The following is a 59,436-nucleotide window of genomic DNA, read 5'->3' on the forward strand; positions in this document are numbered from 1 at the left end:
TCTTGCAGGAAGCTGGCTGTCCTTTGTGCTCTCTGATGATGTCAGGAGCCCGATCCAGCAGCAACAGCTCCTTCACCCCTGCCCATAGCTGGGCTGGGGTCACTGATGCACATACATTCATTCTGAGTGAGTCTGATGCAGAGAAATCCCCTCTCTCCTCTGCAGCATCTTCCCCTCCTTCATTTGCCTTTTATCGCCTGTGGGTTTCTCACAGATGCACAAATTCCCTTGAAGTCCTTCTCCCTCTGGTACACTGGAGGACTTTGTTCCCTACCTTTGCCTCAGTCGTCCTGTATCCTCCCTAAGCCACATCTTACAACTGACCTGGGATCCTGGATGCTGAAAAAAGCCTTTTTAATTCACATCCCCACAGGTCCCTGTCCTCTGCCCTTCCCTTTGCCACTCACATCCCTTCTGTGCCAGCAGAGTTCCAGGGCCATGCTCAGGCTTCCCATGTCCTCCCCACTGGCACTGAAGGACTCTACCTTTCCCACAGTGGTGTGGCTGTCAGCAGCCCTGCCTTTACACTGCTCCAGTGCTGCCAACACCACCAAAAGCTGCTGCCAAGATCCTGCCCAGGGCATTTCTGCAGTCTGGGATGGTCCAGGTTAGAGCATGGGCCATGGTTGGAGGGTGGTGGTGAGCAGGAGAGGGCTCCTGCAGAGGATCCTGCCCTAAGTGCCATGGAATAATGACCCACAGTCCCCACCAGCGCTCCCAGCCCATGCAGGCAGTGGGGCTTAGGCAGGGCAGCAGCCTCCAGTGCTGCAACTGGAAAACAGGGTCACTGGTGAGCACATCAGATGGGGGGACATGGAGCTTTTCAACTCCTCGGGACAGATGCTGCCTCAATGAGGGGGACTTGGGAGCAAGAGCAGTGGGACACGTTCACTCTCCCTTCACACACACCCAGGGTGATGCTCCAGTGAGCCGGCACCAGCTTCAGGAAGGTGCCCTCATCCCCTTCCCAGGTGGAGAGGGGCTGACACTGGATGGCACCTGAATGCACAGCCTCAATATATCAAGAGAAGCAAAGAGACCCCCAGGGTCCCCGACCTTTCAACAGCCAGATGCAAAATACCCACTCCTGTTACCCAGGTACTTACTCATTTCCAGTTGATTGAAACATAAATACATGTCCTCAGCCTGATGAATCGCTCCTGCTCTGTGCGGCATTTACCTTTGAGGGGGAGTGAGAAGGAGAGGAAATGGTTTCCTATGTGTTTTCCACCCAGCCAACTGCACAGAGAGCACAAAGCACATGGAAAACATCATTGCTCTGTGGATAAGATACCAATTCACCTCCTAGACCTGCTGGTATGGTCTTAGGAAAGTAATTCATTTAATCCCTTTCTACCCTCAGCTTTTCTTCTCACCAGTTTTCCTTTCTATTTATGTTTCAAACACTTGTGGTTGCTTTTAACCATTTGTTGCTGGTTGGAGCATCGTTAAATAGCCTTTGTGCTAAAGAGGCGATGAAGACACTACATAAAACCCCATTTGGGAAGCAAAACCAGCAGGACACTCACCAGCACTGGGATCCTTTCCCCCTCTGTGTCCCCATGCAGAAGCATGTGCTCCCACTCCAAAAGCTGTGCCCCACATCCCTGTGCTGGCTTAACAGCCAGTGACCCTGGGGATGCCTGGAGTGCATCAGGGTGATGCAAAGGACCCTGGCAGGAGAGGGCATGGCCACCACAATGCTCAGCCCTTTGTAAGGCTGCGATAGCAGGGCTGGATTCCTAGATAACCCCAGGCAGATATATGGCCAGGCTAAAGGGACATGCCCTCTTTCCTCAGTGAATTAAAGCAGCTCTGGAAGCCGAAGTCAGGGGACATAAATTAGTGATGGAGATCAGAGATAGGAGCCAGCCCTTGGCTCGGAGGGGCCAGGAGCTGCGGGTGCCCATGGAGGGGATGCTCATTGCTCCCCCAAAGCAGTGAATTCCTCCCTGCCAGGCATGAGGGATCGTTAATACCTGCTGACACTGGGGTCATGGGGCAGGCACCAAACCATCCCTTGAGCTGGGGAAGTGGCCTTTGCAGTGACACGTGGCCACCCGAGGCAGCGCCGTGCTGGGGGTGCTGCTGGGACCCCCACTCAGGGTGGTCCCTGGTGCCCAGCAGGCTCTGGTTGAAGGTATGTGACCCATGGGGACAGAGGAAAAGCAAACCCGTGTTTGCCCTTTTCCAGAGGCCAGGCAACAAGGAGGTAAATACTTCCCATGCACATACATTTGCCTTCTTTTCTGTCTCCTTTCCTTGCTCACACACGTTCCTCCTGTGCTAATGCCTTCAACCTTCTAGCCAGGAATATCCTACCACAAGAAATAGGGGAAAACAACCATAAGAACACATTTGCAGGCTCTGCCCAGGGTGCTGCTGGCTGCCCAGGGTGGTGAGCACCACTCACCCAGGGCAGCACCCAGGGTATCAAGGGCTCTCTGGTCACACCACAGGACCCTGGAAGGTCTTTGGACCACTTCTGCATCACCAAGGCAGGCTCATGACGTGCTCCTGGCAAACCATGGACAGTAACAGCCCCCCCCTGCTGATGGGATCCCCCCCGGCTGCCAGCACCATAATAACCCCTGGCGCCACATTTACATGGGTCGCTCATTAGCCCCGGTGCTCATTAGCCCCAGCTGGGGCAGTGCTCCCAGCTGCTGTCAGTGCACATGGGGTGTGTGTTCCATCAGTGCCCTGCGGGCTGAGACCCCCTGAACCCCATCCCTGCCCCACACCTCCTAATAGATGAGATGTGAAATGTAAGGGCTTATGGCTTCTCCAGCACCACCCCATTATCCACCCTGGCCTGGGGAGCCCATGTGTATCTGCCAGCATCCCCACGCGCTCCCATTGCTGCACTGGGCAATAGCAGGGACCTGAGTTATTTACCTGGCCAGAGTGATGAATGTCGCTATAATGAACCCAGAATGGAACAGGCTGAAGATTAAAACCAGCCCCCGCAGTCCCCATCCGCATCCAGCCTCCCCAGCATTAACTTCTCCTTGAGTGCATGAAGTCCAGATAAGAACAAGTTAAATTTATCTTCAAAGCACCCCCAAAAGCGACTGGCTCTTAACCCCCTGCTCACTGCCTCCCTCCTCGCTGGCATAAATCTTCCCCTTATCTGGACTTCCAAGGAGCGGGGCTGGGCGGGGGAAGGAGCAGGAACACAGAAGACTTTTTTAGGCCAAAAAACCCTCTGTTTCGTATTAAAGAGGCAGGATAAAAGCGCGCGAAGGGTCCCGCTGCGAGCATAAATAACACAGGATGGGCCCTTTGCTGAGGTTTACACTGGGCAGTGTTCTTAGAGAGAGACAAAGCCCAAAACAACAACAAGGGAGGCACAAGGGAGGTTTGTCCCCTACAAAGGGGTGTTAGTGGCTGCAGGAGGCACCATAGCCAGGGAAGGGGGTCTGCAGGTGGGACAGGGACCCTGCGGTGCTGGGCTCTGGCACAGCACCATGTGCTGACCCTGTCCCTCTGCAGGAAGGAGGACCCAGGCAGGGGAAAAGGGGAAGGGAAAAGGGGAAATGGAAAGGGGAAGGGAATGCAATGCCTGGCACTGCAGCACCCACGGCACAGTGACCTGCAGCTCACACTCACATCCGCACCCCTGCGGGTGGGACAGAGGAAGTGGGGCAGACACAGCTGAATTCCTTAGAATTAGGTTTTCATTTTCTCCTTTATTAGTTTTTTATTAGATGGAAACCCAACTGTAACCCGGCTCTGCGTGAATGCAGCCTCCACCAGACACCTCCTGCATCACAGAGCTCCCCTTGGGCTCTAAGCACTGCAGGGTCCCCCCATCTTTCCCCCCTACCCACCATCTCCAGCACCCCTGCAAACAACACAGGAGCCTCCGTTGATGCTGTGGGATGAGCAGCCCTGGGGGGGGCAGATCTGGGCTGCAGGTGCTGTTGGACATCCCCCCCACCCCTGGCACTGATCCATTGGCAGGGGGCTTTCCCACACAGATACATTGCAGATGCTCTGGCTAAGGGTGTGCAGGAGGGCAGATCCTAAGGCAGCATCTGAGCATGCTGTGAATGGGTGAATGGATCCAACTGGGATGGGAACGTCCCAGCCAAGGAATGAGCTCACCATGGGGTCAGGCACAGCAGATAATACAGAGTCCTTGATGCAATCGAGGGAAGAACCATTTAATAACCCTCAGAAAGACTGAGGCTGCACCTCCAGCCTGGAGAGCTGAGGGGAAGAGAAGAGCAGATGTCCCCTGATCCGAGGAGGATGTGCAGGATGAACAGGGCATGCACCCGCTCACCCACAGCCACTCTGGCTCTGTAGGACCGATCACTTGCACAGGGTCCTGATGCTCTCCCTGCTGCCATCATCCCACTGTGGTCCTGTCTCAGCTTCAGGTTCCACTGTGACACCCACACTGGAGGTGGGAAGGGCTGAGCCATTGCCCCCCTGCAAAAAGCTGTAGGATCTGGAATCAATTATTCTCTGGGCCCAGGAATTAGCACATTACCAAAGAAAATGACTTCAAGAACCTGGAATGGGATCAGTGTTTGCTCAAATTGTCACCTGCTGGCCCTACCCTACCCTCAGTGCAGGGAGGGGAGGATGTGGGGCAGCTACGCACAGCTTTGGGTCCCTTTGAGAGCAAGGGAAACCCTCACCCACAACCAGCAGCTCCAGACCATGGCTGCAGAGGTGTCAGTGCTCACTCCCCACGTCACATGAGGATTTCCCATTCCTGGTTGAAGCTCTCCAGAGCTCAGCCCAAGGTGTGAAGTGACCCTGGGGCTGCCACGTGTGCCCTCCTCAGCACGCTCCTTGCTGGTACCCATCCTCCTCCGGCCAAAAGCATCTCCAGTTATCAGCAGCACAACCCTGGCTGGTGGGACACATCCCTCTGCATCCATCTGCCGGTGGCATCGGCTCTGCCCACCGCTGCCAAGGAATCAGAGTATTCAGAGCAGGTATTCCCTTGCAGAGCCATGGTATTAATCAACAGGTGACTAAGCCATGGATTGCTTCTGGAAAAGCTGATTCTGCCTCAATTCTGCCAGTGATGGTGGCAAGCTGCCCATGCTCTTTCCTAAAGCTTCTCTTCAGGAGCCATTTACCATCCCATATTCTAACTAAGCCTGCATGGAAAAACATATTCTAACAGCAATAAATAAAGCAGAACCCTCTGAAGTGAGTGGGTGCCTGCTGGGTGGGATACACTCACAAACCCTTCCTCAGTGCACCCTGCAGCTCAGGCTGTGCCATCTGTTTCTTGTGGCACAGTGTGGGTATTAATCCCTCTGGACAACAACTGCCAGCAGTGTTGGGAATATCATCTCTTGAGCCCAGCCAATACACTGTGGGGAACAGCAAACCCTGGGGTAGCACACGGGTGAATCTGGCGACAGCTCTGATGCCCCAATACCTTCCCCCCTGCCCCACTGGCCCCTTCCTCCTCCTCCTCATCCCCAGCCCTAGCTCCTGGCTCCAGCTGGACACAAATCCTGCTCTTTGCCTTGCGCCCGAGTTAAGTGAGCTGGAGAACATCAACACGGGATTTGCATTAACAGCAGTCGCTACAACAATATTGCAGCCAAACACAATATTAGAAACTCAGTTTCCCCTCCGTCCTTAGTGCTTCCAGATGGAGCCCCTCACGCAGACCAAAGGGTAGGGGCAACCCCCCCTTTCTGCTCTCAGCACAGACCTTTCCCTCAGCCCCAGGCTCCAGAGGGGGTGAGCAGGGACAGATCTGCCCTTTGTCCGAGCCCAGCCTGATGCTGCAGCAGCAATGGGACCGCGGTTTCCCCCCTTCCAAAGCCACACATTTATTTCCGCTTACATCAGAGAAAGTAAAAAACCCCCAAAACAGAGAGAGAAACAAACCCAGCACACAAAGACATCAGGATATTCTGTAGGTCCATGGGGATCTGGATAGGGGAAGACATCCTTGGAATAACACAGGCAGCCCCAGCACTGCTTTCTGGGGCCAGCCAGGAACCGGGCACTAAAATCACTATAGCAGAGTGTTAAATGTATTCATTACCCAGGAGGGAGTCGTCACAATTGAACGGGCCCCAGGTATTAAGTAGGTAGCAAGACCTGGCACAGGCTCCTTGGCTTACACCTGGTCACACACATTTGTGTTTGCCATTAAAGCTTTCAGGCAATGATGTTCCCAAGGCACAAGCGGCCAGCTTGTCCCATCCCCCTGCTGCCCTCAGCCAGGAGACCCCAGTCCCATAGAGCTGTCAGCTCATTTATTTGAGCTGAAGCAGTTTGCTCTCACTTTGGGCTTGGTCAGGTCACTTCTGATAAGGAAATACATTGCCTTGTGGGATGTGGGGGGTGTAGCCCTGCCCCAGCAGCACCCACTGCACCCACTGGTGCTGCTGCCTCCCCTCTGTGGCTTGGCAACCCAAGCTCTGCTCATGTCCTCATCCAAAAGTAAAGCCCATAAACAAGCCGGATCATTTTTGTCCACACTTTGCATGAGTCCAGCGTTGTCTTAGGCAGGAGCTGCTGCTCTTCACAGACATCTCAATAGGAAATGGGTTTCTCTTCCCCCCCGTAGTCTGAGAGCAGGTCATGGGGCTCATGTGCCAATGCTCACCCAGCTGCTTGCTGTCTCTAGGGCAAAAGCTGAGGCATAGCTGGCACTGAGTCCTCCCAGAACCACAGCAGCTCCCATTAGCACTTGCACTGGATCACTTGCTCCAAGCCTCTACAAAGCACCTTCAGACAGATATGATGATCAAATTAATTCACAGGTTTCTTGTTTTTCACCAGCAGCTTTTGCAGATGCTGTTTCTTTCCAGCCTTCCTTTTCAATGACAAGAAAGCAGAGACAATCCATGTGGTGTGAACATGGAGCATCTGCACATCCCGCTTGCTGGGGGGCACTGGGAAGGTGCAGGACTGCAGGAGCTCAGTGCTGTGACCCAGCAGGGCACCAGCCCATTCCCGTGTTCCCATTGGGAAGCACCACGTCCATGCACCGGCAGCGTGATCCTGGCACAGCGCAAGGGACAGATGCGGTGGTTCACGTCCTGTTTATGGACCATCAGTGTTTACCGGCCCGCCCGGACCCTCTGCAAACAGGAGGCAGCTGCAGCTGGAGGAGGGATGCGGGATGCGGCCCTGGGATGCTCTCTGGATCCGGTGTGCAGGCAGCCTGAGGAGCACAGCCTTGTTTATCCTGCTGTGGCTTCTCTGGCCAAAACCCCACAGCTGAACTGAGCCGGGATGCAGGGAGCGCTCCAGCCTTCTTGCTGCACCAATCTGTGCATGTAGAGGTGTCAAAGCCCTTCCATGGAAGGAGATGTGAGGGCAGCTAAAGGCAGGAACATTGTTCAGACCTGTAGGCAGCAAACCCAGGTATGCTTTTGTCAGTCACTATTTCCAGTGCCACATTGTACACATTGTGGAGAGGTCCCCACGCTTGCGCTGCCAGCCAGGGCTGGTGCCTGCAGCACCCACTGTCCATGAAGTGCACTGGGCTCTGCATTTATAAGCAACAGATTTGCTCTGTGCCTTAAAGAAAAGCCCCTCATAAAACCAACCAGCCCTGCAGTGAGATAAGCAGGGTCTCACAGAGCCCTTGGTTCAGGGAGGTGCTGTGGAAGGAGCCTCTCTGATGGAGAGACAAGTGTGGAGCGGCTAAAGGAGGGGGATGCTCTTGAGCCATTGTAGGGCCTTTGGTAGCCCCAAAACCTGACTTCTGAAGCCCTTTTGGCAAGGTGTGTGGTGGGATCTAGTGCAGCACATGGAGCATGAAGCTGTGCCCCTGCAGCTCCCTGGCTGGGACTCAGCCACAGAGGGATGCCAGTGGCCCCACAGCATCAGAGTCTCACCATAGCAGATAAAGCCTGCTGCATTATCACTGGGTTCTAGAGTGGGACCTGAAGTTGGAGCTGCTGGATGAGAGGCCAAGAGCAGCTGCTGCCCTTTGCTGTCTACCACCTCATCTCTCTGTGCTTCCCTGGGACAAACAAAGCCATAGCTGCCTGCAGAGCTCTGATACAGACTGATAGGGCTGATAAGGAGTTAAAGGAAGGAGGAAGTGTCATGGGGACAAGTACTGCAGGGGAAATCATCTGTGGGATGGGGTAACTGGGAGCATCTCCCATCAAACAAAGCCTTAGGAGGCATGATAGCAAAGCAGAACGTGCCTCTGTTCCTCTGTATGGTGCTGGGCTCAGGCAGGTGAAGCCTATGGCACCTTCACATGTTTAAACAGTCATAAAAACTGGGGTGGGCTAAGTTCCCTTCGGAGCAGAAAGGGCAGAGAGTGTTTGGGGCATCTAGGGCCAAGGATGGGGCAGGTGGGTGCAGTCTGCTTGCTCTGTACTACACTGGAGCTGCTGGTGGCAGAGCCTCCTGCACCATCTCCATGTGTGGAGCTGTTTTAGGGGCACCTTTGTTTGCTCTCCAGCTGGGATGAACACAGCAGCAGGCATTTGAGGAAGGGCTGATGGAGCTGCAGGCAGCTGGTGCAGGATGGACCAGCCCAAAGCCTGCTCTAAGTTAAGGTCAGGGTGGGCTAGAGCTGGGACAAGGGTGACCCCTTTCAGGGAGCTGCTGGGGTGCTGCAGGTAATGGCAATGGGGAAAGGAGCACAACACTCAGGTTAGAAACTGCTGTCAGTAAATGCCTTTTCTTGCTCAGGGCCTATTTTAGGGATGCCCTGCATCTGACTTACTGCATAGCAATGGCAGGGAGTGTGATGCCCAGTGCCATGGAGCTGGTGCTGCACGGGAAGCGGGTGAGAGGAGAGAGATGAGAGATCAGGGCAGCACAGAGAGGAGCAGCATGCTCCCCAGAGATCAGGGAGGATATAATGACTAGTTTTACACGCATGGAGATACAAAAAGCCAAATCACGGAGCATAATTGCTCAAGAAAAACAAAGGGGCGCTTCATATTTCTTGGCTCCCTGACAGAATTAGCACAGCGAGCATTCCCTGCCTTCCCTTTCATTCTCCTCCAACAACATCCCTTTCCTTGGGGGGATGAGGGAGGGAGTGGGAAAGCAGAGAGCATCGCGGGCCTCCAGCAGTGCACCGTGGCTGGAGGGGAGCAGGGCTCTGCCCGTGCCCCTTGTGCTGCCCCATTGCCCTCTCCCAGACCCCCGTGTATAGAGGGGGGAACCAGACACACACACACTGCCCCTTGGCAGCCTGTGCCTGTGTGCCCGCTGCAGAGGTGGTATGGAGCGTGGTGGGAGGCAGTGTGCCAGCAGCGTGGTCTGCTCCATGCGGAGGCAAACAGCTGGGGAAGAGCCTCCGAGGCTTATTCCCAAGCTCTCTGATGCTGGGTGCCGCTCGCCCCCGTACCCAGGTGTCCTTTGAAAGGAAGGGAGCAGCTCCTGGCAAGCTGCGGCATGGGCAGCACCGGGGAGTGCCCGCGGCAGGGCAGGGTGAGCTGCAGGCACTGGTGTCCACAGAGGACAGGGGGATGGAAGCTCACCCACCACCACAGCCCCAGCCTTGGAGATGAGCGCTGGTGAATGTGGGCTTAGGGCTTTGGTGGGAGAAAGGACACAGAAGTAAAAGGGGAGAATCAGGGTAGACATGAGGAAGAAGTATTTCACAATGAAGGTGGTGAAACACTGGCACAGGTTGCCCAGAGAGGTGGTGGATGCACCATTAAGGCCAGGCTGGATGTGGTTCTGGAACAACCTGATCTAGCTGAAGATGTCCCTGCTCACTGCAGGGTATTGGACTTAGATGACCCTTGAAGGTCCCTTCCAAGCCAAACTATCCCACAGTTGTATGAAAAGGAGGGCAGCAGGAGAGGCAGAGAGGGGAATGGGGTGGGAAAGGGAAAAGGCAATGGGATAAAGTGAAGAGGAGAGAGTTTGTGCTGGAGACCACCCCACACTGGTTGGGTGGCAGGTCCAGTGCCACCACTCCAGCCCAGCATGGCAGGCTCAGCACCAGAGGTGACAAGACACCCTTGGGATCCAGGCACCTTTTGCCTACCTCAATAAGAACACACACATGAAACCCATTTTATTTACCAGTCCCAGCTCTCCAAGTCCAGTTTAAGGCCACCCAGTGCCACTCTTCCCATGTCCCTGCCACCTGCAAGCCCCACACTGCATCTCCAGCTCCCTCCTCCCCATGCTTGGAGCAGAGTCCCTGGCAGTGCCAAGAGCAGGACAACAGCCATGGCTCCCCAACATCACCCCTGCACCGGCTGAGTGAGGGCTGCAGCTTCCCAGGCCTCCCCATAAAGAGTGTTATTCAGAACTGGCATTAAAAAGCTCAAGTGTAAAGAACGCTAAAGGAGCAGTGGAAGAACCGGATTTTCCTTTATTTGAGTTTTTTCTTCTCTGAAGGATGCTGTATTGAGCCGAACATGACAAATATGCCAGGAATGTTTGCCCTCAGGGCCTGGGAGAGAAGGGAAAGGCCCAGAGAAAGGCACCATTGGCATCTTATCAACACACCAGCCACACTGTTTGTGCAAAACAAGTGCCAGTGGCAGCAGCCACCAGCACCCACAGGATGCCAGTGGCTGCAGGGGTGCCACTGAGTGCCCGCTGTGCCACAGGGACACATCAGCCCGGCAGTGATGGGGCAAGGACAGGGCCGAGCCCTGCCTCTTCCTCAAGGGAAGAAGCAGCAGAGCCAAGTGGTGGCAGTGGGTGATGTGATGATGGGTGGGCAGCTCCCCAGGATCCATCTCCCTCCTGCACATCACTGCAGTTTGTACCAGCGTGGCTGGAGCAGTGATGGCTTTTGTTAGGCTTAACAAGTCCATCCATCAAAGCAGCATCATTTTGGCCTGATTCAGAGCTGCTGCTGGAGACCCAATGATGGTTTCACCTTGGGCAGAAGAGTGGGCAGCAGGAGCAATGGCTGTGGCCGGGCACGGGACTGGCACCTGCATGTTTGCAGCCATCCGGGATTAAACATTCAGTGGCAAAGGGCAGAGCATGCCTGGATCCTTCCCATCCCTTCCAAACCCTTCCTTAGGAAGACATTACCACCACTTGCTTCGTGCTTTCCAGGATCCTGGTGTTCGCACCAAGGAAAGAGCCTTCTCCAGGCTGCACGGGGTACCCCAGCCCCACTACAAGGGAGCCATGCACAGCAGGCTGGGGCCGGGGCTAATTAACCATCCTCGTTAAAACCATATTGCGGTTGGTTTAAATAAGGTTCCCTCAAGCCAGGGGAAGCCGGTGAGGGACTGAGATAGCGAGAGAGGGAGTGAGGTGGCCGGGGGGGAGGCAGGGCCTGGGTGCATTTATTTCTTTATTTACTTCCATTTCGAAAGCAAAATAAAGTGCTCTGTGCAGCTGTCGGCGCCCTGACGTCTGTAAAGTACCACATAGGAAACTGTAAAGTACAGGAAAACAACCCAATCAGCCTGACCCCTTAACAAACCCCAGCCATAGCCAAAGCTGCAGAGTAAACAAAGCGAAGGCAAGCGCCTCGCCTGGGATCCCAGCCCCATGGGATGGCTCTGCTGGAAGCTCCTCGCAGCCCTTGTCTCATGCCCAACCATGGGCTGACCATAGGTGCTCATTGAGGATGCTCCCATGAGCTGCCTGCCGACATGGAGGATGCTCTGCTGCGGTGTCACCCCCAGCACTGGCATTGCCATGGGTGTTGTAGAGAGCACCACTTATGGGACACGGCCTCAACAGCAGACACCACATTCAGCAAAGCCCCATCCTCACCCAGCCCCAGGGCAGCACGCACAGCCCCTGTCCCATTCCAGGCCGTGAAGAGCGAAGGCAGCTGGGCTGCATTGCCTGACCACATGCTTCCATCTCCTTGGCCAAGGGGATGATGTTGGATGAGTCAACAGTTGGCCCAAGTGTTGGGGTCGGAAGGGTAATGCTTCCTTCAAAGGCAGATGCTTCCTCTCCTCCTCATTGGAGACAATGAAGCCCTGGGCCAGCAGTGGGTCTTGTCTGCACAGACACTGATGTGCCTCTGAGCCTTAGGGTTTGTCCCAGGCCCCCTGAGCCCTTCCAACACCCACAGAGGCACTGCTGCAATCCATTAGCATCGGTCCCACCAAGGTATTGCTCCGTTTCCCTGGACACCGATAATTCAGCCGGAACCTGAACAATTTTCTGCACATAATAGCCAGAAATCTGCTCGCAGCAGCAAGCTCTGAAATCAGCATCCCAGCAGAGACAGCCTGGATTAATCAGGCTGGCCACAACTTGGAACAAACCTGCTGATTAAGCCTTGGCAGAGGCAGCGGTGTGTGCTAAGGGCCTTCCCTTCTCCTCCTGCACAGGCACAGCACGAGGGTTCGGCAATCTTTATGAAGCCATTGACTGCATTCTTGCGGAGCCGTCTGCCACCAGCGCTGCAGCCACCTGCCCCATGTCCCCTGTGTCCTCCATGCCCCCCACCATAGGAGCAGCAGGCACTGAGCACTCAGAAGGTGATGCTGTTATCAGGGTTTGGAGGTACCAGCCCTGTGCACCTGAGCTGTCCTCGATGGATGGATGGAGGCAGATCTGTGCAATGAGGCTTGGGGGAGGTTTGTGTCCCTGATGGCTTCCAAACCCCCCCTTAGATCATGCAGAATTAGAGACCCCTCTCCTGTCTAGGACTGGGGGAAATGGCTTAAACAAGAGTCCCTGCTCATTGAGATTCAAATCACAGGACTCATAAATGCTACCTGGAGCACTCTGATGGTCAACACATCCACAGCTCCACCATGAGAGTGCCAGTGCCCCTGCTTGGAGAACAGGAAAGGAAAGCCTTGGGGATGCTTGGAGCAAACACCATGGTTTCACTGCAGTTCCAAGCCAAAGGTGCTGCTCTGGTCTCTCCCTTTGAGTCTGCCCACACTGAGCTGGTGGATGCCAGCACACCCCTGTGCTGCTGGGTGGGTAGGTGCCAGGAGGGCAGCCCTGCAGAGCAGGAGGCAGGACTCCATCCTCCTCATGAAGCAGGATGTTTACATGGTGGTTTCTGGCTGCTGAAGGACACAAAAACCCTCAAAAACATTAAATTACATTAAAACAAAAACCTTAATCCCCTGTTGTTCCCTGCAGCAGCTGGAAGCAAACACAGCTGCTCTGCTCAACCTGAGCACCCCGGGCCCCCTGCCCACCATGTCCCTTCACTGAGACCACTGTGATGCACTGGGTATGATGGGTGCCAGTGGGGATGTGCTGCCCCGATCCCACAGGAGTCCTGACCACACTGAGGACCTCGGCTGGCAGCAAGGGCTGAGGACACTCCTCCTGCCATGGTGTGTGATGGCCACAGGCACCGAGATGGAGAGGGAACAGGAGGGCATGTCCCAGCCCTGAGTGCCCATGGAAAGGGATGCTTGTCCAGCAGGTCCATCCTCTGTGGCTGTGTGGGAAGAGGACGTGCTCATGGCTTGCACCGGTGCTGCCCGCAGTCCATGTGGAGCACGGGGTGAAGTGGAGGTTAAACATCAGGAAACACTTTCCGGCTCTAGATGGGATCTGGGCGGCAGAGCCAGATCCCCGACAGGGACAGGGGCTGGTTGGGGGGACCCCAGTGCAGGCTCCATGCCCACCACAGCACCACAGCTGGGGTTTCCCGTGTCCTTTTCTTCTTCCTTAATTCTAATGCAAGCAGCAGCTCCTGGCAGCGGGGCCGCTGCAGTCCTCACCCCGTCTGACCTGAAACTGAGCAGAAAGGAAACATTTCCCATATTTGCTATGCAACCGCATCAGCTCCAGGGCAGAGCCATCAGTGGGAACCTTCACAACTGCTTCCACCAAGTAACACTTCTGGCTCTGGATTTAAATAAAGCACAAGGCTCTTGAAATGGCAGCACAAACGGAAATACCAAATCCCCCCAGTTTCACCTTTGCTCTCACTTGCTCAGTAGTGGTTCCAGCAAACTTCCCCAAGCTCATCAGCCTCCAGGTTCCCCTTGCTTGGGCCCTGCTGGGGCTGTTCAGGGCTGTTAGGGATGCTCCAAGCTGTAGGAATGCTGCTAGGGAGGCTGGGGGCTAGCAGGGGTTTTCTGGGCTGCAGGGCTACCTAAGGCTGCAAGAGTGCTTGAGGCTGGCTGGGATGCTGAGGGATGCTCACGGGCAGGGTGTTCACAGTGCTCCAGGCAGGGCAGGATGCAGGCAGGCAGGGCCGGGTCTCCTTGTGTGGAGCTCGGCTGTCCTCTAGTGCACGCCCGGCTCCATGACACGGGGCCGGGCAGGCAGGAACAGGCAGGAACAGGCAGGGCAGGCAGGGCTTGGTGAAAGGCAAACGAGTGGATGTGTTCAGATGTGTGCACTGATCCATGTCTGCCCTAACCCTAACCCCTAACCCTAACCCTAACCCAACACCCATCTCCGCTTTTCAGTCTCCCTCTCAATGTCCGGAGTACTTTGGGGCTCGGCTGTTTTCCGCATCCCACTCTCTGCCCCTTCTCCACCTCCCGCTCTCCCCAGGGCTCTGCACATTTTGGCCTCACTTTACATTAAATGCACTCTTAAACAGTCTCCACTTTTCCTTTAGACACCTGCTCCTTTTAAGCTTCTGATCCTTCAGTGGCTTCCACCCATCATCACACACTTCCCATCTCAGATTAAATTTAGCTGTACAGTTTTATCAGCCCCTTGCCACTTTTCAGCCTCAACTTTTATCCAGCCTCCACTTGCCCACCAGCCATCTACCCAGTTTTGGCCTCCCATCCCTTTCAGCCTCCATTTGTTTCTGAAGGGGTGGATAGATGCAGCTCTGGTGTCACCATTGTCACTCTGGTGGCTCAAATGGGCTTTTGGTCCTCACTGCAGGGCTGGGGATGCTGCAGGGAGACACAGAGTTAAGTTAAGCCCTTGTCAGAGCCCTGAGGCACTGTCAGACCCTGAGCAGCCTCACCTGGGGCTCCCCACACCTGCCTGCAGCTCTATTTAAGTCCAGCCTGAAGCCTTCAACACCTTCCTGTCCTCGGGGTGGGCATCTCATCTCCAGCCTTGCTTCTAACCTCAGGCCTACAGCTCAGGTAACTTGTCTCTGTGATGGGGCTGTGGATGCCCATTGTGGCTTGTCTGTATTCCTGGTTTTGCTTCCAGGGCTTCTGAAGCTGCGGTGCAGCTGTGCCTCCAGCCCTGCATCCCTGTGCTGCTGCCTGGATGAGCCCTGGATCTGGCCCTGTGCTTGTCCTGGCTGGATGAGCTGCCTGCCCTGGGGGTGAGGCCACCACCTATGTTGGGGTCACCACCATTGTCAGGACATAGAGCCACGGAGATGGGCTTGAGTGCCAGGCCCTTCACTGCACTGCCTACAGCTGTCTGGGTGCTTGTGGCACTGGTGCTGCCACTGCTCTCCCCATATGTTGCATCCTTGAGTGCAGAGCTGTGCCAGACCAGGGGTTCTCCAAACGTGAAGGGTGCCTTCTTCCTGCCCTCCCTTGCAGCACCCTGGGCTCCACTCTCCACTCACCCTACCTTTCTCTCCCTGCACAGAGTTTGTTTTCACCACAGCCTCCTCCATCCCTCAGCCCAACTCCTGATGGGAGTTTCCTGTGCTGCAGGAAAGCCACACTTCCAGTTTTCCTCCCGGGACCATTTCCCCAGCATCTCTTATCTGGGCGGTCAGAGGCAAAAGTGTGGGATGAGAATGGCAGCGTTTGAGGTGAAAGGCAAATGAGTGGATGTGTTCAGATGTGTGCACTGATGCATGTCTGCCCGCAAACGTGTGTGTGAGCAGGGCATGCCCCAGCCACGCTGTGCCTGTAGGAGCTGCCAAGTGCCCGAGGGATGCCCACGGGTGTGCGGGGCATGTACTGGTGTGTGCGGGGTATGTGCTGGTGTGTGCGGGGCTGGGGGGGATGAGGGGACCGTGGCACCCCCCTGCGCATGGAGAGGTGCTGGGGAGCCCGCGGGGGGGCAGCAGAGCCACAGGGATGGCTCTTGGTGCCTGACCCCTTCCTCTTGCCCCTGTGCACCCTGACCGAAGGGTGTATGGGAATATCCCCCCCCCCTCAGCCTAACCCAGAAGGACCAAAATCACTCATCAGGGGCCACTTTAGGTAATGCAGACACCTCTCTGCTGGGCTGCCCGGCTTGGTGACCCCAAAACAGGGCCCAGACACAGCACTGGTGTCTGAGCAACTGCTGCTGGCATGGACTGAGAGCAGCAGCACAACCAGCTCCCCAATCAGAGCTGGGCACTGGTGGTATAAACCTGGGCTCGAAGGAAATGTTGCCAGAGAGGTGAGGAAAGGGAAGCTGGAAGGTTTGGGAGCACAGGATAGCTCATATTGTTAGCAAACCAGCTGGGCAGGGGATGTGGGTACTGGTAAGCACCCAGGGCAATGAGGTGGATGCTCTGATAAAGCCAGGTGTTCAGACCCTCTCTCCTTCCTAGGCAGCCCTGGGACCTGCCATTGTTAAGAAGCTCATCTTTAACCATCGCAGGAAATAGAAGAGCAATGTGTGGCCAACAGTACCTGTAGGTACCACCTTCCCTCCTGCACCAAGGCATTAACCTGTCCTAGCCCAGCTGTGGCTGAGGAGCACGATGCAAGGACCCTTACTCCAGGGCTCCTTGGCTGGATGAGCTTCCTGGCCCCAGCGGTGGCCGGTGCAGACCCAGCTCTACCAGCCTGGCTCCGGGCTCTGTGCCCAATCCAATACACGTGCATGGCCTCCCTCTCTCCCACCCCCACTGTCTTCAAAGCAATGACCTGGCAGTGGTTCTGAAACCCGGGCAGAGCCTCCATGCCACTTGGCATGCAGCTCAAAGGCTCACTTACCAACATCTGCTTCTGTGGGCTGTAAAACCCTCTGCTCCCCTCCCTTGCTCTGAGTGCTCACAGCTGGGACCAGCATGGGGCTGCAGCCAGCCTGGGCCAGGGCAGCTATAGTGGTTGTCCCATTGGCATGCTGTGCCTTTGTCACCACTCTTCTGACCCCTTGGACTCACAGCCTGACTGCAGCAGTGTGGGGACAAGGGGCAGAGGGCTGGGGGAGAGAGCATGGGGTGATGGAGCCTGAAACAGAGACCTCTCACACCAGGTAAGCATGGGAACACTGGTGAACAATGCTACTTCAGGTCTGTTCCAGGAGATCATAAGGAATATCAGGAGAGGAGTGGAAAAAGCATAGAGTACAAGTCTACATGGAGAGCAGAGGGTGCTACGTCCTGATCCACTCTAAGAGGGGAGATCTATGGCCTGTACTTGGGCACAGGGCAGCAGGATGAGCAGTGGGATGGATGCAGATTGGTGTTCACACAGGGAGGACCCACAAGAGGTGCCTGTTCCAAGGGCAGTAGCACCAGGAGGGCAATGAGTTCCATGCTTTCTGTCCATTCCCACACCTTCTTCCTGGATGCACCGGTCTGGAGCCAAGCTGGCTGTTTCTGCCTATGAGCCTTGGGTGACATGGTTTAGTGTGAGGTGTCCCTAACCATGGCAGGGGGTTGGAACTGGATGCTCTTAAGGTCCTTTCCAACACTGATTCTATGATTGGGCTGCAGAGTGGGTGCTGGGGAGAATACGATCCCAAGGGCTCCAGGCTGCTGGGCCAAAATGCTCCCAGTAAAGCCATGGGACAGGCAGAAGGAAGAGGCACTGGGTGGGATGTGAGTGGCTCTTCTGCTGCAAATGTATGATGAAAACTAAAACCCCTTTTCATCAACAGCACACAAGAAGCACCCAGCAAGAGGACAGGGAATGGGGGTGGGTAACAGGGAAAGGGGAAGCTCCTTTCCAGTATGGTACTGTCCTGGCACTGCATGAGTGTAGAAGGCCTTGGACAGGTGGTGCATCCCTCTCACCACTAGCATAGGCTCTTGTTAAGATGCCACCATTACAGCCCCTTCCCCAGGTGCACTGGCAGTGCTGGGAGTCCAGTCCCACTGATTACCATGATTGGCTGCCATTGCTGCTGCAGCTGCACCCAGCACTAATCTCTTCCCAAGAGAAGTGGGATGCAAACATGGCCATTCCCAGGAAGGGATGTGAGGCAGCTTCATGGGCTGTGCTCGGAGGTAACGTGGTGGCACCAGCTGTGGGACCTAATGGGAAGCCCAGCTGGTGCCCTGGGGGCTGCTGAGAGCCCCTGCCACCACCCATTGTTTGGGAGCTGAAGCAATTGAGCCCTAGCCCAAGGAGCTGGGATCCTGGCAGGTCTTGACAGCGACTGGGCTATGTGGTCTGAAGGTTTTCCCAGGAGGGCCATATAGAAGCAGGGCTGGACGCTGTTGACATCATTCCGGGTATGTCTGGAAGCCCAGCCAAGCGGCGCCACACAAGGGCCACCGAGGTCGGGAGGGCAGGGAGCCAGCCGGGGATGAGGGTTTGTGAATGGAAGCAGCCTGGGCAGCGCCAGTGAGGCGAGACTGTGGGGTCCCCCATGGGGGGGGCATTGGGGGCATGCCTGTCTCAGCCTGGCACCGGGCAAGAACAAGTGGGTCCCATGGGTAGTGTTGGGCAGGGCAAACCCTGGGCATCAGGGCATGGCTTCCCTGCCTTTCCCATCTCATGGCAAGGGCCAGGAGGTATATCCGCTTCTTCTCTGCCTTCTGGCTGTTATATTTAGTTGTGCTAAATATGGCTGGGAAGCTCTCAGGTCCTCTCTTTGTGTGAAGCAACCTCAGCTGCACTCTGGTTGCAACAAATCCAGCACTGGGAGCATCCCTTAGGAGATTCCCTAAAACCCCAGCAGTGCCCAGCTCAGCAGTGGGGTCTCTCACTTCCTGCCTGACTGGGAGATGTTCAAGGCTCATTCTGGTATGTAATGCTGCTATGATGGGTGAAGCATTTCTTGCTGCCAGCCTCCAGTGGGAGCACAGGATCTGTGCTTCAGGATGGGATTCCAGTGACTCTGAGCCAGACACTGGCTCCTGCCCAGGTAAGGAGTAAAGGGAGAGGGCTGCGGAGCAGCACTGGACAGGAGACCTCACACACACACGTTTATGGAGGTGAGCACAAGCCTGAGCCCAGCTACCCTACACTGAGCCCTGGGCAGGGGGTGAGGGCAGAGCCCTGCAGTTCACAGGCTCAGCTTTGGGGTAGACCAGGATGACCACGGCCAGGGCTGCTCCTGGGTCAAGCCCTGGGACAGGACTGTCACCCCTGTGACTCCTCTGGCTACAGGTCCTCTCTCTGCCCCAGGAGGCAGAAGCTGATGGTGACATCCTATGTCCAGGCTTCCCCTTCGAGCCACACCAAGCAAGGGCTTTTGGAGGAGCTGGAGCACATGAGGCCGCATGCCCTGGCTCATGCTCCTTAAACCACAACACTTACACTTCTCTTGGTGACTCAGTGCAGCCAGCCAGGCTCTGTCTCTTCTCCAGCTGACTTCAGTCACAGAGAGCAGAGGCTTCCCTGCAGTGCAGTGCCTTGTGCCTGCCAAAAGCCCTATGTCAGCAGGGTGACATGGGTGCACACACAGGCCTGGTGCAACCACCCTCTGCTCACCCCATCATGTCAGCCCCTGGGGTGTCTTCGAGGTGCTTTGGCTGTGCCTGGGGATGTGCATACCCTGATGCCTCCAATAGCTGGAGTTTGGGGTCCTCCTCCTCCTCACTTCTGGTGCTGGGCCCCCTCCTATCACAGTTAAAACTTTGCCTTTCCCAGCAGAGCATCAAGACCCCATAAAAGTATATTGTGGAGATTCCATTGCAAAGACCAAGCCAAGTGTTGTCAGCTACAGCACATAGTAAGAAAACACTGGGCTTATGCTGGTGGTGACCTCCTTACTGGGGTATCCCCACCTGAGGCTCTGCTTGACAAGGGAGCTGGCTGACTGGCATCAGGTAATGATGACAGCTCTCCAAATCCCCAGAAGTGCTGCTGCTTCCTGAAGAAGCCTCCTGAGCTTTGGGGCAGCAGCTTCTGCCATCCAAGGAACCTTGCTCCAGCTCATGCATCTCTGCCTGGCCTAAGAAAACATCACTAAAACACTGCCCTTAAATGCCAGCAGCAAACAGAGAGAAACCTGAGGCAGGCTGAGCAAATGAACCTGTTATGTCCTGAAGGGCTGTGTGTAAGCTGCTGTTTCTACAGTGAGAGCAGGGAGTGGGAGGAGCGGTTGATGTTTTCCCAGCAAAGGGAAACTCCTGGGTGGAAATACCACTGCACCCTGGCAACGGAGCCATTCACCCAGCAGTGTTCATCCAGCCTCATCTCAGCCGGGTGATGCTGAGCAGGACACAGGCTCTGTGGTGGATGACTGTTCCCATCGGAGGCCTGTGTGAGCACACAGGGAAGCTGGGGCTGAGCTCAGCCCCACAGTGTGTGCCTGCATGGGTGGGTTCCCTCCTGCCTGCCCTGCTGCTCCCATACAGCCTGCAAGTACCTGCTTGCCCTGGAGTGCAGGGGCAGGAAGAAAGCAGAGTCCTTTGGCTGGGGAAAAGCTGGAATACAATGGGAACAGTGGTACCTGGGGGAGATATGCAGGAAACGAAAGGCTTGAAGGAGGCATAAGAAGCAGCTCCCCACTGAAGGCAGAAGGAAGAGAAGAGCCATGCTGCTGACACAAGTGAAACTGAACGTGCTGGGCTTTCCTCGGTGCCAGCCTAGCCTTTAGCAGGAGCCACTATACCCACCACTGGGAATGTGGAACACTAGAAGGGCAGGAGCTGCTGGGGCTGAAGGACAGTGGGGTTTGATGGCAGCTAAATAATGGGGTATGCAAGGGTTTGAGGGCTCTGCTGTCATCTCTCAGATCTAACAATAGAGACAGCATGCAGTACTGCTGGCCTCCTGTCCTTGAGACAATTTGGTTTGCACAGCATGAAACTTCACTTCCCCTTGGGCTGAAACAGCAGAACCTCCATCCCTTTCAGCACCTCAAGGGAGGTGAAAGCCTGTCAGGAGTATGACAGACCGAGCTGGAGTGCCACGGGTGCTGTCTCTTGGCTAGGAGCACAGCTCAGGGAGCTGAGGTCCCTGCCAGCATGCACAGAGCTGGCATGTATCAGGTGTGTCCAGGCTTGGGTGCGTTTGTCCCTGCTGGTGCCTCAGTTTCCCATTGGAAAGCAGGAGCTCTGCCAGGTGGGCTGGGGCTCCATTCCCTGCAGCAAGGACCTGGTGTGGTTACAGCCTTGTGCTCCAGGAGCCACAGGTGTCCATGCACAGCTCAGAGCAGCTCGGTCTCCAGTCTGGGCTGCAGTTTTCCCTCTATCACTTCTACTGATGTTCGACATTTGTTGGTTCCGGCTGTAAAACCTCTCCTGGCTCTACACCAGGTATTTCCTCACCTCAGTGCCTCCGCCAGAGCCCTGACTGTTGGAGTGTGTGTGGCTCAGACACATTGGTCTCTGTGATTAACGTGCTCTTTGTTTCAGGTGTGCTGCACGGCAGGGAGGTGGGAGCTCAGACCCACAGCCCCCACGGTGCCCTTGCTGTCACAGAGAGAGGTTGGTGGCCCATGCCCTGTTCTGCTGGGCCTGTGTTCAGAGGCAGGTGGCTTTAAACAGGAGCATGGGTCCAAGTGGTGGCTGTAGCAAAGCATAATCCTCATGTGCTGGTCTGGGTATTTGGGATCAGGACAGCCGCAGACAGGAGGACTTCCACACGTTGTGGTCTCATTAGAGAAGTGCTCTGGACGCCAGCTGAGATGACAGCCCCGCTGTGTTTGCATGAGCACCATGAGCTCCCCTTGCTCAGGGCTTGCTCTCCTCACAGGTCAGGCTGACAAGTGAAAACACAAACCCATCATTGACTTTCCCACCTGGGCCAGCCTGGGGTGACAACCACTGCACCACCTCTGCACATCAGAGTGGTGCCAAGGAGCTGGTTCACTTTGGGACAGAGCTTGATGAAAGTCCCAGCAACAACATCTGAACCAACGCCCACAGCCAGGTGAGTGCCCAGTGCTGGGTATGGCTTCATGTGTGCAGAAGGAGCCTTGGAGCAAGCTCTGCTCTGCTTCCAGCTGGACTTCATGCTGCTGAGCTGTGTTTAGTGTTCACCCCAGTAAGCTAACAGTCTGCTGTTTAATCACCCCAAGAACCCCCGTGGGGTACCAGCAGGTCTGGACACAAGGAAGCGATGCTCCCTCGAAGCTTCAGTGCCTGGGCAGAGCTCCCTCCGGGTGCCCCAGACCCGGGGCTGAGGCTGAGCAGGCAGCCGGTGTCCGGTGCACCCAGCGCGGCTGCCCCGGGGGAGCTGCGAGAGGCCTCGGGCTCTTCACCGGCTGCCGCAGCACCAGCCCCTTACCGGGCCGGGGCACGGGGGACGGACGGGACAGGGCGGAGGGGGCCGAGCTCCGGGTGAGGAGCGGGGTGAGCCCGGGGGGGAGCACCGGCAGCGACACCGACACCGGCACTGACACCGGCACCGGCACCGGCGGCCGCTCCGCTGCCCTCCGCGGGCCGTGCGTGCGGAGCTGTCCTTCAGCACCACGGCACCTGCCGGGGCCGGGGCCGGGGCCGGGGCCGGGGCCGTGCACGGTCTGCGGGGCGGGGGGAGCGGGCCGTGCGCGCAGGCGCAGGGCTGCGCGGCTCCTCAAGGTGTTGGCGGCGCGGCCGAAGATGGCGACAGACTGAGGGCATGGGGCCCGGCGGCGGCGGGGCCCGCGAGCTGGCGCAGCCCACGGGGAAGCGGAAAGCCGAGTGAGCGGGGCCGGGGCATGCCCCGGAGCGGCCGGCGGCGAGCGGCGGCCGGGCCGGGCAGCGGCGGTGGGGCCGGGGCGGCTCGGCGGCCGGCGGCGGCCTGTAGGCGGGGGCGCGGGCATGGCGGCGGCGGCGGCGGCGGCGCGGAGCGGCGGCCGCAGGTGACAGCGGCAGTAACGCGGCGCTCGCCGCCGCCGCCGCCCCCCCCCGCCGCTCCCGCAGCATGATCCGCGGTGTCTGGATGTACCCCCGCGGGGGCGCCGCCGGAGGGGCGGTGTGCTGCGCCCCGCGCCGCAGCGACAAGCCGGTGGCCGACCCCGAGCGGGCGCAGAAATGGCGCCTGTCGCTGGCCTCGCTGCTCTTCTTCACCGTGCTCCTCTCCGACCATCTGTGGCTCTGCGCCGGGGCCAAGCTCCGCGCCCGGGAGCGGAGCGGCGCCGGGAGGCCGAGGAGCCGCGGGCCGCGGGCCCTGCTGGCGGCCGAGCCGGCGGGCGGCAGCTGCGAGGCCCTGCTCGGGAACCTCAGCCGGGCCCCCGGGCCCTGCCCCGCCGCCCGCGGCGACCTGGACTCGGCCTGCGCCCGGCTGCACGCCCTGCAGCGGCCGCGGGGCAACCCGGCCGGAGCGCCCCTCCGCTCGCCCCCCGCCGCCGCCCCTTACTTTGCCTCTCCCTCCTCCAAGAGGACCTTCCTGCAGGCTTACTTTAGGAACTTCAACCTCTCCTTTTGTGATACTTACACGATCTGGGACCTGCTGCGGGAGATGGCCGGTCCGGACGGCCTGGACTGCAGCGTGGACAACCTGATGGTGGACTTGGTGGTGGCGGCGGCCGGGGCGCTGGGTGGCGAGGCCTGTAGCAGCTGCGTCCAGGCGTACCAGCGGCTGGACCAACACGCTCAGGAAAAATACGAGGAGTTCGACCTCTTGCTGGAGAAGTACTTGCAATCGGAAGAGTACTCGGTCAGATCCTGCCTGACGGACTGCAAGGTAGGATGGGGCATCGCAGGCTCCCCCCATGCTGTGCTGACCGGTGGGCAGCATGCTGTCCTGTAGTCACACTGAGCCCCAGGGGTTCTGGCTGCAGAGGGATGCTGCAGCCCTCCTGCCCACATGCCTGATGGAGCCATGCTTCCACCTGCACACAGGCTGAAGGTCTCCCTGTGCCCTGCAAGGCACAGCTTGGCAGTGCTGGTGGGATGGGGCCAGAGCCCTCAGGGCAGCCAGGATGGGGTGATGGGAGAAAATGGGCAGAGCAGGACTTGGTCTGGGTGTTCATGCACTCATCCCTTCACATCCATCCACATACAGGCAGGCTCCCAACACCAGCCTCACCTGCACCCCTTTATGTGTACAGACACACACTCGTGCACACACAGGCCAAGCTAGGGCAGCTTTGGGGCCCCTCATCACTGCCTCTGGCCTGCTGCTGCAGAGGGGTGCTGTAGAAGGTTGCTGCAAAAGGACTGGGGCAGCCCTGGGCTCTGCGAGTGACAAGCAGTGACCTGAGATGAACCAAGGTGCCAGAGCCCCTTCCCTGAATCCAGCAGCTGTGTTCCAGCCCTTCCACCAGTTTTCCCAAGGAGGTGGGCCAGGGGTGCTGGATAGGAGTCCACTCCTTGGCATTCCCATAGTGTCAGACTGTCCCCGGTTCCAGGGCACTGTCCATGGTCCGAAAGTGAATGGGTTGCTTCCCCCAGCATCAGTCGTGTGGAGCCTGAGCACAGTGCTGTCTCCTCTCCAGAATGAGAGCTATGATTGCATCTGGAGTGCCCAGTGTGTGGTTCTGTGGGTGCTCTCCAGCTTTCTCATGAGTCCCAACACTCCCACAGCCTTCACCTGCTTGGAGCTGCCTGCCTCCCCCATGTGTGCTCCCTCTGGACATCACCTCTGGGAAGCATCATGGTCTTGATACTTAAACCTGTCTCAGAGCTGTGTCTTGGACAGAGCCAGAGGGATGGTGGCAGAGCTTCTGTCCTGGTGACAGGATGGTGTTAGACCGCTGCACTTCTGGGGGTGGGACACTTGGAGCTGTGACAGGCAGCACAGGCAGCTCTTGGCCTGGGGCTCATCCCCTGGGAAAGTGTGGGAGCAGCACTGGGGCACAGCACCGGAGACACCAAGGTGGTGTCTTTGCCAAGGGCACAACGGTGAGATCCTAGGTGCCGTTCTTGGGCCCATGTTTCTGCATCACTTTTGTAAGGAGCTGGTTTTGGAAAGGAGCTAGTGCTGGTATTCTGGGCCTGTGCCAGGCCAGGTAATTACAATCTGCTTGCCCATGTTCCCCCTGTGGTTTCAAAGGTACATAGTATTCAGTCTGCACTGAGTGGTTTGGTCCTGCTGCTCTGCTTCCATAGTGGAGGAAGGGACTCAGCACTGCCCACCATTGTGCTGCTCCCACTCCTGAGGATCCAGCAGAAGCAGGATCTTCCGGTGCCTTGTCCAATAGAGCCTACAAGCACCCTCACTTAAGGCTTAGCATCCATCTCTGCTCAGTCTGACTTGCTTGTACCTGCTGGTATAGGGACCTGGAGAGAGAGCAGACATAAGAAAACAATCATTACCTTTGGGTCTTGGACAAGGAGGTGTTCCCATGGACTCTAAAGCATCTAGTAACAGAGCTGTGCTTAGATGAGTTGTCATTAAGTGTCCCTAGTCTTAACATCCTTTATGAGGAAGCAGGAAACAAGCTTAGAAGGTGCAGAGCTGAAGGTAAGCAGCAGCAGGACGTGTCCCTCCTAACTTGCTGTGTGTCACGTTGACAGTTGCATCTTTCTAGCATCTGTGAGCACCAGCTTTGTGATTTCACAGGAGGCGTTTGGGAAGCAACAGGAGGGCATGAGCAGCTGGGCCAACCTGTATGCACTTGCAAGGAGATTTCCAGTATGGTTGCCTGAGTTGGCATGCACCAACCCAGGCCCTCGCACCTCGTTTCAGTCTCTCGTGAAAATCAGGCCACTTATTTAAGGTGCTTCAATACGTATTTAGGTGCCTTACTTTAGCCTTTTCCAGTTGCGAGCCTCAGCCTTGCCATCTCGGTGGCTGTTCTCCATTTGTGAAATGAGGGTAATGCCAAACTGATCTGGCATTGTGGTGGCGAGGGAGTTTTGGCCTGATTCTGTGTCTTCAGCAGGGACTGCAGCTGCTCACTGCATTGGAACAAAAAGGCTGGCGGGATTTTTAAAGCTGTCTGAATTTGTAATTCCTATCCAGATGCTGAATATTATCTGCTTGTAATTAACAGCAGAGAGCCACTGCTCGATGGTAACAACCCATGAGAGCAAATGACAGCAAAATAGGAGAGGAGTGGAGGAAAACATAATGGACAGCTCAGCCAACGTGAGAGGCTGCTGCACAATCCTTGCAGCGGGAGACTGGCTTTAGAGAGCCCTGTACGTAGACTTAAGTAAGATTTCTGGGGCTGAGGGATTCTGTGGGGTTGGGGGCTGTGGATGCAGGGCTCCTGCACCCTATGGCCGTGCATGGGGATTTGTGCTGCCTCACATTCAAAAAATTCCTATTCCATAGCTGGAAAATTGAAGGTGGGGAAACAAGGCAGCTCCAGCTCACCTGCATGCAGCCTTCCCTCTGCAGAGCCACAGATCCCCCCATCATTCTGTCCCCAAGGAGCAGCACAGCTCAGTAAACAGCACACACGGAGCTCCTTGGCAGCCAAGTCGCCCCAGAGGTTTTGGCTCTTTATTGCATCTGCTTTAAAACAACAACAGCCCCACTGGAGCAGCCAGTTCCTTATGGCAGAGGCTTTGGCCCCGAGTTAAAACCTTGGCAATGGCTGAGCAGTGCGGGTTGCTTTCAGGAGACACATGAGTCCCGTCCTTCCCTGTTAATAAATCATCATGAGGGCAGCCCCTGACTTTGGGGCGCTGTGCTCAAGCAGGGGAAAGGCAGATGCTGCCAGGGGGAAGCAGTATCCTGCATATCCAAACCCTGGGTCTGTGCATGGAGCTTGGGTGAACGCTCAGGGAAAGCTGGGCTCAAATCTCCCTGGGAGCTGCGGAAAATGCCATGAAATGGTGGGGTCTCTGTGTAATTCAGCTGCTCAGATTACTCATTGCTGTAATACTCTCCCAGGCCTTCTTATTTTCTGCTTGGAACTAATTCCCAGGCAGATCCCACCTCCTGCATACGTTGTTGTTATTCCCATGAAGTACTGTCAGCTTCCAAATCACACTCTGAAAATGTTTTACTTACTACTCCTACAACTAACACCAAAAATCCCAATGGCTGAGAGTGACATGTGAAAAAGATGGGGTTTGGGTTTATTGTCTGCATTTCATGTGTGTGTGGGTTCATGAAGGTTGGCACTTGTGGTCATTGCGTTCCCCAGCACCATGCGAACAGGGGAAGGAGAGGAAATAGTGGGTCCCTAAAGTCCATCCATCCAATATGTGTCACCTCTTGCAGTGAATACCTGTGTGCCAGCTGCTGGGGACGTGGTGCTAGTTAGCAGTGATGTGCATGAAAGAGGTGGAAAACATTGGTGGTTTTTTACCTTTGAGGGAAAAGTCATTAAATTGAGTCAGGAGCAGCTGCCTGACACCTCCATCTCCCCTCTTCCTGCATGCCTTGTACCCTTACACTGCAAGACACGGTGAACTTTGTGCACTGAACAGTTGTGGTGACATGTGGCAGCATCATTCAAAAGGGCTGGAGGAAGTCACAGCCCTGGGATGTGGATATTGCAGCTGAATGCCCATTGGGAAATGCAGGGGAGGGCAGCTCCTGCAGAATGCAGGCTTTGCAGGACTTAGTGCAGGAAGAAAACCCCATCCTGCCAAGGTGTTGCCCTGCAGAATGCTTGCAGCACGTTTGTACCTTTGTTCCATGTTTCTGAACAGGCAAAAGCAGAGTTGCTCCAGCTCAGCCACTGCCAGATGAGAGGTTTGCTTCTATAAAGGCAGAGCACTGTGTGCTGCCTCCATCACCAACAGCTGCTATGGAGAACGGTCCTAAAAGTGCACGCTCCCACTGGTACGAGGGCAAATCAAGATCTATGGGACAAAGCCTGCTGAATTAAGGACTCATTAAGCTGCAAGAAACAAAGCTGTGCAGGGAGAAGGACTGACAGCCAGGAGCTGCAGGGCCAGGGCTGGTTACAGAGCACTGGTGGAAAGGCAAGGCTGGATAGGACCTGTAGCATCTCAAATTATATTAGATTACCAGGGTTTCTCTGCAGTGGCTGTTGAGTCCTGCTGTGACCCTGGCCAGATCTGTTTCTGCACCTCTGGTTTCCATGTTACCCATCGGAGAGCCTGTCTGAGAGCACCTGGTAGGGCAGGATTTCACTCCTGATGCTTTCACAATGTGCTGGTGCTTCCCCACTGTGGGTGTGCAGGCTATGCATGAGAGATGGAGGACGGTTCCGGCTGTGAGGTGCTGCAGCATCACACTTAGCACAGCCCATACTGAGCGGCTGGGCAGCAAATCTGTAGCGCCAGGTTCAACACCCTCCAGGGGTCCTGTTTTCTTGCTCTTGTTTACCCAGAAATGGCATCAGTGATCAGCATCTCTGCTGAGCATCCCTCCATGTGGAGCATCTTCTGGATAGAAGCTTTGGGAGGGCCATGTCTTGGGAACATCCCAGTGCCAGGGATGCCACTTGAGGCAACCAAAGTAGTGTTTTACCTTCACAAATGCAGCTTGAGTTGAGTTTGTGTGGGCTGGATTTATCCAAAGTGCTACTCAACATGGTGCATGGAGTCCTGCAGGCAGAAGGCAGGTTCCTCGAGACCCACAGCAGAAGTGGCTTCACCAAGGAATGTGGGGTTACATTGGTATCAGCGAACCTGCTGGTGAGTGACTGCAAAGCTGCACCCCAGGTCTGGTCCCCTCTTACAGCACTAATGGGCTTGTGGGTGATGCACCAGGAGCAGCAGCACCCAAGAGGGGAGAGGCTGCTCCCAAGCACGCAGGCAGCTTTGGTGTGTGCACATGGAGCTTCTGTATGGAACAAGCCTGGCTGGTGAGGTGGAGCTTTACTGGCATTTCATGAGATTCAAGTTCCAGAGTAGGTTCAGCACGTCATTTAGCAAGACCATATGTATGGGCTTAAGCACACAGCTCCACATTACACACCAATGCCATGTAAGCAAAGGTAATGTGATTACATTGTGGAAGGAATTTGAATGAAAGGAGTATGTTGGGTTAGGTGTGCAGTTACTGTGGCCACAGCCTCTGGCATGGCCGAATTCCTTGTGCCTTGTGTTGAGTGCCTCCCAAATGCTTGGAAACAGAGATCAAAGATTGAAAAACAGAGGAATCAAAAACTGAACTGATGAAAGGAGTTTGCTCTGTAATAAAGGAAGTGTCAAGGTATCAGAAGGGCTCCTGCGGTGGCTGGGATGTATGGGAGTGCTGTGAGCCAGGAGGGAAGTGAGATGCTGAGCTGGTGCTTGGACAGGCCTGAGCTTTTCTTGGTGTTGAGACATCTCACGATGCTGAGGGGAGCACAGTGCTGGCAGCTGGACCCACATGGTTACTGTGGGGTGAAGTGGCCAGGGATGGGGGCAGCAGCCTTGGAGTGCTTTCCCTCAGCACTTGGGCTGTTGGGTGGTGGTGTGAATGGCAGGTGATTTTGGTGGTGGTTGGGTGCCTGCTTTGGGCTGGCTTGTTGTCTGTTAGTCCTTGCCTGTTAATGTCTGTTGGTAGTGCTTAAGGGGTAAAAGCAGAAGTTTATGAAGGCAGCAAGTCTCTGTGCAGCAACAGGCAGGTTGGCAAATGGTGCAGGGAAGTGTGAGGGAGGGCGAGAGATCTTTCTCCATCAAACTGTCACCAAGTAGCTACAAGTGACGCAGGTGCTAGTGCCTGTTCCTGCACCGTGTGCTCAGGCTGTGCCTGCTGGTGCTGGGGGCAGGAGCCCAGTTCCTCTTCATGTGTGCACGGGGGCTCCATGGCAGGATAGAACCAGCTCCTCAGAGAAGCAGGCTGTGCTTCAGTGGAGAGGCACAGTGTGATGCTTCACTAACCATACCTTTGGGAAAGCATCTGGGGTGCCATGGTTCTCTTGGGCTCAGGCAGCCTCTGGGAGTCAGTGAGCTCAGAAGCGTGTTGGCAAAATGTGTGACCAGATAAAATGGGATAACCTCCTCGGTCCCCCCTTTGCTGTACACATCCATTGTCACAGGCTCCCATACTGGGGAGCAGTTGCAATGCTGCTGTTAGTAGCGACAAAGGGATTTGCAAGTGTCACACTGACTGCCAGCTCTGCAAGCACCCTTGTGCTGCCGGAGGAGAGGCAGCAGCACCCTCCCCATAGCCAGGGGCCAAGAGGGGGAAGAGGATGCACACTGGTGTCTGCTTGATCCCAGGCTATCGCTGGACCTGCTCATGCAAAGGGCTTATTGTGGTCCCTATCCTGGAACTGACATCTTTTGCAACAGGAAAGGAGCCGTTTGTGGACATCAGGGGATCATACACAGCCTGGCCTCCCACTGTGGCAGAGATCCTGGGCACCACCACAGGGCCCAGCACCCGGATGCCTCAATGACCACACACAGCAGCCCCAGCCCCTTCTGCATATCCTTAAGCTATGCCACAGCCCCAGGCCTGGCCCCACAGATGCCCCACGGGGCTTTTCCTCTGCTACCTGCCTCCAGAGCTGCCTAGCAGGGTTGGAGCAGGAGCATAGGATACACCTGGCTGCCAGGGGCTATTCCCGCTGTCACCGGGATGCCATTAGCATGCAACTCATGCCTAGCTCCACACAGAGGAAGCTCATCTCTGCTGTCGTTTGAAGGGCAATGACTCAGGGACAGCAAATCTGTGAATGAGACACAGAAGCTGCTTGGGTGAGAAGTAGCCATCTGTCTACGCTGCTCCCATGGGCAGAGCAGGCACCTGCCTGGGGAGGCTCAACCAGCCCAGCCTCAGTCCTCATCCCTGCTTGGCTTTTGCTCCCCAGGGCCTCTCTCCCAGCCATGTTCTTGAGGTGTCTGAGGGAGGAGTGGTGCTGGGTACAAACAGACAGTGTGGGCACCCCCAAACTCTGCTGATGTGTTAGAAAAGGCAGTGTAAAACGGCATCACCAACAAGTTTTTGGCTGCCTGTGTGAGCATCCTGGTGCTCCTGGTCCTGGCCGGAGAAGGAAACACTGCGAGCCATGCTTATGTCCCCAGGAATAAAAGATACAAGTACTTGGCACCTTGGCTGACATCTTATCTCTGTGTGACAGCTTCTGCAGCACTTCTGATGGATGGAGGTTGTATGAGGGCAAAGTGAGTGAGGCAGTGAGGGGAGCTGCAGAGGGGGTGCTCCAGCTGGCACCCGTGGCCGGGATGGGGCCTGGTGAAGACCTATGTTTCCCTGGAACAGGGAGCTTTGTGCATCTTGTGCCTGCAGGCATCATGCTACACCAGTCCCTACACCCTCCACAGCTTGTTGTTCTGCAAGGAGAGGTGACAAACAGGTTTTCTTGCAAGTTCTTGCCATACGCTGTTTGGGAAGAGCTGGTGCAGCTGATCAGTGTAGGGGAGCAAGAGCTGTATTTGTGTGTTTTAACATAAGAGTGCAGAGTTCAACCCCTTCCAGGCCTGGGTCTCCCCCTGACCTGCTTCTAGTCTTCAGTGGCATCTCCATGGAGCTGGATGGTGGAGAGTAAGAATGATGCCATAACCAAGAGAAAAGCTGTAAAGAGGATTTAAGTCCTCGTGCTTGAGGATACAAAGCAACCACAGGCATCCTGAGACTCGATGGGAGCTTTGCTCTGCATGGTTTATTCTTCACAGGAAGGTCTCCGGCACCATCTCCAAACCCCCTGGGTTTGGTGGCTGCTGGGGGCAGGCCCAGGTTTCCCTGTGGGGAATCCTTTCTTATTCCCTGAACCCTTCTGGCCTCACTCATGGGGACCTCCACATGGTTTCCTGGAATCCCATTCTATAGCAGGGAAGCATCTTGAGCTACAGTCTTCCCATGGGATGCTTCAGTTTCCAAGAACTGGCATTTGCAGAAAGCAGAAAAACCCCTTCAGCCAGAACATTCCCAGGCAGCCACACTACCAGTGAGTGCTTCAGACCTGCCTCTGCAAACCAGGATGGGAAATACTCATGGAGGTAGGGAGAAGTCCTCACCCACACACCTCAGGTGCTTGTGATGATCATTTCATGAGCAGCAGTTGTTTTCTCCCCCTCTCCTGCCTGTTGAGCTGTTGCTAACAGCTCTGCAGCCCTTAGCATGGGGAGAAGGGATATGTGAGTGTGCAGATATTGGAACTCTCCAACAGTGTGTTTGAGATGCTCCTGCTTCCACCTTCATCCCAAAGGTTTCTGATGTGTTTGGGCACACCTGCTCCTCCTGGTCCCGCTCAGGCTGCTTGGTGGGAGCAAGCACAGGTAGGTGACAGAGGTGTTGCTGGGCTGGAGAAGCACTGGGTGTTTTGCTGTCTGCTGAGTGCTCTCAGGATGGTTTTGCTCCTGCTGCGGCCCCAGGTCCTTATTTGATTGCTGGGGTTCTTCAGGGCATGGCTGTGAGCAGAAGCACCACCTGTAGAAATGCTCTTTGTTGTCTGTGTTTGGCAAAGTTCTGTAACCTTCCCAGTGCATCCCTCATCCACCAGCCCAGCCCCACTTCCCATGGGACTGGTGGGCACTGGAAGTCTGTGTCCAGGGAGGGCATTTGCCCGTTGAAGGGGGATGCTTGTGCAGGCAAGACACATGCAGCACCAAAGTCCTGTGATTTTTGCTGCCTGCTGTTCAGTTTCTAAGTGAGTGTGGTTTGCATCCCTACACTTGTAAGTTGTTTGGATCTTTTTAATGGCCCCAGTAACTCTGCAGGCTGCAGAGCTTCCTTGCCCTGTGCTTTAAGCACATAAAGCAAACCTGCTGGCTGTCATGCCTTGGGTTGGAAGCACTTTGAGCGTTGCAGTCCATTGACTGGGCATGAGGCAGATATGTGAGTGAAAATGAAGGCACTTGATTCAGTGGTGTTGATGAACCTTGCCTGGTATGTGTGCAGCATGGCTGGCGGAGCAGTGCCCAAGGAAGTTTATGCAAGAGCAGCTTTTATTTGCTATGATGTATGACTTGTTTGCCATCGTTCATTGCTCTCCTGTAACAATGAGGTTGTCGGGGAGCAGCAGTAGCTGCTGGGACAGAGGGGCTGGCTTGGAGCATGGTCCTGGGGCAGCAATGAGCCCAGGGCATGGGCAGCTCCCATGGAAATGCAGGGGAAGCACTTCCACTCTGCAGGGATAATTTATCTTCATGCCAGGCTTTGAAATTCAAGTCCCTGGGTTCCAGTGTTACCAAAGATGCTGACCCCTTTACTCACCCTCTGGTCTTGCACACCCTGCCTGCAGCTCACTGCCTTCCCTCCTGCACCCATGTGCTCTATGGATGCTGGGCATGCAGCCCGGAGGCTCTGTGTGTGCTGTGTTCCATAAGCCTGGCAGCAGCACCCGGGGAGCCCCAGGGCTTGCCTGGATCCTGGATCCTGGCCTGGGAGGAGGAGGCAGCCTGCGGGCAGAGCTGGCAGGGGATGGAGCCGTGTGGCTGTGTTTCTGTGTGGCAGCTTTACGGAGCCCCAGCCTCCCCTGGGCTTGCTCCAGGGACAGTGGGACAGGGCTTCCCTTGAGGCTCACTGCTTGAGGAGTGATGCTGGCTGGGAGCATCTGCCTGCTGCTCGCCATGGAGACTGGGAGTTATCCTGGGTTTTTCCACACCTCCTGGGTGCATTAAGGCTCCACCTGGAAGAGAGAGGGAGATTTCTGCCGGTGCTGTTCATCAGGAGATAAGAGGTTCCAGCTCTCAGGTCTGACATGAACCATGTTCAGTCGCCTTGTATCCATCAGAAGTGGTGATAAGCATCTAGGAGATCATCTTTTGCTGCATTTAAGAGACCTCTGTGAACAAGTGCAGCAGGCTTTGCAGCTGTCTGAACTCCAGCACTGGCCTGGGAGACTGCTTCTCCTGACCATGAAAGGTGCATGGGAGCTGGACTGTCTCCCCCTGTTTGCTGCATGAGGGAGCTGGGCCAGATCCTGCTGCTCACCCCATTCTGTGAGGCGTGCAAGGCAGAGACTTACTCCTGCTGTGGGGTGTCCCTTAGACCTCATACCCCATTGTGTTCCTGTTCACACAAAATAAGACCTTGTGGGATGCTGCGCACCACTCAGGCACTTTGTGAGAACAAAGGGCTTCTGGCAAGGTGCAGGATCGGGCCCTTCCATGTGTATAGGTTGCAAGGGCAGTGCTGTCATGATGCCCTAGTGTAGCTCTTGCTGGGCTGGGCACTCAAACCCTCCTGAAAATGATGCTCCAGCCCAACTGCTTCCTTCGAAGGTAGATGTATTTGCTCTGCAGGGAAACTTCTTCCTCATCCCCATCAGCTGGTGGGTAATATATGGCTCGTGGCACTGAAGTGTCTAGCCTTTATTTTTTTATATCTTACCTAATGTAACAGGATGTTCCCATTATCTGAATAAATGTTTAATCTACTTCTGTATCCTGCTCCCAGCTGCAGCAGTATGTAATGGGAGTGAATTCCTCAAGCGATGCTAATAGACTGCAGGGACCTGACTTTCCCTCTGTCCCGACTTGGTCATGTTCATCTTCAGCTTTATAGTGGTCTTTAATTAGTTTCTAAGTAATTGGGTTGATAGCAGAATAGGCTGCTAACTAACCAACTGGTTACCTGCAGCCTCACCAGGGGCTAGCTGGTGAGTGATGGTCATGCACCGTTCCAGAGCTATGCTGGCTAGTGCAGCTACTGCAGAGACATCACTGTGTTGTGAGCATCCCTCCCACCTTCTGAGGTGCTCTGAACCCCCCTCCTAGGGTTCTTTTTAGGAAGCTGGTTAATGTTCCTCTAGATTCCCTATTCCTGCGGCTGGGAAGATACATCTTGGCTGCACAGTAACTGGAGTGGTTTTGGGAGGAAGGTCTTGGCACAACCCCAGCAAGCAGTGGCTGGGTGACCAAGCTGTCCCCTCTTCCTTCTGTGTCCCACCTGCAGAGCTGGGACAGGCTGGATGCTCCCATGCTGGGGTGTCTGGGGAGGGTCCTGTCTGGTTTGGTGTATCTGGGCCAGGTAATGCTGGTCTGTTCTTGGTGTGCCAGAGCCCTCACAAGACAGAGGGTCAGGGCTCCAGGGAGGGTGCTTAGTGCCTGCATGGCCTCGCCTCCCCACAGCCCTGGACACCTTCCCCTTTGGGTCCCGGCCACATGGGAGACGGAGGAGGGCAAACTCCTCCAGATGCTGAGAAGCTGCTCACCCCCTGGCCACCTGGTTGGTTGTCCCAGTCTCCTGGCTAGCTCTCCTGGTGACCATTCCCTTCCCATGCATACCTTCATGTTCCCATCCCGACCTCGCCTTCCCAAAGAGCTGGTCTTCTCCTCTCTAAACCCCAGGCAAACCCCTTCTTGAAAGGAGAGCATAAAACAGCAGTCTGGATTTACTGTTGCTCAGCATGGGAGCACTGGTCCTTTCTGCCTTCGCTGTGCTGTCGGGCTTGTGTGCATCAGACGTTTCTCAGGACAGAGACTGTCTACTGCTGGTGTTTTACAGCAGCGCCTGCAGGCAGCCCACCAAGACTGGGGCCGCATTGTACTAGACACTGTCCAAGCATGGGTAGTCACTGTCAGAAGGAATCACAGGGAAAATAGAGGGGACAGACCCAGGGGGGACTGAACACGCTGCTGACATTGCACTGGAGCGAGAGCTGGGGGTCTGTGGGCAGCAGGGAACAGAGTGCTTCTACCCCATCATCATCCTCCCTTAGAGGAAGGATGCGTGTCCCATGGTGCAATTATAATTACACAAAAACCCTATTTCATGGGAATTGTAATGGTTTGAGCAGAGCATCAAAAGCCTATTGCAGCAGGCTGGGGTTGCAGGGGTGGTTGTGCAGGACTGGGTGGCTGCAAGGTGGGCAGCTGGACCATGGAGTAAACCCCATCTGGCACCCAGTTGGTCAGTGCAGGTTTGCCACACTGTGGTCAAGTGGGAGATGTGGTGGGACAGAAGGGGCTTCAAGGAGCAGACTGAATGTCTGCCCTGTGGTCCGGGGTCCAGCACATCTGCCCCTGCACCCTGCATCGCTGTGAGTGCAGCATAAGCCCATGCACCAGGTACTGTGTGCACCACAGTGAGAATCAGTGCAGTGTGTTTGCTGCAGGGTGCATGGAGGTGCAGGGAAATGGGGGGACCCATGGTAGGCAGGCACATGGTACTGGCTGTGGAAGAAGGGGTCTTGGCAGTGGTCACTGCCTTTCCATTAGTCCAGCTGCTATGTTAATTGGTGTGATTATGGGGTTTGTTGCTTGCTGTGTAATAGATAGATGCAGTCACGCAGCCATGCTGGGATGCCAAGTGCCATGTCCAGTGTCTGAAGCGAGGCCGTCAGCCCTGCTATTCCAGGAGATGCTTCCCATTTCACTACAAACTGCAATTCTGGGCTATTCCTCCTGGATTTGTTCCAAGCTGAGAGTTGCATCTGCTGGGATGAGACCAGGCTCTTCCCTGGCCTCTGTGCGCTGCAGCCCTTGGTTGCAGTGAGCTGATAAGCAAAGAAATGAGCCTGTGAATGTGGTGACAACATCTGTGGGTTGGGACCTGGCACTGCTAACAGCTCCTGCCCTGGCCCAGCATGTCCATGGGTGTTGAAGGTGTGCATGTGCTTGCAGAGGCAGGTTGAGATGCTTGTTCTCCTGTCCTTTGCCTGCTCGATGTGTTCCCGAGGTGTGTGTTGAGCTATCAGATATCATAAGCTTTAGTGCTATAGGGTTGCTGCCTGGGCTTTGAGTGTCAGAGTTGCTTGGTGGTCATGCTTTAAATCTATTCTCATTTTGATAGATGAGTGCTTAGGGAATTGTGTGTCTTAGACTTGTTTAGAGTAGCTCAGGGGGGTTTATTTGGGAGGCCTTCACCCCCTGCAGAAGAAGGGGCATTCAGATAGGCTGTAATCCAAGAACTGGGAATTTAAATGAGAATGTAAAATTGGGGAACTGCTTCATGAAGTTGCTAAGGTATTGTGAGGAGGTTGCTCTTACTTACATTGCTTCTGGATAATTTGGGAGCAACTCCATCAATGAGGTCAAGGTTATAATGGTTATAATGGGAAATAAGCCCTAGAGAGGGAGTGCAGAGTGATGGGGAGCCCTGGTCCAGCAGCACTGTGTGGTGTTCCAAGTGGTGTTTGGGGAACAAGCAGCTGAGGGTTGCACCGGTGCCATTCCCAGCACCCTGCCTGTGGCCGGCTCCATTCCCACTGAGCACCTGTCCTCATCTCACACCATTCCTGCTGGCAGCCTCCATCATGATTCCTGGAGCCGCAGATGCTGACTCTTCTCCATGCCCTATGGTGCTGGGGTACGATGGGCAGAGGCACCCCAGCTCTTGTCTCCCCTGACAGAGGATGTGCGGCTCCAGCACTGTCATCACCAGCAAAATCAAGTTTAGAGTGAAAAAAGAGTAAAAACAATACAAAAAAGATAAAATCGTGCACAATTGTTGGGTTTTGGGGATCTGTTGGTTTCCATCCCTCCCTCTTCCCAAACCAGAGCATGTGAATGTGGTAAGGCAGGGAGAACGCAGCTCTGGAAATATCAAAGTAGTGACCCAAACCCCAGCTGTTACAGATGTGATGTTAGAACAGCCTATAACAAAGCTCATTTAAAAGGGGGAAAAAATAAAAGCTGTTTTAAAAGCTTGACATTTTTAATGTCAGAATTGCAGGCGGCAGTAATTGAATACAGTGGTAATTGGACATTGCAGCTTGTGTTTGTGGCTCCTCCTGGCTGGCCGTGGACATTAGCATTCCCTTAATCCTCTGCCATCCGAGGGGGCTCTTCTCTCCTGCCCTGTGTGTCCTGCTTCCCACGCTGCATCCTGATGTGCCAGAGCTTGGAGAGATGCCCAAGCGGCTCATTAGCAGTACTCATTTCCCTGTGTCCAAGATTAATGAGGCGCAGCCACTCCAGATGCTCATCTCAGGCCATGATGGAAATGTGAGTCCCAGGAACTGCTCAGGGAGGGGAGGAAGGGACCAGTTCTCAGCCAGAGAGGGGGTCTGGCAGGGGGAAGCAGGTATTTCTCCTGCCAGTACACCTGGAAACTGGTATCCGGGTGCATGTGGTATCCCAGTGAGCAAAGCATGAGCTAGCTGGTGGTGTTGGGTGGAAGGCTTCAGGCAGGTTCCCTGACACGGATGGGGTCTGGTCCAAGGGAGCAGTGAGTCCAGTGGGGCTGTTTATGCACCACCCCAGCCCTGTGCAGCTGCGACCACGTCAAGCACTCAGCAGCAAGGAGGAGGAGGGTTGTGACAGCAGAGCCCTGCAGCTCCCAGCACAAACCACCAGCCCGAGCACGCTCCGGGGTCTGCTTCCAGAGCTGACCCCAGCGCTTCCTCACATTAGTCAGCAGAGCCCAGTATTACTGCAATTAAATACAGCCCTGGGCAGCTCTGCACAGCCATAAACCCATGCTTGCTTCCTCAAAGCATCCAATTTTGCCTGCACCTGGTGTAACTGCTTATTACTGCTGGGCAGCAGCTCTGCTCTCCTCATGCAGTGTGGATGCTAGCCCTGGGCATGCAAGTGGGTGAGCTCCCCACCTTGACCAGGCGTGAGGTTCGTGGAGGGTGAGCACCAGGTCCTGCCTTTCCTGTGTGGAACAGGGTTATTTTGTAGGGGAGGGCTTCCTGCTTCCCCCTCTGCCTTCATTATCCCTCTCCACTCTGCAAATCCCCCTCTGGAGCAGCAGGTGTTGCTGGCTCTAATTAAGGAGCAGGATTTGTTCCAGCTGGTCCACCACACCCCTGCTATTAGTGGGATTTTCCTGGAGGAAACTTCCCAAGTGTTGATTCCTGCTGGAATGGGAAAGCAGCAGCTCATTGGCTTAGTTACAGCTGGTGGTCCTGGTGGGCATCCTCTGCAGAGGTGTTGCATCCCAAGGATGCTGCTTTATTCCTGCTGCATCCCTTGGTGCTCCTCACATTTATTTGGGGTGGTTCAACAGGCAGTGCCAGTGCTTACAAAATGCTACCAGCAAGTAGGTCAGCACTGAAATGGCCAAATTACTTTAAAAATGAGTACAGTATTTTGTGCAGAAAAACTCTGGATTTGATGAGGGATGTTATACTGGTACTGACAGGAGGCAGTGGGAGAAGGGCAGGCAGCGAAGAACTCAATTTGGCACAGAAGTGCCTGTGAAAAGGCTGTCTCTGTGACTGCTGCTTTCAGATATCACTGGGAGTGTGAGCAGGCAGGTAGCTTAATTAGCTAGCTGGTGGGAATCCAGTTCATTCTGTTTCTTTTTAATGCCTTTTATGATGGGGTGTTTGGGCACACCTGCAAAATTCAGATGCAGATAAGTAGCCTGTCCTCCTCCTCCTCGCATATAAATTGGGTGTCTGAAGTTGGCCCCTTTCCTAGTTGTGCTTTCTTGGAATCATCTAGCCAGTCCTCTGAGCTAAAAATGCAGGAAGAGGGCACCAAAATAGAGCTATTTGGAGTTGAGGTCACTTCTATTTACTTGGCCAGGCTGGAGATCAGCCAAAAGCAAAAACAGAAGGGAAGAAACGCTGATTGCAACCAAACTGGCTTCCTGAGAAAGCTTCCCCTGTTGATCTAAACAGAACAAATTTCTTCCTGTCCCACATTCTTGCACGTCCTTACTAGCAGCAGAAGAAGGCAGGTTGCATAGGGTGAGCTCAGAGACATTGAAAGCTGTTGAAAAGCCAAAGCCATGAGGCTGGAGCATCCCACGGAGTTTGCTTCTTTCCTGCAACGCTGATCTTTGCAGATATGCAATGTGAGTGGATGCTGGTGTCTCTTAGAGAGCTGCCTGCATCCCAGTGGAGTGGGGCAGCTGCCAGCCCCACTGCTCCAGCAAGTCTTTGCTGTATTTTGGGGGCAGTTTTGTGGTGCACAGCTGTGGGAATGCCCGGATGTGGGAATGCAACACCCGGAGGACCCACAGCCTGGTGAGGTGAGAGCCAGCTGAGAGCTGGGCAGCTGAATGGCTCCAGTACTTCCCTCTGAGCAGGAGGGTATCCTGGAGAGGAAAGGGGAAGGCATAAGGGAAATCCTGGTGCCTGGGTGCAGATTCTGGGGGGGAGCACCTCCTTTGCCCTCTCTGGCTTTCACTCAGTGAAATCTATTGAATTAATTGAATGTCCTTGTCTGAGCCTCCAACCCTCTACCAGCCTTCCCTGATAAGAGTCAATAGAAGCATTTTAGGGGGAAACATGCAGATGCACACCAAGTCTGCTTGTGCAAGCTGTGGTTAATCAGGAGAGCTGGATGAGCCCAAGCTCCTTTCTATCAAGCTCTCAAGAGTCTCCTGTGCTCCTTCCATCTATGGGGCCAAACAGCAGGTTGCTGCAGCCCAGAGCTGGAGCTGGGACAGTGCAGGTGATGCCACGGCTGTAGCATCCCTCAGCAGCAGGCTGTTCATGGCCCCAGGTGAGAGCTGTGAATGTGAGCAGGTCTAGGAAGCAGTGTGGGGGAGAGACAGGGATGATTGAAGGGCTGGGAGGGAAACTGGTAGGAAATGACAGAGTAAATCAGTCGAGCTTGCCTATGTTATGACTAAATGGGGAGCGTGATACATCTGCAAATATTAGTAATGTGTAAACAGAGAGGAGGGAGAGTGATGGTTTATGGAATGATTGAAAGGAATGAACTTTTGGATGGGAAAATGTAGGTCAAGTATGAAGGAAAACTTGTGGGAAGCAAGATAAGTGGTTTCAGCAGTAAAACAACCTCCTTGGGAAACGCGAGGAAGTCCCATTGATGGAGATGTTCAACGCAAAGCCAGATGAGGGCCTGGAGAATGGGCTGAGTTAGAGGGAGGCACTCAGTGTGTCCTGTGTGGTGCTTCCACCCGCAACCTCTCCAGATTCCTTGTAAGGCCCCCTTTAGGTATCGAAAAGCTTTAGGTATTGGGTCCTTCTGTTTCCTCCTCACTGCCCCACTCTCCCCTTGCTCCTGACGCTGTCCCTGAGGAAGCTGGTGGCAAGGACATGCATTGTGGTGGCATCTCTGGGACACAGGCTGTGTTTGTCCTTCCTGTTTCCCCATCTCCCCTCTTCCTTGGTCCTGGGGCACTCATTCTGGGCAGATGCAGAACTTGAAGCTCCCCTTTCCACTTGTATCCTGACTCTCCTATTGCCGAGTCGGTCCCTTTGAAGGTGTTCCAGTTAGTCTAAGTAATTAACATCCATTGGACCATAGAGTAAAAACAGGAGCGCAGCTGAATTTCCCACATCCCAGCTGAAAGCCCTGACCACAGGGCTATTGACTGCTCTGAAGCACTTGCTCCATATATTGTGTCCTGGTCCCAGTTAAACTTCTGGTGATGGAAGTTTCACCAAAACTAACATGTTTCCATGAAAATTCTGCTTTTCATTATTTGGCTTTTTCCAAGGATTAAAAAGAAAGGAAATAAAATAACTTGCCAGGAATTTCCCAACCAGCTTTAGTCCTGAGGCACTACCATGGTCCAAACAAATGGTGATAAGGATCTATGGAAAACATGGAGAAACAAAGAAGCAATGTTTTTAAGGCCTCCAGAAAATAAAACTGCAGCTGGAAGGAGAAGGATGGAGTTTTCTCCAAGCACGTTGGGGAGGATAATTCATTCCCTTTGAATCACAGGGAGTTCTTTCTAGTTGGTTTCAAAGGAAGTTGTATGTGGTCATTAGCATGGCCTTGACTCTGTCACTAGTGCCTAGATACATTCATAGATGAGCTGGAAGTGCCACAGAGGGTGCTGCTCTTCCCAGAGTGTCATGAGTTTCTTGCAGCCCGAGGAATGACAGCTCACCAGGAGCAATGGGAGATCTCCCTCCCCATTAAAGCAAGCGAAGACAAACAATTTCCACCCGTGCCTGATGCTCAGGAGATAAGGGGGGATGCGGGAGATACAGCCTTAACCAAAGCCATGTGGGCTGTGCCCTGCTGGTTGCAATGGGCACAAACACAAGGAGGGTGGAAGGGAAGAGCTGGTTGGTGTATCTTGGTCAGCTACAGGTGGAAACCACTTTCTCTGCCCTGCTCATGAGTGACTGTGGTGGTGGACCTGACAGCCTGAGAGGCAGGGGTTGTGGCACAGCCTTGCAGCTGCAGGTGAACCCCTGGGTTGGTTTTGCTTCTGGAAATGTTGCTCAGCACAGCTCCAAACAATGGAAAGGCAACTGGAGCACACACAGGCATCTGAACCACTGTTTGCTCCATGTGAGTGTTAAAATACACCTGTAAAATGAAGAGTTCCCCCCAGGGTCTGCCCATTTGAGTCAAAAGAAATAGCACAGAGAAAACTTCCAGACTTCCCTGAATTGGGACTCTACCCCAGAACCAGGTAGATAGGTGGGGAATGTGGGGAAGATGTTATTTGGTGGCAAACAGTGATGAAGCTGAGGCTGCAGCAGTTGTGTATGCTGTATCCCAGCGGTGCCCACCTGCTTCTGGCCTGCAGCTTTTCCAGGAGGCAGAGACCTTTGGGAATTCCCAGTGAAGATCAGCTCATTGTCTTGCTGTTCCATGTCCCTTGTTCAGAGCTGATGGGGGCAAAAGTGCTTTAGAGGAGGCATAAATGGTCCCTACACTGAGGGACTGGTGGGATGTCTTGTGAAGGAGGACGATGGTCTGGGATGGGCAATAAGCAGTGCTTGAGTTTTCCCATGTGATAGACCAAGCTGCTTGTCCATCAGCCGTGGCACAGTCACTGTGGTGTGTTGCAGTGCCTGTCTGTAGAGGACATCTACAAAAGCTTTACTTTTGTGGTGAATTTAGTTTGTTAGATGGGTGCCATGCTCCCAGCACTTCAGTGGTTTATTTTGCTTGCTTGGTGAGTACAGTCAGCAGCCCTGATGTACTGACACACATTTAACCCCTTGTCTCTGCAATGCTTTGGCTACTCAGCTGTCCAGGGAGGTAACACATCCCTCTTGCTGACTTCCCCTAGGCTGTCTACAAGGCCTGGTTGTGCTCCGAGTATTTCAACGTGACCCAACAACAGTGCCGACACCGGATCCCATGCAAGCAATACTGCCTGGAGGTGCAGACCAGGTGCCCGTTTGTGTTACCGGACAACGATGAACTGATCTATGGAGGTTTGCCTGGCTTCATCTGTACAGGTAAGGAGATCCGGGGAGTGGGGCTGGGCTCTTGCACATCCAAGGGGTCAGGGAGAGATGGGACAGGGCTAGGTGCTGACAAGTCCCATTATGCTTGCAAGCCATGCACCAGATTCTGAAGGCTTTTGGGGGCAGAGTGGGGGGAGATACAGTGTAGAGGCACATGAGTGGTGCCTGACTGCCAAAATGTGGCTGCCTGGGGCTGAGGTGTAAGTGGTTAATGGACACACAGCAGCTGCCCCACAGTTTAGTGTGGGAAATGAAAGCCCAAACTCTAATTGAAACCTAAAGCAAGCATGTCAGGGAATGAAGGTAGTGGGATTAAAGCAGGACTGGGACGTTTAACTGCTACAAGCAGCATCTGGGGTGAGCATGCCTCAGGGCTGTGGTCTCTGCTTGCCAGTTTATGCAGGCTCACAGCCTCATTGAGGGCCAGTCTCAGGAGTCCCTGGGTGTCCAAGTTGTCAGGTTCTGCTTGTCCCTTAGTGCATGGCTGGCAGGAACTGGTTCTGGCTCCATCCACAGCCCCATCCAGAGTCTCCCACTGACCATTTTTCTCTTCCTCTGCTTCCTTCCCCCAGGGCTGCTGGAGAACCAGCTGCCTGAAGAGGAGGCCAAGTGCTGCGAGGTGCAATGGGACTCCTGCGACCACCCGCCAGACAGCAACGATAACACATCCCCCAAATCCACAGCATCAGAGTCACTCCATTTCCACCGCCACGACCCCCACCTCCATCACCAGCGGCAGAACCACTACCACCTCTACCACCACCACCACCACCAGTACCACCAGCCCCACTCCCCATCCTTGCTGCCGGTCTCCGCAGGGTCTCGCTTCAGCAGCAGCAGGATCAGACTGTGCGTGCTGGTCCTGATGCTTCTCCACACCATGGTGTCCTTCTCAAGCGTGCACATTGACGGCGGGGCAGCCGGCGGAGGGCTCAGCCTGGAGGCCCTGCCTGCCCTGGAGGAGAGCGTGGCGCGGGACGAGTGACACGGAGGGCAAAGCCGACCTCTAAGAAGAACGCCAGATCTTTTTCCACGAAGGGGGGCACATGCTATTCCTCCAATGGGAGGCACGGGATTGGGGGTGACGCACACACACACACCCCTGCACATACCCCCAAGAGCTGCTCGCCGCGGGGCATCCCCGTGATGAAGAGTCTCTAATGCGCACAGGGCTGCGGGACTCGGCTTTGAGAAGGGTTCGGTCAGTAGCAGCCGGCGCAGGAAGGTATGGCACAGGGCTGGGGAGCGGAGGGGAAGGGCTCCCTTCGGATGAGGTGCCACGCATCTGCCAGCTGCCTGCCGCCAGTGCCTTGGGCACCGGCACCTTACCCGCCAGCGAGATGCCAAGGGTTCGACAGCTCAGCCCCTGTTTCTTTCCCTCTTGGTCTGTAAGTCCCCCCATAAGGGCCAGGCACGCAGGAGGCAGCACCTCTTGGCACAGCCTTGGCCCCCACTCCTGTCCCAGGGAAAAGCACCCAAAAAAGGTGTAAAACATCTTTGTGAGGTGCAGTGTCCTCAGCATGGGGTTCCCCTTGCTGCTGGGGTCTGGGGGACAGGAGTGGGATGAGATTACATTACACTGTGGTACTACTCGGGGGTTTGTCTCGTGTTCCCAACCTGCTCCTCCAGCCTTGCCTCTCCCACTCCTCTGTGCAAGGAGGTGGAGAGGCAGGGAGAAGGCACAGAGCAGGAGGGACATCCCCAGCGTCCCCACATCTCACTTTGCCAAGTGTCCTGATGATTTGGTTTAACCTTTTGATTTCTTTCCTGCCTGGAGTGGCTGGTCTCTGGGAGGAGTTAGGGAGATGTAACTGCAGCAGTGCACAGGCTAAGTGAGGGAATGGGGTGGTTACAGTTGGATGCAGGGCATTGGAACACATCCTTCCATGCTTCCCAGCCACACATCATCAACCGGATGGCAAAAGAGCTGGAGAAACTTGACGTGTAGGGAGTCTACCACACAAAGAAGAGAGGTTTTGTGAATACTGCCTATCCATGGATTCCCCCCCAGAACAGAAGGTTTCTAGGAGCTCAGCTGGGCAAGGTGATGGCTGGTGCAACCTCATTTTGCTTACTTGTCTTTTGTTTAACCTGAGCTCAGTGTATCCAGGGATTCAGCCCCAAACAGAAATCAGATCCTGCTTTCTTAGGAAGTTCCAAAGTTCTCCACTCACCCACCAGGAGCTGTTCCCAGCATGAATACTACAGAGTGGTTGCATGGGGAATGGTGCTGTGCCTCCAGGCCAGGCACCAGGGACAGAGTTCATTCTAGGGGTATGTAAGGAGAGAGAGGCAGGTGTGTTTTAGCATGAAATGTCCTGGTTGCAGTGTGGACGTGAACCTGCTCATTGCTTACAAAGGACATGTGATGGTCCCTCTGTTTTTAGGCTGCCTCTTGATGGGGAGCAGAGCTGCAGCCCTGCTGGGAGGCAGGGATGGAGCAGGAAGAATGTCCTGCTGCATCTCAGACTGATCCCAGATCCCTGCAAGGGTCCATGAAATCACAGAGTTGAGGGTTGTCTTGTGGTTCCTGGTCTGCTGAGGTGGAGCAAAACCAAGCAGAGCCCCATGAGCAAAGCTACTTCCTGCCTGGCTGGAAGAAGGAAGTACCAGGCATATCATGGGAAGGACAGGCTTCCTGATGTTTCCAGCCCATTTGCAGACCAAAGAGGCTCTGAGAAGCAGCTGAATGTTTGATTTCTGCTTTGACTTGTATCTCAGAGCTTTAGGGTGATGTTTACACATTATCAGTTGCCTGTTACCAAAGTCCCACAGATACAAAGCCCATGAACCCACTGTCCCTTGGTTATCAGGCTGGGAGAGGTGGTGTTCATGGGAGATGCAGTGTTTCCTGAGCTCCTTGCTGTTCCTGCCTGAAAGCGACAGGATGATTCCTCACAGCATCTATGTATTTTCAGTCTAGTTTACACCAATCTGAGAATGTGGACATGCAGCAGTTCAGCAAATAGGGATCTGACTCCTCCTTTTGCTCTGCTGCTAAGAAATGAGTTGTGTAGCTGCTTTGATGACTAGCAAAAGCATACAGCCAGACCAAGGGAGGGAGCACAGTCCTGTTCCTGCCTAGAGACAGCCGGATCCAGTTCGCTCTTAAGGAAATTAGATTTTTCATGTACTGCCAAGAGTTAAGCTAATTCCAGGCGCCTCTCTCGGAGATAGGCTGCATCCAATCTTGGAGCAACTCATCTAGAGAGAGAAGAATAGCCCAGTGTGGTGCGTCAGCAAATGGCCCTGAGTCACTGGCCCTATTCATTGTCTGCCGGTGTGACACTGAGCAGTGCCCAGCCTGCGTGCAGGCGGGCAGCCTGGTGTGCTGCGGGCTCGCTCTGCTGCTCTCTGTGTATGTGAGCCCAGGGCTAGGGCTGTTCTCAAGGGGTCTGTGCCCTCCTGCTTGCTCTGAGGCTGTTCTGCATGCTGGTGAGCAGAGCCACAGACCAGGGTGCTGGTGTCAGTCTGGGCTTGGGGGACTTCTGGTAGCACTGAGGGGTTGTGATGGGTGATGTCCAGAGAGTGGTGGGAGTGAGGTCAAATAGCCCAGGTTATCTCCAGGAACTAGGGTTGTGCTGGAATAAGCTGGGAGCTGTGATAATGATATGGAATCACAGAATTGGGTTGGAAGGGACCTTCAGAGCATCTTGTTTTAAGTCATGGACACATTCTGCTATGCCCATTAGGTAAATGTCTTCACCTTTCATAACTTCAGCTGGTGAGCTCCACCTCAGGAGGCAGGGAACCAGCACTACATCCCACTGAGTCTGAAAGCCAGAGGAGCTCCACACATTTCCCAAGCTGTGGCTTCCCTGGAGGTGTTCACATGAGGCCAGCATGCAGGGTCCATGGGCAAGGGGAGCACACAGGGTGCTGAGCTGCATTGGCAGGCGCAGGGCTGGGCTTTTACCTAGTGTGACTGGGAGGAAAGTGCTGAGTCTTCACAGACCGAGGCTGTTGGAAGGAGTTCTTTTATTTAGCGAGTCTGGGCTGCTGTCAATAAGTTCTGTGGTTTTGGGGCACCATATGCTGTATTCAACACTTTGCCAATCTCGTTAAATGAATCCAGACTCGGCTGTTCACAGAACAGGACAGAGCAGCTGGAAGCAGTGTATGTCGCAGTCCATCATTATAAGGCCGTCGGATAAAAATCCTCTCTTTGGTCTGACATTACAACCTTAATAATCCTCCATCCATATTAGCTTTCTCTTTGCTATACAAGGGAAAAATCCAGAAAGAACATGTTAACATTGTCTCAGTTAACACTGCTGACATTGGTTTTTGTATAACAAAGAGTGAATGTGCCTCTCATAAGGCAAGAGGGTTTCTCTGCCCATGTGTGTAGGTATGCTTCAACTTGAGCTCCCCCTGTGCCCAGGAGCCCTTTGCAGAGCCATGCTCCTGCAGCCACCTTGGAAAACACCAGGTCTAAATAGATTTATCCTACCAGGAATTTAAAACCAAGGTGCTTTCTCCTTTTCATTCAGTGATCTTATTTCTTCTCCCTAGGGAAGGCACTGTGCATTGGGATTAATGTGTAAAACTCAACCTTGCCTTCAGTGGATAGACTCTGCTTGGAGCCTATTGGAAAGCAGTGATTCCTCTCTGCCATCCTTGGCAAGAAGCTTTGTCTTCCCTGAGGGGTGATGCTACCCCAACAGGGTCTGGGTGCAGGGACAGTGCAGGCAGGGGTGCAGGAGGAAAAGTAGTTTGGTCCTGCCTGGCTGGAGCGTTAGTGCTGGGCTTTGCACTTTAATGTCACTGCCAGTTGTACAAATTAATTAAAAATAACTGAAGAAAAATGGCAAAGAAAGGGCCTGCTTCCTCTGGTGAAGATTAATCATTACTTGAGCCTTTTTCTTATGAAAATACAGATCCATGGTAGCCCCAGGCAAAAGATTCCCAGGGAGAGCCCTCACCATTCGTGCTCTGAGTTAGGGAAATCGCTTTGAAAGCATCTGACTACTAAAGCAGAACATGTTGAGTAACTTGGCAACACTCAGAAAACATCTTGAAATGGTTTTTGTTCAACACATTTTGCTTTGCTTCAATAGGAGATGTCAGGGCAGTTCATTCACTGCCACTCAGGACTGCAGGCGATGCTGGGAGACGCTTAAAAAAGCCAAAAGAAAATCCCTGATATCTGCTGCTTCAGGAACAGGATCCTCCTCAGTGGTACGATGGAGCTGCCCATGGCCGAGTGAGCTCTGTAAGTCCCATCCAGCTGGCGCAGCCTCCCTGTGCCGCATTCACAGGGAGGTAGGTGATACACAGTGCAGAGCAGGGCCTATTGAAGTCTCTGCCTGCAAAAAGTCATGCAGCAGCTTGTGGTGAATTATAATAGGATACCTCCCTGCCACCCCAGAAAGGAATGCCTATAGAAATGGGTAGAGACAAAATCAGGACAGAAACGTGCTCGGCTTCTGTGAAAATCCCTGTTAAAATCTATGCAATGTGGCAGACAATTTTGCTCATAGGCTTTCCAAGCTGCCCTATGGCTTCCCATCCACAGGGCAATAAATCTCTTAAATTGCACTTGAAAGGTTAGGAAGGGCAGTGTCTAATGTTTAGGCAGAACGTTAGTAACTGTTTGATCTTCCCCATCAAACAAAGCCAGCTCTTGAGCATCCTGGTGGGGTGACAGTGGTACCTGCATTAGAAACCCTGCAATCATCCCTTCTGCGCCCAAAGAAGCCTGTTCACAGCTCCTGGATCACAGCAGCTCAGGCTGAGGGTACACGTGTCCAGGCATCATTTAGTTTTATTTCAGGAGTGGAGGTTTTCAGCAGCTAATTTTGGGTGTTCTTGGTCCATATGGCTCTATGGGTGACTGCTCCCCATCCTGTGCCTTGCTGCATGGAGAGGGATAGGGAGAGCCTGCTCTGCTTGTCCTGAGTGCCAGACCCTGACTCCTTTACACCACTCCTGCAGCTCCAGGCTCCGTCTCATACAACAAAGCCAGCCCAGACCATGCTCCCCATGGCTGAGTGGAGAAGAGCATCCTCCCAAAAACAAGTTTTCCAAGACCAGGACTTCCTGCATGTGGCAGAGGCCACAGGAGTCAGCTCCACCAGAGCAGGTTCCAAAGGGACCTTCAGTTCTACCCAAATAGGATGAAGGGAGCAAAGTAGATGCTGTGGCCATATGCGAAGAATAAATCATTTCCAAATCAGGATCATAGAAAAGAAACTCATAAATAATTCCCTTTAAAAGTTATTGGGGTTTTATCAAAGCTCTCGGCCTCTGCTCACAGGATGGGGTGTTCATGGGCAGGAGATGGGCTGCACCCATGAACACCATTCCCCCAGCTTCCTTTCTTACACTGCAGATCTAGTACTTCTGTTGGACACAAGGTCAGGCATGGTTTCCATGCTTGTTAGTGTTTTATGATGCTCCATTTTCAGCCCAGAAAGTCAACAGCTTCGCTTGTTGTAAACTGAAACTCAAAAGCAGGAAAGATTAGGTTTGGCTTATGAAATTTGGGGTTGGTTTTACCATTTTTAAATGTATTTGGGAGCTGTGAGCGCTTGAGTTGCAAAACAAAAAGATACTTCAAGCCAGACAGTTGTTGGTTTGGTTGGGTTTTTTCATTCTGAAACTTGTCAAAACAAGCTATATTGATAATTATGACCTTTTTTTATTCCAATTGAGAAATGCATCAAGAGCAGCCCTTTCCCACGAAACCTTTCATTTTCAGAACATCAGTCACACTTTTTCTGCTCACACAGCTGGAACTGGTGGCACTGGATTCAGAGAGAATAGCAATTTGTAAAGAATTCCAACCAGTTTGACTTAAAATAGCATCCAGCCCATTTCTTGGAGGCAGTAGGCTGAGTGGTTCCATGCAAAGAGCAGGCTGGAGAACTGCTGTTCTTACCAGGATGGTTTCAGAGCAGGATTACACACCTTGGGAGCTGCATGGGCACATTCCTCCCAGGGAGCTATTGCTGAGATGCTGGTACCCAGGAGGAAGCATCCTCTCTCCTCTAGGAGCTCAGCCGGTGGTAGGAGCCCCAGCCATCCCTCTAACCAACCTCTGTTTTCTCTCCCCAACCCAAACGAACGCAGAGTGAATCTTCTAGCCCCCAATACGTTCGGACACCACAGTTCCAGGATGCCTTCAAACCTGGCGATGCTCCCGTGTGCTCACGGGAGCTTCCATTTGGAAGCAACTCAATGGGGCCGGAATGGCACAAAGCAGGAAAAGCTGTGGTTCACCAGGACCCGGTGTGAGGGAGAGTTCTGAAGAGCCCCCAGACAAAGTGTCCTTGCCCTCTTGCCCTTCTCTGAGCATGGGAGATGCTGCTGCTGGCAGCTATGGTGAGCTCCCTCTGCCCCTCTGCCACAGGGGGGGACCTCAGCGGGGACCAGAGCCCCCCCCGCTGGGGCAGCTTTGCCTGTAGGGGACCAGGCTGCTGGTGACCGAACCCTTCTCAAGTGCTTGTGACATGTGGGTGGTTACAGAGCTCAGACCTACAACACAACAAAGGTCCTTTTACCGAGCGTGGTGGCGAGGTGAAAACAAAACCAGAAACAAACCATACTGCTGAAGTCAAATGTTCTTTCTAATCCCCCTGCCCGGTTTCTCTTTCTTTCCAGCTTTCTTCCTCTGCCTCCCGGACCCTCCCTCTCTGTTCCCACCCCCCTTCTGTTTCTCTTTCTCCCCTCTGTCATAAGAAAGTGACTGTGTCCTCGAGGGGACAGTTTTCTTATGCCATTTTATACACTGTGCTTCATGTTTAGAACTTTTTTGCACTAGTTCCTATTACATTTCTTTTCCAAAATGGTTTGACAAAAAACAACAAAAAAAACCCAAACAAAAACACAAAAACCATGCTATAATTCAGTTGTATTAAAAATATTATCCTACTACTCTCTGTGTTCAATAGTCTCTGTACCTGTAATGCTTTCAGTTCTGTTGTATTTTGGGGCAGAGGTTTTCTCCGCTCCTTGTTTAACCCAGTAAAGAAATAAAATGTTAAGAATTGATGATAACTTCCTCCTCCCTTTCTCTGTGGTTTAACTGGGGCCGTGCAGGTCCCAGTGTGGTGCTCACTGGCTGGGGTGATGCGGTGGCTTGGCTCGGGTGCCGGCTCCCCACCAGAACCTGCCCTTCAAACCCGCTCTGTCTGTCTGTCCTACTGGTGTTTTTTGCCTGCAGAATCCAATCTCAGATGGAGGACAGAAGAGGCAGAACGGAGGGACAATAACCCTGCCTTACTGAATCTGATTTCGTAACCTTTCTTTATATTCTTTTGTTTCTTGCCTTCACATTTCTTGCCATGGGGCTCACCTCAGAACAATAGGGGCAAAGACTGTCACCAAGAGATTCATCAGAGAATAATGACTAAACCAGGGTATCCAAATTTTGCCCAGCTGAAGTCCACACCCACATATAATCTGGAATTAATTCATCTGGACAACAGATCTCGGCATGCAACAGAGCTAGGACACTCCACTCCAAATTGAATGCTGCATGCCAGGCTGCAAAAGGCCATGTAATAAAACTCCAAAGTTACACTTTGGCCGTTCCTACCCGGAGCTGAAACCTCACAGTTTGTAAAGAAGATGAAAAGAAAGCACAAAAAAGGGATGAAATTGGACAGCCATAGAAGTCATTTGTTTAAAGAGCAGATTGGTGCAGAAGGCAAATGCAATGGGAGGCACTGGCTCTGCTGTACAAGCAGGAGAGAGGAGGGGAGAGCACAGCTGGGGAGTGGTGCCGGGTGTGTGGGTGCATGAGGGGCTGGGTGAGGAGATGATGAGTGGGATGTATCACCGCTAGGACTGAAGCAGTGTCTTCTGGCCTCCCATGGGGATCTTTGTTCCTCTCTGCCCAGAGGATCAAATCATCTCCGGATGATTGTCCGGAGACAAGTTTCCTTTGTGGCTCAGGCATAGAGAATATATATACATATGTGTGTGTGTATATATACATATATATATATATAATGTTCCCCAGAGTTCTTCAAACTGAGGAGGTGGTCCAGGAATGAGGAGCTGTACCAGAAAGGTTGTGTTGAAGTATGGAGCTGAGCTGAGCACAGGGCTCCTGCTGCTGTGCAATCCCCTCTCCCTTCACCCACAGGGACACCTCTAGCTCTTCTCTTTACCCCCCAGTATCTGTATTCAGCCTTTCAGCTGTGGAATCCAAAGTGTTCCAGGGCTGCCTGTCCCTGCCGTCAGCCTGTATGGACACAGGCACACACACCACTAATGCCAGCAGATGGAATGTTACCTGCTCTTCATTTCCACAGTGCTAGCTGGAGTTGTCCATTAGCGGGCTAAAAGAGGGTACCCCATCTCTCAGAGGGAGCTGTATCTCATGGATACAACAGACTGGTTGTCCTTTTGCCCACAAAACCCAGAGATTCAGGATATCAAAACAGGCAGTTGGGAGGGCCATGGTGCTACTCCCAGTTTGGGCAACCAGAGATCAATACTATCCAGACCCTTTTTAGCTAAAACCATGCTTTAAGTTACATTCAGTCATCCTGCACCTACATTGCAAAGCCTCCAGCAGCAATAACTGGATTTTCTCTGTATTCCTCACAGAACCTTCCTGGCTTTGATAGGAAAGCAAGAGGACAGAGCAGGTGCTGTACGGGAGCATTGTTGATGCAGATCAATGATGGTGGGGTTCTTTGTTCTAAAACCCATTTGTCCTGGTGTTTTCCAACCCAGTGTTTTGATTTTCAGGGAGTACCATCTTCTGGTACTGCCAAGGGGTAAGAATAAGGCAAAGACAAGATGGTTTCCAGGACAAAACATGAACTCTAATGTAGAAACATGATGGCCAGCTAACAGAAATGAGGGGACTGTTATCTGCATAGGAGGGGGCATGCTTAGCCCCACAGACAAACAGGCACACAGCAGAGGCTATCTCCAGAATAGCACTCAGGTGTCTCAGGTTAGCACATTGATGCAGGCAATTAAATCCAACTCAGCCATTTCTTAAGGTCTGCACCACCTCATCCCACTTGCTTTAAATGTACTTTCAATAGTGGTTCCTCATGGGTGTGTTCTGAACCACCCACATTTGAGCAGCTCTGGGCCTCAGCTGAGTTCTAGAAACTGCATATGAGAGTCCTACAGAAGCCTTGAGCTGTTAAATACCCTCAGAACACAGCACCAAGCTTCTTAGGGAACGTGTTTGGGTTTGCTTTGTCCTTTGGGAGCACTGCTGGCAGGACAGGTCCCAGCAAGCCCATTGCTCATTCCTATCAGCCTCCTGCTGCAGTGATGAGACAGCACTGGGTACGTGGTAGCTGCTTAATATGAAGCCTTTCAAAATGGATCTACTGTTAGAGATTAAAAGTTTGAGTCCCTGGCTTGGTACAGGTAACACAGCCAAAGGGTGAGAGCTTCAGATGCTTGCTGAGCCCATAGGAAATAACACTGTGGTGTGGCTGGGATCAGGTGTGGGATGTGCTGTGGCAGAGGTTTAGGGAAGCCCTGTGAAAGCAGGGCAAGCATACAGCAGTGCTGCTCCTGTAATACCCATACATCAGCATGCATTAGTGGGATTTCTGAGTCAATCACAAGGGATTTGCTGGTACCTTTTTATGTAACAGCTCTGGGTTGATGTTCAACTGTTGAATGGGTACAGCTGCATTTTCAGAGCCTGGTGTCCCCTGTCCTGTGGCAGTGACTGCTGCAGTGCTGTGCTGCATGCTTGAGATGCTGTTTGTTCTTGAACATCCCTTTTGGTACCCTTGTGTCTTGTCACCAGACTCACATCCCTCACCCATGCTCTTCACGCCTCTCATCATTTCACAGTCCCCAAGCATCCCTGTCCTCAGTCGCTGCCTTTCCAATAGGAGAGGTACCATAAGCATGAGCCATCTCCCGACCTCCCACATGCCCTGAATAAGGTATGTGTTGGGGCTTGGCTACCATATAAAAGACCTCATGATTAATGGTGCTGAAGAAGGGAGCAAGAAGGCTTGTGACTACCCAGCCTGGGGAGCTTGCAATGAGCATCAGGTAAAGCACAGGGAAGGGTCCCAGTGGCCATAAGGTGCCTAAACTGGTGCAGCAGCTGAAAATCCACCCAGGACCATGCCAGTTCCCAGGGATTTCATTAGCAGGGATTTGAAGTGGATGCAAGTTAAGCAGATATACATTTTTATCGCTATAGGCCTGTAGACATCAAAGCTGGAATGAGAGACATTTCTCTGCTGTAAATTTGCCTTTTGGCTCCATAAAAGCTGAAATGGGTAATGTAAAAAATATTACTGCTAGAAAGAGCATGGAAAATGCTACCCCCTGAGAAAACAACACAAAGCACTGCAGACCTAATGCAACTCCAGGCTTGGAAATGCTTTGAGGTACAAGAGGGGACTCCCCAGGCACTGAAATCATGTGTGGGGTTGGGATTTCTGACCCTGTCTCTTCTGGACAGGAGCTAGGAATTCCCTTTGTTCCTATGCTTATTTGTATAGCTTAGAAGATGACACCCAAGGTTCTGCATTGTGGTTTATCAAACGAGAAGGTACCAATTTTGAAGCATGTGCATCTAGAAAACACACTGTGTGATTGTATTTCTGAGCCATTGCAGAGCTCCAGGAGCTCCTCAGTCCTCCCTGGGCAGAGGAGGACTTGGTACTTACAAAAATGAGGCAACTTTTATACCATAAATCTAAGAATGTGCTCGAGGGCCTTGTTTTTTACAGCAGCATTTGAACATGGAAGGCTGAGGAGAGCCTGTGTTTTATTGTCCTTTCAGCTCTCCACCATAAGGATGCAGTTTCAGGCAGCACATGAAGCTCAAGGATGTTTCTAGACCTTTCAAAGTCCATATGTTCTGGATACATTCAAACTGCAATGCCCTGATGTTGGTGAGGAGTTCTTGATTTATTTGTATGTGATCAAACACGTCTTATTTTGTTGGATTCTGTGACTGGAAAGTTACTGTGATGCAACCTCCCAAAACTGATGAAACTTGTAGTTCAGAGCTGAAGAAACCATGATTGATCATATTTTTCCCCATTTTCTTGCCTGGAAGTCTCCCTTGATCACTTCTTTTTGTCTAAGATTTGCCTTAAGTAGGATCTAACAGTTCATTTTTCATCAGAAACCCCCTTGCCATAGCGGAGCAGGAGTTGCCTGGATGGGCTGTTGGAGTTGGGTTTATATGGCTTTATACATTACAGGCTGTGGTCCAGCTGGGTTTTACTGTGTGACTTTATCCTGGTCTCTCCTTTGCCCACTTTGGATCATGGCCTTGACAGTGCACAAGGGTCTGTGTGATTCTGTTAGGTTTGGTTTATTAACTGAGGAAGATCAAGGTCATACTGATGTGTTTCTCCCATTGCAAACTTCAGTGTCTTTATTAATTCAGATTTAATTGTGCTGAAGTCAAACCCCTTGAGAAGAAAGGGCTGAGAAGGGGTTTTCTGCCTTCACGTGAAAGCAGTGGAAGTTCTTTTTCTTTCTTTCATCTATATCTATACAAATATACAGAGATAAATGTACAAATATACATAGATGTATATTTCAAGGCAGAGGGTCAGGCACAGAGGGAGAAGGTGTGCTGGTGCTATATGGGACTTGGATAATCATCCTCTCTCATGAGCTTGCCCTGAGCTCATCCAGAAACCCTGTTAATAAAACCACATCAGATGGTCCCAGCATTCTGAAGAGAGTTTCAAAAGCCTAAGAGTGAAGCCCTGGCCATTGAGTGGCCTTTGCTGTTGTGTTCCCCTTCTACAGAAGGGTAGATGTCTGCTACAGAGGTTTGGTGGTGGTCAGCAAGAATTTGGGGGACTTCTCTTTCAATAGTGGCAGGGGAGACTTGATGAGCTTAGGCTGGATGCTGTGGGCTGAGATTGAGAAGGACTGGACACAATGCTCCTGTTGCCCTAATGAGAAAATAGATCTGGAGTGTGGAATGTGCTTAGCATCATATCCAGTCCAAGTGTATTACCCAAAAAGAGCCCTGCTGTCGTTGTTTATTCCCTGTCAAGCCCCTGCTTTCCTTGGGCCACAAGGAGCCTTCCTCCTTGCAGCCCTGTTCCAGTCATGACAGCTCAGTGTCCTGTTTCTGTCCTCCACAAACATCTCACCCATTACAGAAGCAGTTCTGACTTACTTCTGGTGTGAGTAATTGGGAGTCTTCTGCTGGTGCAGGTGAGTGTCTGCAGGAGGTTCTGGAGGTGAATTGGTGTTGTGTTAGAGGAGCAACACAGACATGGCATGTCCAGAATGCCAAGTTTGTTCATCTCCTGCTCTCCAGCACTGATCCATCCCTTGCACTGCCTTTTGGTCAGTCCTGGAAGGAAAAGGGTGAAGGATCTGGTTTTCCTTTGAAGAGAGAGGTGTTAAGTGCAAGCACAGATCACAGACCTGATGTATCCAGGGGATATCAAGTTACATCAAACTTCCTCTTCTTAATGAGGAAACATCAAAACTAGTGCCCTGAACCAAGACACAGAAACTGCTGTGTGGAATGCCATGTTAGGGAGAGGTTATCTTTGTGTTACCTGTGGCACATCACATCATTTACACCCCGATTTCCTTTTCTCTGCCTGTCTTCTTTGTGTTATTAACACAAAATCAGTCCCATGGATGTGATAATCAGGGTTATATCCTCTGTCTCTTTTGGGCATACCCTTCACACTTGATCTGTCATGTTTCCCAAGGCTTGCTCTAGCAAGTTTTCACACTCTTCTTCCTCCAGTCTTCCTTGCTTTCCTCCCACCACCTCCTCTCTAGCATTTAGCCTTTTTGCCTGTGACTTGATTTTTGCTTCCAAACTCATTGGTGTTGCCCCACAGTTTATCCACACAGGGATCATTCTACCCCAGTTTTTGTTCCTTGCAAAATCAGTTGGTACTCAGTCTTCCCCACATCCGCCTCTCCATCACTGGGTGCTAAGCCCAGGTTAGGCACCAGCCTACAGGAAAGCTCCAGGTAAGCCTGCAACCAGCTTGGAGCAAAGTCTTGCTGTCACAAGAGCCCTGACATGTTTATATTCACAAGCTTGTCAACATTTGGCTTTTTTTCCCTCTTGGGGAACATTGCTACTGTTCCTAGCACTATTTCAGATCCTCTGAGCCTAGCTGTGAACAAGGCTAGCATCAGTGCTAAAACACCAGATGCCGTGGAGACCCGTTTTGGGTGAGTCTATGCTAGGAGCTGTCACTACATTGGCATTAGGGATGGTGGAGTTAGGAAGCCAAAGAGAGAACCTCTTTTATGTAAACCGTAAGTTGTTCATAAAAGCCTTTCTAATTTGTACCAAAGAGACTCTAGCACACCCTTGGGACTGGTAAAAATAATAATAGCTTAAGAAGTAGAAGGCTGCGAATTTGAAACAGAAGGTTCTGAGATTCAGAAGTGTTACAAAAACGTCAACATTGTATATCAATAAATGTAATTGAGATATACAAAGGAGATAGGAGAGATTTCCACAAAGAGCTGTCAAGTCCCACCTCTTCAGATCTCTTTGAAACAAAGCAGATATCTTCATCCAGTTGATCCCGAGAAGCTGGTGTTCACATCCAAAAGTGTGTTATTTCAAATCACAAATGAATTAGTTCTTTCAAAAATTACATGTTTTGCTGGTTTTCAAGCATAACTTTTTGTTCTGAGATGAAACACACAAGTTTAAGCCTAGAAATGCGGCACTCCCCCAAGCTGGCAATCCAGAGCTGGTGGAGCCGCGACCCCTGGACCTGTAAGAAGAGATGAAGGCAAATGGCACTCGTCAGGGCTGTGCCTGTTCGTCGATTGAAATATGCCTTTGTAATAAGTGATTTAATCTTCACCATTCCATGCCATAACAAATGGCTTCTGCCCCTTCCCAAATCCTCTCGCTATGCTTAGACACAGGGCTTTATCAAGCTTTGATCTGACATGGGCTCCACAGAGGAAATTGCTGGTTTAAGGCTGTGTTAGTATAGGATGTTATGTCTGAGCCCTGTGATCTCTCTCCTCACCTCAATCTGCAGCGGCTGGCATGCATCTAAGAACAAACACTTGCGTTTTCCTTCCCCTGCTTATTGCTGTCATGTAATATTAACAGTCTTGAGGCTGCAAATCACTGAAATCCCAGGTCACCTGGAAACAAAGCCACTTACAAAGAGGTCCTCTACATGGATCAGGGCCTTGGCTGTTCAGTTCCCAGTAACTTAAGTGAGCTGAAAAAGACAGTTCCATATGTCCTCCTTATGACTGCTCCTGCTTTGATCCAAATTCCTCAGATTTACCCTTTTCAAAGCCAGGGCTTCAGCTTTGTGTCCTGACCAACCCCAGAGTGCTTAATTCAAGCTTAACCTACAGTTATATGGGAAGACCCTCGTCTCTGCCTCCCAATTGCTATAGGTCCTCTGCAGAGACAGCTTTGGTGGGCAGAGAGAAACAGTTGTTCCTCAGGAATGTGGGGCACAGGTGGGTTTCACTCCCCTATCCCAGTGCCTCCACATCTGGCACTGCGCTTTGCACTGGCTGAGGGGCAGTGTATTCACATGGGCAGCTGTGTGCATTGGGCACGAGGACATGCTGGTCCCTGTGCTACTGAAACCCACTGCAATCTGGGTGGTTTTCATTCTGGTTTTCAGTTTCCTTCAGTAAGATTCAATTGTTGTGTATTTATTGTTGATGCTTAGCCTGGAGGAGCTGCACGTGGCAGCTGAAGTTATCTGTGCAGCTGTGATACATGGCGTGTTATTGTACCAGAATGAAAACTGCCTCTTAAGGCATGGCAGGGCTAAGGCTTCCTCAAGACCCTGCACTTTTTAATGCTAATAATGAAGCCCCATTAGTCCATATGTATAGCATGTCAGAGACATGGAAGCTGCAGGCCAGATACACTTAAGGAAGAGCAGGATGAGTGCTCCTTGCAGGCACCTGGGGCTGGTGACTTCAGGGATGAGACACACTGAAGCCCACAGTGCTTCCCTCATAACAAGTGATGGTGCTTCATGAGCTGCATGTGAGGCCATCACTCCTGTGAGTCCCTGCTCCATGACAAAGGATCAGCAATGGGGAGATGGGGCATTGCTCAGTCACCCCAAGGCAAAACTAGGAAAGAGCCATGCTACAGCCACTGTCCTGATGGACATCTAGACATACCCTGAGGACCTGCAGCGGTTCAGGAAGAGTCTGTGGCTTTCCTTGGAGGTGCAGGAAGCATGTGGGTTTAGTCCAGCAAAGACCAAACCATCAGGTATGTTGAGCAATAGGATGGGGTTGCAGTGCCAGGCAATGCAGCTCAGATGGGCTGGGAAGAGCCTTTAGACTGGGTTGTATCAGCAAAGAGAGATGTGAGCACAGGGCAGTGCTAGAGCTTGTGTACTTCACAGAAACTGAGCTTATGTCACTTAGAATTAGCTGAGGTCATACTGTATTTTGTGCATAGGCTTTTCCTATACACAGGTTGTTCCATGACTGTAGCTTGTCTTGCAGACAGAGGGAAATCTGACGGGAGATGTCCTGGAAAACCCTCAGCCAAGGTTTATGGTGTGTGTGTATTTTTAGCCTCTTTGGCTTCTGCTTCTCCTGCTTTAAAGATGTAATTTCTGTGAGTGATAATTTAATCAGAGCTGCTTCTCCAAAGAGGTGATTTGTGCCGTGTGTTAACAGAGACAAATATAAAGTGAGGGTGCTGAGGTGCTGGCACAGGGTGCCCAGAGGAGCTGTGGCTGCCCCATCCCTGGCAGTGCTCAAGGCCAGGTTGGACACAGGGGCTTGGAGCAGCTGCTCCAGTGGAAAGGATCCCCCTGCCCGTGGCAAGGGATGGAACTGGAGGAGCTTTAAGGTCCCTTCCAACCCAAACCAGTCTGGGATTCTATGGTGACTGAAACAATTTGCAGACAGATG

The 59,436-nt window shown here is 53.2% G+C and overlaps 1 protein-coding gene across 2 annotated transcripts; it reads left to right on the forward strand.

The window, feature by feature from the left end:
- Nucleotides 1–22,733: 22,733 nt before the first annotated feature.
- On the forward strand, nt 22,734–50,607 carry NALF2 (NALCN channel auxiliary factor 2). Of its 2 annotated transcripts, XM_034064216.1 has the most exons (5): nt 22,734–23,495; nt 42,426–42,597; nt 43,179–43,831; nt 47,667–47,821; nt 49,681–50,607. In XM_034064216.1, exons 1-3 carry the CDS (start codon nt 22,734–22,736, stop codon nt 43,589–43,591), a joined length of 1,347 nt encoding a protein of 448 aa, XP_033920107.1. In that variant the 3' UTR covers nt 43,592–43,831; nt 47,667–47,821; nt 49,681–50,607. The 2 variants fall into 2 exon arrangements, with proteins under 2 accessions (XP_033920107.1, XP_033920106.1); XM_034064215.1 differs by having other exon boundaries at nt 47,667–50,607.
- The last annotated feature ends 8,829 nt before the right edge of the window (nt 50,608–59,436 follow it).

Source organism: Melopsittacus undulatus, chromosome 6, assembly GCF_012275295.1.
Source record: "Melopsittacus undulatus isolate bMelUnd1 chromosome 6, bMelUnd1.mat.Z, whole genome shotgun sequence".
Taxonomy (NCBI): Eukaryota; Metazoa; Chordata; class Aves; order Psittaciformes; family Psittaculidae; genus Melopsittacus; species Melopsittacus undulatus.

Excerpts from the sequence above, each read along its gene's own strand:
- NALF2 (XM_034064215.1), top strand. The coding sequence starts at position 22,734 with ATGATCCGCGGTGTCTGGATGTACCCCCGCGGGGGCGCCGCCGGAGGG. Across the intron at positions 23,496-42,425 it reads CCTGCCTGACGGACTGCAAG|GCTGTCTACAAGGCCTGGTT; the intron begins GTAGGATGGGGC and ends GACTTCCCCTAG. Across the intron at positions 42,598-43,178 it reads GCCTGGCTTCATCTGTACAG|GGCTGCTGGAGAACCAGCTG; the intron begins GTAAGGAGATCC and ends TCCTTCCCCCAG.